The 70,281-nt window shown below is 50.5% G+C and overlaps 1 protein-coding gene across 3 annotated transcripts; it reads left to right on the top strand.

Annotated features, from left to right (window-relative positions):
- Window positions 1–33,207: 33,207 nt before the first annotated feature.
- On the top strand, window positions 33,208–69,654 carry ANXA6 (annexin A6). Of its 3 annotated transcripts, XM_032851592.1 has the most exons (25): window positions 33,213–33,245; window positions 37,885–37,975; window positions 38,663–38,757; window positions 39,272–39,385; window positions 40,316–40,406; window positions 41,294–41,373; window positions 43,179–43,235; window positions 44,068–44,161; window positions 44,587–44,682; window positions 45,877–45,935; window positions 46,992–47,114; window positions 48,158–48,216; window positions 49,547–49,625; window positions 51,280–51,361; window positions 52,301–52,395; window positions 52,966–53,079; window positions 55,137–55,227; window positions 55,938–56,017; window positions 56,583–56,636; window positions 61,623–61,640; window positions 62,423–62,516; window positions 63,671–63,766; window positions 65,146–65,204; window positions 66,527–66,649; window positions 68,847–69,654. In XM_032851592.1, the coding sequence occupies exons 1-25, from the start codon at window positions 33,228–33,230 to the stop codon at window positions 68,904–68,906; spliced, it is 2,022 nt and encodes a 673-aa protein (XP_032707483.1). In that variant the 5' UTR covers window positions 33,213–33,227; the 3' UTR covers window positions 68,907–69,654. The 3 variants fall into 3 exon arrangements, with proteins under 3 accessions (XP_032707485.1, XP_032707483.1, XP_032707484.1); XM_032851593.1 differs by lacking the exon at window positions 61,623–61,640; XM_032851594.1 differs by lacking the exons at window positions 63,671–63,766; window positions 65,146–65,204; window positions 66,527–66,649; window positions 68,847–69,654 and adding an exon at window positions 59,156–59,225 and having other exon boundaries at window positions 33,208–33,245; window positions 62,423–62,501.
- Window positions 69,655–70,281: the final 627 nt, after the last annotated feature.

Here is a 70,281-nt window from a genome sequence, read left to right as displayed (position 1 = left end):
TTAGAATCTGCTTTGCTGGAACTTCTTATAAGGAATCTCTAGGTTGAACTTTTAGTAGCATCTCCAGGCCAGAAGCCAAGCCACGTAGTTCCCATCAGACATGCCTGCAATACCTGTAGATTTGGGCAAATTACTCTTCCTGAGGTCCTGCCCCTGCCAGGGAGTGACATTCTTTACTCACCTGGTAAGGCTGCTGGGAACTCTGTAAGCAAGGTATCAGGCCAATAGTTCCAAAGAGATTTATGGCTCCAGGTTTCATAAAGTCAACCTCAGTTCCTTTAAACTGTCTGGTCATATCTGAGTCTTTTCAAATATGACATCCCAGTCAAAGCCTTGGTAAAATAACCAGTGTTTCCAATGCGGCCCAGTTTGATTCCTGATGCTTGGCGTGAAATAAAGCTTTGCCTGACCTTCGCTTTGTATCAGTCTCACTCCTTTAATCACGGACCCATTATTGGGGTGCCCAATTTTGGGGGGACCCAACACTGGGGGCTCGTCCGGGATTAAACAACGAGAACTGAGCCAGCATCAGAATTTCTGGGTCTGAATCTGTCTGTCTGGTTGCGGAGCTCCAGGTAGGGTGGAGCTAGTCTGTGAAGCTGGGGTTCATCGCGCTCTCTGTAAGAGACGGCCAAAGCCGGTCGGTTTGATTCTAAGTGCTGGCGCTAAATAAAGCTTTGCTTGACCTTTGCTTTGTATCAGTCTCGCTCCTTTGATTACAGACCCATCAATCAGTATGGCTGCCAATCTTATGATTCCACATGAGGTTTCCTCCTGATTGATCTAATGTGATCCCCTCCACATCCCTGGTCTAGTCACTTCTGGTCAGAGGACCTCCACTGGTGATGAAATTTTAGAATATAGGTGAGGTTCAGTGGGGTGGAGTCCAGAGCCAAGGACCAAGAAAGAATTCTTGAGACATCTTTGGTGCAAAAAGGTCCTTTATCAAAATAGAAGGACAGGATCCATGGGCAGAAAGAGCTGCTGGGCGGGGGTGGGGGGGTGGTGGTGAGGTGTGGCAGGTTATGTACAGGGGATTGAGGGAGATAAGGAAAAAGGGAGGTTTCAAAAGAACTTTCATATGCTAAAGAGGACCTTATGAGATACCCAATACCAGAGGCCTTGCCATTGTCAGGGTCAATTTCCCATCTAAGCAAGGTATTAACATTAAGATAGTTGGGAGATTACTAAAGAATGTCACATATGTCCCACCCAGGAGTGGGGGTGGGGGAAGGTTGCAGGGTGTTGGTCTTTTGCTTTGTCCTCAGACAGCCTTCTCTTCCCTCATCACTTGGAGCTGGCTGAAACCAATACCCGGGACCAAAATGTTGGGTTTGAATTAAAACCCAACTGGGACCGTTTCTTAGGAAAGTTGGCTGTCAGGACCCTATGTCACTTAGACCATGATGAATTTCAGTCTTTACTGTTTCTTGTCAGTGTCCTCTACTAAGTACTTAAAGCTACTCACCTGGTAAGGAAATCCCATTCGGTAATTTCCCCTTGTAAAACTTTTCTAGTATTTTCCATTGGTTAAAATTTCAGGGTAGTACGCAACCTTCAGGACAGACGGTGGCATGGCATGGCACGGCATTTCAGTCCATTTCAGTCCCTAGGCACCCTTCTGTATCCTAGGATGCAATGGGGAAGGGGAGGGATGCCAGCACCCCTCCAGGGCCTTTCATGGCAGGAGTGCCTTCACGGGGAGGCAGGATCGTGATCACTAGCAATGTCTTGCTTGAGGGATGCTTCCATTAGCTTTTGACACAGAGAAACCTCTGATGTATTGTGCTTGGGATGCCAGCCAGGAGTCAGGGGGCATTTGATAATGGACTTTTACTTTTCGGGGAGCATGACCTCAGTAGGCTTCTTCGGTTCCCAAGGACTCTACCTTGGGGTGCCTTTTAACCCACTGGAAGCAAACTGCATTGCAAAACATAGGAAAGGACTGAGCTCCTGGAACACTGCCTGGCCTTCGAGGGATCTATCAGTCAGATCTCCTCCGGAGGGAATAGGGCTAATGGACCGAGGGGACCTTCGTTGCTCATTCCTAGGCCTTCACTGCTTTACACTGGGACCCAACCTAGTGTAAGGGCCTCCTGCAGAATGTGTTTGCCCGAGTATGCCTGGCGAGTAACCCCCTCCTGACATATTGAATGATGATTATGTAACTAAGCCGCCTCCTGGTAAACCCAGGTTGCCGGCGGATACACAGGCCATCCCTAGCAAAGGGGACTCTGACTTTCTATCTCTCCGTTCCTCCTAACAGATGTGGGGGCTTCTCCCTCACTCATTTCCCGGGTTGACGGCTATAACTAGAGTCAACTAGGGTTAGTCTCCCTTGGGACCGAGAAATTAAGGAATATTCCCAAGCAGCTGCCCAAACTCCCTTTGTTCCAGGGAAATTCCCTGTCTTCTCTGGCCCAACGTGGACTGCCTAACCCCTTGCTCCCCTTGTTGGCGGGAAAACATGGTATTTGCCTCTCTGTTGGAGCTGATGACCTCTGAAACCAGGAACCCTTTCTCTGCCTTCTGACAGCACTTTGTCTCTTCTGACTACCCCTTCTCCTGTTTCTGCACCAACGTGGGTGCAGCCTGCATGACTGGACTCTAGACCATACTCTGTGCCTCCTACACCACGGCTCCTCCTCTCTTCAGGGTCAGGGAGCAAGAAGAGCACCCCTTGGACCTCACACCTCCCACCCCAGATTCCCCACCCGTGTCTCAGGTAAACATTGGATGTGGGTGGGCCCAGGTGGAATGTCAATCAGTATTTAAACTAAGTTAAGTTTGTTGGTTTAATTAAGATAGACGTGTCTTTAAAGTTATTAGCACTAAATGTGAAACTTACTCTGTCAAGGTTTGCTGAAAGTCAAATAAGCTAATAGGATCTCTGTTGCAATTTGTTAGCAAAACTGATGACTAAACTGATGGTTCCTTGTCTGTCTCAAAGTTTTCACAGGTAATTGTTCAGATAGTTTTCAAAGTCTTTGGACTTGGATGAGAAATGGAATTAAATTCGTTGGATATCTAGGTCTTTTCTGTAAGGACCTATTTTATATTTTTATATTTTAGCCAGAGTCTTCCATTGAGGTTAAACAATAACCTTGTTGTTTAACCCTTAAACTGTCCCTGCTCCCCTTCCTCTAGGGGACTTACTTAAAAACAAGTCCTGGAAACCAGCCTCAGGTAACAAAGCTCAAATACAAGGGTGGGTTAGGCCAGGTGGAGACATCCGATCAGTGGGGGCACATACTGTCTCCTAGCTACCAAGGTGATGGGCTAGTTTCCACGGCTACTGTGGGATGAATTGTAATTCAGTTAGCCACCTGTGTGTGGCCAGGCCCAACCACATGGCCTTTGCTCTATAAAAGTTAGTCTGGGGTGCCTGGGTGGCTCAGTGGGTTAAGCCGCTGCCTTCGGCTCAGGTCATGATCTTGGGGTCTTGGGATTGAGTCCCTCGTCGAGCTCTCTGCCCAGCAGGGAGCCTGCTTCCTCCTCTCTCTCTGACTGCCTCTCTGTCTACTTGTGATCTCTCTCTGTCAAAAAAAAAAAAAAAAAGTCTGGAAAGCAGGGAGGGGTCTTCCTCTCTGTGAGGGGCAGCCCCAACTGGTCTGTTTGATGGTCGGTCTTTTTTTTTTTTTTTTGACAGACAGAGATCACAAGTAGGCAGAGAGGCAGGCAGAGAGAGAAGAAGGGAAGCAGGCTCCCCGCTGAGCAGAGAGCCCCATTTGGGGCTTGATCCCAGGACTCTGGGATCATGACCTGAGCCAAAGGCAGAGGCTTTAACCCACTGAGCCACCCAGGCACCCGGTCGGTCTGATTCTTGATGCTTGGTGTGAAATAAAGCTTTGCTTGACCTTCGCTTTGTATCAGTCTTGCTCCTTTAATCACGGACCCATTATTGGGGCATAACATATGGGGGCTCATCTGGGATTAAATGATGAGTACTGAGCCAGCATCAGAATTTCCGGGAAAAGCCTTCGGAGGTAAGAGGTAAGATCTGGGGATCTTATCTGTAGCTCATCCCAGAGAGCATCTGTAGGGGGCCGGGAATCCCCCGCCAGCGTCAGGCTCTGGGTGAGGGCCGCTGGGTCTGGTTCTGTCTGGCTGCGGAGCTCCGGGTATAGCCCACTGGGGGGATGCAGCCATGCTCCCCAGGGCTGGAGTGGAGGCGGGGAAGCCCCTTCCCTCCTCTGGTAGATCGCCAGGGGGTTCAAGTCCCCCTAGACAGTCGGGGGGGTTCGAGTCCCCCTAGGCGGTCACCTCTGGTTCTGAACCATTGGGTCTATGGTTGTCTTTGTTTTGTCTTCTCATTGTCTGTTCTGTTGTTCATTCTGTTTGCAGGGGTCGGAGAAAATTCCCACCAGCAGCAGGATCTGGGTGAGGACCGCTGGGCCTGCGGTTGTCTTTGTCTTGTCTTTTTGTTGTCTGCTGTGCTGTTTGTTGTGTTTGAAGGAATGGGGCAAGCAGGGAGTAAGGGAACTCTGACTTTCATCTCTCCGTTCCTCCTAATAGATGTGGGGTTTCCCCCCTCACTCATTTCGTGTGTTAAGGGCTATAACTGGAGCCAAGTGGGGTTAGTCTAACTCAAGACAGAGACTTTAAGGAATATTCCCAAGCAGCTGCTGAAACAAACTTTGTTTTGGGGACATTCCTTGCCCTCTCTGGCCCAACGGAGACTGTCTAGCCCCTCCCCCTTGCTGGCGGGAAAGCATGGCGTCTCTTGGAGCTGATGAGCCCTGGAACTGGGAACCCTTTCTCTGCCTCCTCGTGGTACTTTGTTCTGTTCTTCACTGTCGGGAAACAAGAAGAGCGCCCCCTGGACCTAACACCCCCCCACTCCGGATCTTCCCACTGTAAGGACCTATTTTATATTTCTATTTTAGCCAGAGGCTCCCATTGAGGTTAAGCAATAACTTTGTTGTTTAACCCTTAAACTGTCCCTGTTCCCCTTCCTCCAGGGGACTTAAAAACAAGTCCCGGAAAACCAGCTCCAGGTGTGAAGGCCAAGAAAAACAATGCTGTACCCACCTCGAGTCTAGCCCTGACATAAGTACAGCCATCTTGGCAAAGCAAAAGCCGGCACCTTGCACTGTAAGAGTGGGTTAGCATAAGAATGGCCATCCTGAAGGCCGAGAAGCCATTTTACTGAGCGTCCCTAACCAGCCCACAGGGCGTACATAACTTGAGATAAGAGAAAGTAGCTAACCTAAGAAACAACTTAATCATATACCTCAAGGGTGGTTAGGGATGGCGCCACAGGGACCAAATGTTAAAGAAAAACAAATAGTTAACTTGCAGAGATCACAATCCTGCAAGACAGGAATCTCCCTTGGTTTGCAAATGTCCTGGTGATTTACAACAAAAAGGCTATCCCTTCAACGGCCCAATTTCCAGAGACAAGTGGCTCAGTTCCTCAAGGCCTAAGGTCCCACCATAAAACTGAAGGAGGCTGAGGCAGAAGGAAATGTTTTAAAGTTAAATTTCTTCTAAACCTAAATCTCACTTAACTGCCAGGATGGCGCCAGGGTGACGCTGGGGTGGCAAAAGGTTAAACAAAGTTAAACTGTCAAAGTGGGGTGCAAGAGATGTATGTAGCTATGAAAAAGTGCCTTGAAAATGCTATATAAACCCTTGGCTTTGAGCGATCGGGGTCCTTGTTGAAACCCGCTGCACCGGGCGGATACTTGGACCCCAGCTAGCTGGAAACAAACCTCGCTGTGTGACTTGCATTATCGAGAGTGTTCTCTGTCTAGTTGAGGGGTGGTCGGCTCTGTACCCTAACAGCCTGTCTGTGACAGCAAAGTTTGGAGTAATCTTTGATCCGTCGGTACAGGGATCACTGTCCATTCCTGGCAAGGTACTACTTTACTGAAATCATGTGTTCTCATGAATTTTTTGCAGTATAATTAATATACAGTCTTATATTAATTTCAGAGGTACAATATAATGATTCATCAATTCTGTACATTACTCTGTGCTCATGAACAGAGATGAACTCATCTTCTCTTTTATGTATTTCAACAACCCCCACCCCCCCATCCCACTTCCCTCTGGGAACCACCAGTCTTTTCTATTTAAGAGAATTTTTTGTCTGTTTTTCTTGGTTTGCTTCTTAAATTCTACATATGAATAAAATCATATTTGTCTTTCTCTACCTTATTTCACCTAGCCGTATTCCCTCTGGGTCCATCCATGTTATTGCAAATAGGAAGATCTCCTTTTTGATGGCTAACGAATATTACATTGTACATATTATGTCCCATCTTCTTGATTCATTCATCTATCAGTGGGCACTTGGGTTGCTCAGCAACAAAACAAAAAGGCAACCTCCTAAATGGGAAAAGATATTTGCAAATGATCTATCTGATAAGGGGTTAATATGAAGAGGAAAATGACCCAGAGCAGGCCCAGGCCAGGAGGCCCCAGAAAATGGAAAGTTACTAACAATAAGCTAGAGATAAGCAGAAGCCCTACTGGCAGCAAGAGCTAACCAGCCCTTTCTGCTTCTGTAAACAGGCTTCCCGCCACAGGCTCCCTGCACTCCTGTTTCTGCCCAAAGCAGCCCCTGCTCCCCCAGTTCAAACCCACCTCCCAGCAGTCAGCATAGTCCTGGGGACCTGACTGCCTGCAGTCCCCTATGAAAGCCTTGTGACCCTGTTGCCCAGAGCCCAGAGTTTCGAGCATGAGCTCATCTGGGTCCCCCCGGCGTGAAATAAGTTCAAGTACTCCTACTTCTCCAAGTGTCCCTTGAATTCTTGCCAGTCTGATTTTCATTTTCCTACCACAAATATCCAAAAGGTATAAATAACTGATACAACTCAACACCAACTTAAAAAAAAAATTACAAATGGGCAAAGGAGCTGAATAGATGTTTTTCCAAAGGCAACATATACACGGCCAACAGAGACACGAAAAGTTGCTCAGGATCACTCATTGTCAGGGAAGGCAGATAAAAATGACAGTGAACTGTCACCTCACACCTGTCAGAATGGATAAAATAAAAAACACCAGATACAGCAGATGCAAATGTTGGGAAGAATGGAGGAAAAGAAGTCTTGTGCACCTTGTGCAAATGCAAACTGGGGCGGCTACTAGGAAAAACAGTACAGAGGTTCCTCAAAAAAATTAAAAATTGAAATACCATAGGATCCAGGTCTTCCCCTAGTCAGTATTTGCCCAAAGGAAACAAAAACTCTTATTTGAAAAGATACAAGTGCTCATGAATTTTTGACTAATAAGTTATTCTCTAAGAAGGGTACAGGTATATTAGGATTCATCAAGCTAGAAACCCACAGAGCTGTCAATGAATTAGGAGATTCATGGGTTCCACAGAACATTGTGTTTCCAGAGTTCCCATGTATCTACTGATGAAGAAGACAGTTACTAAGTTTTGCGTATGTACACACACGCACATTTTGCTTTTTTTTTTTTTAAATGCAAATGACAGTAGTGGGGAAATGGCAAACCGAACTGAGGACAGTACATCTCTAAGTAAGCTTTTTAATTCAAGATAAATAGATAAAGAACAAGCAATATCAAGGACGGATCATGAGAAACTTGAAATTGTCTGATGTCAGCACATCACAGAATAAACTCAGAATTTTTGTGAGAGGAAAGGATCCAGTAGCCATCTATGGAATTTGAAATAGTATCACTTTTCAGCAAAGGAAGAGACATAAATGAAAGAGACCTACATGCCCCTGAGGCCACGTCCAACTTCAAGGGCCTCCTAGATACAAACCCCCAGGCTTAAATTCAAACTAACACCGCCTTCAACTCAGTCACCCAGGGAGCTAGCCTCAGCACCTGCAGATCTGGCCTACAGTGTCCTTAGGCCCTAACCCTAACCCGAGGTAGGGTTTTCAGGCATTTGTCCCCCAAATCCTGGCCCCAAAGCCCTCCAAATTGGGGACCCCTGAGCCACACTGCAGGACTCCACCTGCTCCTTCAGAAGGAAACCTTGCAATTTGGAGCTGAGTAAAACCCTCAGATTGGAAGAAACCTGCAGGCCCCTTTAGGCCACCCCCCACCGTTGGGGGTCCCCTGCACATAAACCCCACAGCCTGACACTCAGCCTGAACCCAGCCCTCAACTCAGGCCCCCACCCGGGAATCTCACCTCTGCACCAGCAGATTGGGCCTGCTACGCCCCTACTCCTAACCCTAGGTTAGATTTTCAGGCTTCCATCTCCAGAGGCCTGGCACCAAGCCCTCCAGAATGGGGACCCATGAGCCAAACCCCCCGGAGTCCACCTGCCATCCAGGAGGAAACAGTGACATTTGGAGCTGCACAAAACCCTAGAGCTGGAGAAATCTTCATGCCCCCCTGAGGCCACCCCCACCCTCGGGGACCCCCCCACCCCAGGCCACAAACCCGGAGCCTGACGCTCGGCCTGACTCCCCTCCCTCAACTCTGCCCCTGGGAAAGCTCGCCTCAGTGGGGGCCCACAGGGGAGCCGCAGGGGCCCAGCCTGTGGTCCCAGATGGTCGCAACACACACCTGGTGAGAAAGCTCCAAACAGAGGGCCCGCACATGCCCTGAATCACGTCACAATATGGGCCAATTCTCACGAGCTTTCTGCCCAAATCAATATCAATTTGGACAGAAAGCTTGTGAGAATTGGTCCAAAACCCCAGCAAATTCTCTTCCGGTGATGGGGGCCTTCAGGAGAGCCACCTGAGCTGGGCCCGTGGTCCCGAGTGGTCATGGCCCGAAACTTGCGAGAAATCACTCTAAATGCTAGGCGTACACATGGCCCCAATCGCCTCAGGATGCCAGCCAACCCCTCCCTCTACTCAGGCCCCTGGGGAGCCCGCCTCAGTGTGGGCAGGTCAGGCCTGCCATGCCCCTAGGACCTAGGATTTAAAATCCACTTTCCCTTCCCATTCTCCGTCTTAGACGCTAGTTCCTGCCTCGTCATTTTGATCAAAGTTCTTGGAGACCCTGACCTCCAGGCTCCACTGAAGAAGGTGAAGGTGTTTCCCAGGCGGGGTGCACCATCTGCAGGGTGCACCATCTGCGCTCACGCCCTCCTGGTGTATGGAGCCTAGCGGCTGTTTTCCCCAGTGTCTGTGCCCACGCAGTTCACCAGCTGCCTCATTAACAAAAGACACTCCCATCATCCACCCAGGAAATTCCAGGAGATTTAGGAATTCTGTGTCAGGAACCAGGATCAAAGACAAATATTAGAACAAAAGATGCTCCTGGTGCTCTTAACACTTTGGAAATTGTAAAGGTTTTAGGAGCCCTGTGCCAGGAACTGGGCAAAGACTGATAACTAGATTTACTTCCTATTATTTCACAACAGTGTAAAAGTTCTCCCCAATGGGAACATCTCTCACGGGGGCCTTGCCTGGCCTTGGAGGGATAGGGTACTATAATAGTTCAGGGCAGTTTTGGTAATTGGGAGCAGGTTTATTGTGAATTTCTTACATGGAAAGAGCACCGAGTCCCCAGAGAATTTTTCCAACACACAGTCTGGTTTAATCCTTGCTGTAGCCTGGAAAGAGCACCCAGCAAGCATTATTATTTCCTTTTCACAGGTTGAGAAACTAAGCATCAGAGAGAACAGCTGGGCTCAGTGTATTAATGAGGTGACCTAGAACACTGCAGTCTAGCATCTAAAAACAAAGATTCTCTAAGGAGTTATCTAGGCTACTCCAGAAAAGGGGTGGGGAGCCCAGGTGAGCTGATAGAATATGGACTTCAGAGCCAATGGTGCTAGACTTTGAATCTTTGCTCCACTCCACACAGCTAGCTGTGTGACCTTGGCCAAGTCATTTCATTTCTCTGAGGCACATTTTCTTCATTTAGAAAATGGGAACAAAAACACCAGCATTGCAAGACTGTTCTGGGTATTAAATGAGGTAATACATGTGAAGCACTGAGTGCAGTGCCTAGCTCATAACAGAAGCTCAGTAAACCCCTGTCATCAAGAATAGTGTATTCAGGGGTGCCTGGGTGGCTCAGTGGGTTAAGCCTCTGCCTTCAGCCCAGGTCATGGTCTCGGGGAGGGGTCCTAGGATCAAGCCCCACATCAGGCTCTCTGCTCAGCAGGGAACCTGCTTCCTCCTCTCTCTCTGCCTGCCTCTCTGCCTCCTTGTGATCTCTCTGTGTGTCAAATAAATAAATAAAATCTTAAAAAAAAAGAATAGTGTATTCATTTCCAATTGTCACTGTAACAGATTACCATAGACATGGTGGCTTAAAACAACATAAATGTATTATCTTCTGGTTCTGGAGGTCATACGTCTACATTGGGTCTCCTTGGGCTAAAACCAAGATGTCAGCAGAGTTGCAGTCCTTCTGGGGGTTCTTAGAAAATATTTCCTTGTGTTTTCCAGCACCTGGAGCTGTCCAGATACCTTGACTTATGGTCCCATTACCCATCTTCAAAGCCAGCACTGTTGAATGGAATCTTCCTACACCACCACCTCCCTGGGTGTGCCATCTGACCCATCTTCTACTTTCAAGGACCCTTGTGATTGCACTGAGCCCACCTGAGTAAATGAATAAATGATCAAGACCACTTCCCTACTTTAAGGTCAACTGATTAGCAACCTTGATTCCATCTGCAGCCTTAATGCCTCTTTGCCACATAAGGTTCTGGGGATTAGGACAGAGATATCTTAGGAAGGCTGTTATTCTGCCTACCACAAATAGTATATATTTTTAAAATGCAAATATAAAGCTAATGCTTTCATAGCCAAACTTCCACAGATAGAGGCCTTCCATGAAGCAGAAGCAAGCCAATCACAGGGCAGGATAAGACAGGGTTTGGGGTACCTGATGGTTCTCTGCTTGCTCTGACTGGGAAGCTGTTGTTACAGCCGCTGGCTGGAGATATCTCTGGGCCCTGGGTCTGGAATCGTACTTGATCTCGAGCTGAAATTCAACCAAGGGCTGAGCTAGTGTGGCCCCCAGAGCTGCGGCTGCGCTGGCTGGCTTCTGACAGGGCACACAGGGACCTCTGTTTGCATGGAGCATGCCGCAAACTCATCTCCCTGAGCAGAGGCTCCATGTCCCAGCATGAGGGCCGCTGGGCTGTGGGGGAGGTGACTCTCTGAGAGCCATCAAGATGTCCTCAGCTTTGGAGACTCTGGGTTTGCCGAGCCCACGAGTCACATAGGAAAACTTGGGGAAGATACCAAGTCTGCTCTCAGGATCTGAGGATGATGATGATCTTAACTAAAACTCAGTGCGGTCCCAGGCGCTGTGCAAAGTGCTTTAAGTGCACTTCATTCAACGTTCACGGAGGGGTCTGGAGAGGGTTTGGAAGACCATGCAGTCCAATGCTGTCATTGTGCCGATGGGGAAGCTGAGCTCAGACACGGGACTCCGCCAAGGGGGTGCAGACAATCCATGGGAAAGCTGGGCTTAGGGCTTCGAGGGCTCACTCCCCCCACACCCCCATCATGCTGTCCACAGGGTCCTCCTGGGAAAGGCAGAAACAAGGGGTCTCGGGATGCCCCAGGGGAGTAAAAAGATTTGAGATAGATGTCCGTACCTGAAATGACTCGAATGTGCAGGTCACAGAACAGCCAGCAGAGGGCTCGGGGGTCCCTTGTGGAGGACCAGCACTTCAGACCTCAGACGATGTGACAGCAAGGGCTGCAGGGGAGAGACTGGTGGGGCCAAAGGGTGGGAGCAAAGAAGTCATGAGGGACCCCCGGAAATGGGAGAGGAGGGTCCCAATTTTCAAATCCAAGTCCTGAGTTCTGGCTTCTCTAGGACTCCAAATAAAATTCCTTTCTCTGGGTTCCGCCTGCCAAGGTGAATGGAGCTATCCAGAACTCTCCCTGCTCAGGAGAAAACAGTCCTGCAGCCAGGAGAGGAGTGACCCCCAGAGCAGACAGGCAGAGCCGGGACGTAGCTGGCGGGGCCATGGAAGGTCACAGGAGGGTCATGGGGTGCCGGAAGGACAGGACTACTTGAGGACGAGCAGGTGAGTGTGGCTGGGTGGGAGTGACTACCGGTGGGGCCAAATCGGGACTGCAGCAGCCCGCTTCTGCATGGCCCGGAGCTAAGAATGGCTTCATATTTAAAAATATATATATGGAACCCTTCCTGAATTTCCTGTCATCCTTGTGCCACACTCGTCTTCTTGGTTCAGTTCCAATTTTAGGGGATGTGCTGCCAAAGGGTGTACTTACATTTTTAAATGGTTAAAAACCCTGTATTTGGCAACATGAAAATGATGTAAAACTCAGATTTCAGTATCCATAAATAAAGCAGTATCGGAGAACAGCCACTCCTTGGAGTAGTCCTGTCCAGGGTGGCTTTTATACCACAGCCACGGGATGGAGCGGCTGCCACAGAGACGGGGGGCCCACAGCACCCAAAATCATAGGCCCGGCCCTCTGCAGAAGATGTTTGTCAACTCTTGCTGGAAAGCTTGGTATTTCTCTCTCTCTCTCTTCTTTTTTTTTTTTTAAGATTTTATTTATTTATTTGAGAGAGAGATCATGGGGGGGGCGGGGGGGGAGAGAGAGAGAGAGAGAGAGAGGAGCAGACTCCCCACTGATCCGGAAACCCTACATGGGGCTCATTCCCAGGACCGGGAGATCGTGACCGGAACCAAAGGCAGAGGCTTAACTGACTGAACCACCCAGGCGCCCCAAAGGTTGGTATTTCTAAAAATATAATTTTACTAAAGTAAATCATATGTAAATAAAATTCATGCTCAAAAAAGATGTCAAAGCTTAAGTTCCCTTTGATTCGTCATACCCTGCCCCCTGCCCCCTGCGCTTTCCACTAACCTCAGAGGTCACCACCTGGGTGTGTGTTCTTCTAGAACTCCTCCTCCCTCTTGCATTTACATCAGCATATGTGCGTATCCATAGAGACATAAAGGATTGTCTTGTGAATTTTTCTTTCCATAGGTGGTTTTACACCATGCCTAGTTTCCTTAAACTTGCTTTTCTTGAGCTCAGCCATGTTCCTTGGCCCCCGGTGGAGACCTACCTTGATACTTTTTAAAATGCTGCATAATATCCTATCACTCGGCTCTATAGTTTATTATTCCCTTACCAGAGGACACACAGCATGTTTCCTTTTTTTCTCTTGGAAACAGTGCTGCAAAGAGCAAGGAACATTTCAAGACTCAACTATCTACATGACCTTGAAGACTGAAGGCTTGTTAAATAAAAGAATGGTATTCCGTACAGACATGCGAGCACAGATGTGTTCTCGCTTGTGTGTTTGTGACTCAGGAAACACCACCAGGCAAGTCCCTCTCAGTGTAGCCGGAAGCCTCCTTTTCTCCTGCAGAGGTTTGTGTACCTGCCAATTATCAGTTGTAAGCAGGTAGAAAGTCTTCTGGCTTCCAGTTGAAACAGGATTCCCTCTGTACAAATTCAATGGTTATTCTTGGAAGGTAGTGTGTGGGCTGGGAAGTAGCAGAGAATGGGGAGCCTGGGAGCCTGGGGCCCTGCTCTCACCTTCCCACTTGACCTCGAGCAGTCTCACGGGGCTTCAGTTTCCCCAGCTGTTTAAGGAGGGTCTGGGATACTTAGGGCTCTGGCCTTTCAGAGCCCTGACAGCCTATTTTCAGTGACTAAGTCCTTCCAGGAGCATTAGAGCTCCGAGAGATGATGGTGTAGCTGCCAGCCACATGGGCACAGTGCTCTTGAGGGAGGTGCTGGGAGCTAGGTAGGGTACTACATTGAACCCACGCTCTCACTGAGCATCCATTGTCCTGGTCCACTAGCACAGTGCCCAATACTTGTGGGCACTAGACCAACCACTGCTGAATGAATAAATGAGCTGCTCCAGCCTAGTCTCAGGAAGAGACATACCCTCTAACCCAAGGGCTCCCAAAGAGGCAAATAAGGAGGAGGGGGAGCAGAAGGGCCAGGATACAACGGTCTAGGCAACTTCTCGGAATTAGAAAGGTCACTCCTTTCCTGGGTGTCAGCCCTTGGGTGGGAAGTGTCTGGAATAGTAGACCTGGGGGGTGGGGGCGCGCGGATATTCACTGAAGCTTTGAATTGTAGTATTCATTCATTCATTTATTTCATTCACTCAATATTTACTGAGATGCTACCAAGCAATGGAGACATGAATACAGGTATTAGCCATTACCTCACAAGTATCTAATCACCAATGAGGACAGTGCTATGATGGGAAGGAACAGGATCCTAGGAGAGATGATGGGGAGGGGTGTATACAGTGTGCTGGAGAAAAGATTTGGAAGGAATTTCTGAAGAAGTGCTATTTAGGGAGAAACCCACACGAATAGATAAGCTTCTACCAGACTTACAAGAAGAGCTTTCATTCCATGGGAATGGAATTTTTGAGTGAGTCATGAGATCTTAGAATCCCAGACAGAGAATCTCAGAGTTATAGAATCTTAATCCCGCAGAATCCTGAAAACAAACACTGACAGACTCTTCAACAGCAAATGGAACCTTAGAATTAAATGTTAGAGACTCAGTCTTCACATGTAAGAGCAAAGGGAATCGTTCAGAGAGTTTATTCCCATCTCCTTCTCTACTGTTGTACAGATAGTAACAGAACAAAAGTGCACAGTCATAGAACCCAGCCAGAACTCTCACCTCTTATTATAAATAGATGAGGACTCTGTCCATTTAATAAATAATAATAATAGCAACAATGCTTATATTTATTTTCTCATTACTAGATACTAATTGCCGCTAAGTGATTTATATCATTGTTATCAGTGCACTCCAACACCGAACTCATGAGGTAGATGTTTTGTAATACCATGCATTATAAGTAAGAAAACAATCTCAGGGGCAATATAAATGGTTAATGCTCACTCAGCTAGAATGTGGAACCAGAACCTTAGGGATTTTTTTGCTTATGTGTTTTTTAATTTAAACACTGTGCTCTAGGGGTGCCTGAGTGGCTCAGTGGGTTAAAGCCTCTGCCTTCGGCTTGGGTCATGATCCCAGGGTCCTGGGATCGAGCCCCGCATCGGGCTGTCTGCTCAGCGGGGAGCCTGCTTCCTCCTTTCTCTCTGCCTGCCTCTCCTCCTACTTGTGATTTCTCTGTCAAATAAATAAATAAAATCTTAAAAAAAAAAAAAAACACTGTGCTCTAAAGCATGGTGCTACACAAGTTTTTCTTAAGCAGTTGCTTTCAGGTCTCTTTGCAGTGACCCCAGACGTCCTGTGACTTCCCCCTTAAGGGGTCAAGGTAATCTCTTGGCCCAACATTGCTGTGGGCTGATAAGCTTCCTGGAAGGTCTATAGTGCACTCTCACATCAAAGGAGCCTTCTGAGGGTGCCTGGGTGGCTCAGTTGTTCAGCACCTGCCTTCTGCTCAGGTCATGATCCCAGGGTTCTGGGATGGAGCCCCGCATCTGGCTCCATACTCTGTGGGAAGCCTGCTTCTCCTTCTCCCAGTGCCCCGACTTGTGTTCCCTCTCTCTCTGTCAAATAAATAAAATCTTATAAAAAAGAAAAAAAAAGGAGCCTTCTGAAACTGAAATGTGCTGTTAAACCTAAAAGAAATGAGTCTGTTTATGGGATCCAAGAAACAGCATCAGGAAAACTAGTTCCTATCTTAGGTTAGGCACTGCTCAGTGACGGAGCCTCCCTGGGTCCCAGGCACCACCTCTTTTAGGTGAGATGACAGTGTCTGTTCTGTTCACCTCAGTTGTAGAGAGATAATGCATGCAAACATGCTTCATGATTTATGAAATATATGTAAGCATTCTAAGTTTCAATGGTTTCTACCTTGTGTGTGAGAGCATGGATGGATCTCCTCCATATGGGGGGTAATTTGGAACTATCCAGAGCCTCAAAAAATATTGATTACTCTTTTATCTAGAATTCAACTTCTTGGAAACAACCTTGAAGCTGTGCTAAAAAATTCAGAGTCAACCTAAACGTCCAACAATGGGTGATTAGATAAATAAATTATACTATTAACCCTAGGATGGAATTTGATATAGTTATTTTCAATGTTTTGGAGAATATTTAATCACATAAAATAGTGTACACAACAAGTTAAGGTGTATCAAAGATAAAGTAATATTTACAGTAAGTTCCAGGTTTTTGCAAATAAAAGTATACATACATGTGTAGCACATAAGCACTCTAGCAGTGTTGTAACTGTAATCATTGCTGTTATTGTTGTTATATAATAAAAGAATGATGTTAATAGTAGTGTTGCTGTAGGCTGCCTTTGGATTATAGGATTATGGCTTTAAATTATTTTCATCCTTTGGGGTGCCTGGGTGGCTCAGTGGGTTAAGCCTTTGCCTTCCGCTCAGGTCATGATCTCAGGGTTCTGGGATCGAGCCCTGCTCTCTTTTTCAGCAGGGAGCCTGCTTCTCCTACCCCCCGCCTGCCCCTCTGCCTACTTGTGATCTCTTGCTATCAAATAAATAAATAAATCTTTAAAAAATTCTTTTCATCTTTTGATTATCATGGATAACCAATATTTTTACAATAAGAGAAACAAAAATCATTAGAAAAGTGGTTCTCTGATTTTTTAAGCCTATTTTTTGCTTGCATTCTGTCTCTCCATGTCTCCACCCTCCAAGTGACCTGCCTGCCCAAAACTAAGTGTCCTCACATCACTGAGACCCTATAGCTGAAAATAATCTGCTTCATGCCAAGCAGTTAGAAACTCCTTATGTTCTTTCCCACAGAGAGGAGCAATCCCCAAGTCCTTCAGAGGAATGTCTCAGGCACTGAAACAGGACTTTCTCGTGGAAGAAGAGGGTCTTCCTGGTGGCCCTATGAACAGTACCCACCCCCTTCCTTTTGTGAAAGTGAGAACAGGAACGCGCCACGCCAGGCCCACTGTCCTGATGGAAGCCGGCAGAACTAGAAGCTGCCAGCAGGTGGCAGTATCTGACCACTTGCAGCTTTCCCAGCAGGCAACCCCGAGACCTCCAAAGTTTCTCCTCTGAAATCAGAGAAACTATGAGGAAAGAGCTGGAATCCCAATCCATTGTTCTGCCCACATCTCCACACCACATTGTCTCTCTTACAAACACTTTAGAAGGGCCACTCTATGTAGGAAGGAGTTTGGAACAGCACCATAAAGATGAAGTCATCTTAGCGTGTTTCCGTCCCCCATGTTTCCGTCCCCCATTTGCCTCCTTCCAGGCTTTGTGTCCACCAGCCAGTGAGGTTATGTGACATATGCTTACTTGCTATTCCACGGCCCCTGGATGTTTACGTTGTTTCCTTTCTACAGTTAAAAATACATGCGGAACCTAAAAAGCTTTCTCTGTAGTTCAAATTATTTTCTTAGGACTGATTCCCAGAAATGAGATGATCAGTCAAAGAAAATGAAAAGTCTATTAACCTTTTTTCTGCAGCTCAGGGAATAAATAAGGCCCTAGGGTCAGCAGTCAAGGGGACCAGGCTTGCAATCCTGCCTTAGTCACATGGGCTGACTGTGAGAGCAGACACCATATTTTCTCTGATCATCCGTCATCTTTACTGCGAAGAAGGATACTAACAGACCCTACACTCGTACATTAGATCCCATTTTCTCTCCAAATATTGCTCCCCTCTCTCTTCCATTTCCTCACTCTACCTGGTCATTCCCATCAGCTCACAAATATGCTGTGATATCACCAGTCCTAAGCAAATAAACCAACCAAAACCTTCCTCTTGATCCCCGCCCCCAACCAGGGATGCCCCATTTTCTTTGCTGGCCTTTGCAGCAAAACTCTTAGAAATGAGTAGTTGGTACTTGTTATCCTAAGCCCGTTCCTATAAGGCCCTGCCCCCAACACTCCCCCAAGCCCGCTCTTCACAGGAAACGCTGACCTTCTTACTGCTAAACACAATGATGGATGTGTGGGTCTTGCCTTACTGGACCTAAGAGCAGCATATGCACAACTAACCACTCCTTCCTTCTTCAAACACTTTTTCCCACTTGGTTTCCAAATCACCACACTCTCTTGGATTTCCTTGTACCTTACTGCAAGCTCTTTCCCAGTTCCCTTTGCTGGGTTCTTCAACTCCTTCTGATTCTTTTTTCTTTTTTTAAGATTTTTATTTATTTTAGTAATCTCTGCCCCCAGCATGGGGCTCAAACTCATGACCGCAAGTTCAACAGTCGCATGATCTTCCAACTGAATCAGCCAGGCACCCCTTTTCTCTCTGATTCTTTTTTCTTTCTTTTTTTCTTTTTTTATGTATGCTTCTTGCCCAGCACAGAACCCAGTACAGGGCTTGAACTCATGACCCTGAGATAAAGACCTGAGCTGAGACCAAGAGTCAGATGCCTAACTAACTGAACCACACAGGTGCCTCCTTTCTGATTTTTAATGTAGGGGTGACCCTTGGTTCTCTTCTCCTTTGATGAGCTCATCGCTTTCTCTGGACTTGAACAGTAGTTCTATGGGTGTCACTTTCAAATCTATATCCCCAGCCCTGCTCTCTTTCTTGAATGCCAGATTTGTTTATACAACTGCCTCTTTGACATCTCCTCTTGGATATCTAATAGAAATCTTAAACAAACTGATCAAAAATGGAAGTCAATTTTTTCCCACTTTCACTCCCCAAAATTCTCCTCCTACAATTTTGTTCCTCACAGTTCATAGTAACTCCATTCTTCCAGTGCACCAGGCTAAGATCCTTGAAGTCACGCTTGGCTCCCCTCTCTGTCTCTCACCTTATATCCAGTCCTTCTGGAAATCATGTTAATTTTACCTTGAAGTATATCCAGTCTCTAACCTCTTCTCACCGACTCCATTTATGCCACTCTGGCTGAGCCACCAACATCTCTCCCCCAGATTATTCCAAAAGCCTCCTACCAGATCTCCAGCTCCTACTCTTGCGTCCTGTTAGTTATCATTATTCTTGACATAGAAACATATAAAGAGCAATATATAAAGAGCTCTTATATATATAACGTAAATATATAAGAGCTCTTATAAAATATAAATATTTTATATAATGTACAATATATAAAAAGCTCTTACAACTCTTACAACAAAATGTAATATACAATATATAAAGAGCTCTTACAACTCAACAACAAAAGGATGACCCAATTTAAAGATGGGCAGAGGAAAAAAAAAACAAAATAGGTAAAAGATTTGCATACCTTGAACAGACAAATTACATTTCTTCAGAGAAGATGTATGTACAAATGGCCAATAAGCACATGAAAAGGTGTTCAACATCATTAGTCATTAAAGGAATGCAAATCAAAATCAGGAGATACCAAAAAAAGAAAACACTCAGCTATACTACAGTCATAAAAACAGAACATAAAACCACAAGATACCATTTCACACTGACTAGGATGGCATTGAAAACAAAAACAAAACAAAACAAAAACAGAAAATAACAAGTGTTGGCAGGAACATGAAGAACCCTGTGCATTGCTGGTAGAAACAGCTTAGCAGTTCCTCAAGCAGTTAAATATAGAATTACCAAATGGACTAGGAATTCCACTCTTAGTAAATATGGAAGAGAATTGAAGACAAGTCCTCACACCAGCATTTATACATAAATGTTGATAACAGCACCGTTCACAATGGCCAAAAAGAGGAAACAACCTAAGTGTCCATCAGCTGATGAGTGGATAAACAAAAGGTGATATATACACACAATAAAATACTATTCAACCATAAAAAGAATAAAGTACAGACACAGGCGGCAACACGAAGGAACTTCAGGACCACTGTCATGATGGCTAATCTTACATGTCGGGTTGACTGGGCTAAGGGATGCCCAGAGAGCTGATAAAACATCCTTTCTGGGTGTGTCTGTGATGATTAGCATTTGATTCACTGAGAGATTAGGATTTGGTACAGTAGACTAAGGAGCTGCCCTCACCAGTGTGGTCAGGCATCATGCAATCCATGGAGGGCCAAATGGAACAAATGAGAGAAAGGGTGAATTCAGCTTTCTCTCTTCTTGAGCCAGGATGTCTATCTTTTCCTGCTCTCAGACCCGCAGCCCCTTATTTGCAGGTCTGCAGATTGCAGCAAAATCACACCAGTGGCCCTCCTGGTTCTCCAGCTTGAAGACAGCAGATTATAGGACTTCTCAGCCTCCATAAAACACCTGAGCCAATTCCTATAACAAATCTCGTCCTACATCTATTTCTATATACCCTGTTGGTTCTGTTTCTCTGGAGAACCCTAATGTAATCATACTAAATGAAAGGAGCCAGACATGAAAGGCCACACATAGTATCATTTCATGTACATGGCCCATTCAGAATAGACAAATCCATAGAGGCAGAAAAGCAAATTGGTGGTTTCCAGGGGTTGGGTGAGGGGAGGACGGAGAGTAATTGCTTAATGGGTTCGGGGTTTCTTTTAGGGAGATGAAACTGGTTTGGAACTATGCAGGAGGGGTGGTGAGATAAGAATGTGAATGTACTAAATGTGGCTGAATCGTTCACTTTAAAATGGTTAATTTTATGTTATGTGAATTTTACCCCCAAAGAAAGAAGAAAACAAATGGCATGTCCCTCCTCTACTCAGCACTCTGCAACAGCTTCCCAAATGCCTCAGAGTAAAAAACAAAGTCCTTACAAGGACCCACAAACCCCCTTCCCGACCCCCCATTTGATCTGGTCCCTCCTTATCTCTGTTTTCCCTGTACTCCCACTCCCTCTCACTCCACTCCAGCCACACTGGCCTCCTTGCAGGCCTGCTCCCCGCTCTGCCTCCCAGCATTTGCTCCAGCTGTTCCCTCTGGCTGAGACGCTCTTCCTACAGCTTGGCCGCCTTCCTTACACTCTTCCATATTGTTGTTCCTCTCGTTGAGTGAGTCTTACCCTGCAGATGATCTCATCTTTCTTTGGAGGGCCCCAACGGCAGATTCATTGGCACTGATTGAAAAATTCCTAATTGACCAGTTAAGACGACATTTCTGGGGGAGGCTGAAACAGGTTAGGTATTAATCCCCAAGCCACAGTTTATGAATTCAGTCTCAATGACACTATTTCAGGCCAGCGGTTTCATTTTTAACAGATCTCATCATAAGGTAATTATATTAATTTCTTCTTAGTCTCCTACTAGATTCCATTCATCTTTCTGGTTACAACTTAACATCACTCGCATTTGGATGGGCTGGGCTGGGTTCATCTGCTGTGAGCCAGCATTGCACTTTATAGATTACGACTATCCAGACTGTATTGTAACAATGACCTAACCATCTGTCTTCTGTGAGAGTGAACATGAGACCAATTAACAGGAGAAAATCAAATTTAGTTTCATACTTAAGGGGAATCCATACAGACATGGAAACTCCGAAGACACTGAGGAACATGACACTTCAGTGAGCTAGGGGGTAGGGTAGGGCTCTGAGGAAGACTTAGCAGGAAGGTAAGAGATGTCTGGAAAATAAAAGTTGCCACGTTATGAAGATAAGTTTCTTAGGTAAATTCGAATGTCTTGTTAAAAGTTCTCTTCTCGTTGGGATTGGGAGGGAGACAAACCATAAGAGACTCTTCATCTCATGAAACGAACTGACGGTTGCTGGTGGGGGGGGCGGTAGGGAGAGGGTGGTTGGGTTATGGATGTTGGGGAGGGTATGTGCTATGGTGAGTGCTATGAAATGTGTAAGTTTGATGATTCACAGACCTGTACCTCTGGGGCAAATAATACATTATGTGTTAATAAAAAAAAAAAATTCTCTTCTTGGGTGCCTGGGTGGCTGGGTCCATTGAGCATCCAACTCTTTAAAACAAAAAATTTTATTTATTTATTTGACAGAGAGAGAGAGCACAAGCAGGGAAAGTGGCAAGGGAGAGGGAGAAGCAGGCTCCCCACTGAGTAGGCAGCCCAGCTGACTGGGAACTCAATCCCAGGACCCTGCGATCATGACCTGAGCCGAAGGCAGAAGCTTAACTGACGGAACCACTCAGGTGCCCCTGAGCATCCAACTCTTGATTTTGGCTCAGATCATGATCTTAGGGGTCCTGGGATTGGCCCCCTGTTGGTTTGCACACTCAGTGGGGAGTCTGCTTGAGGATTCTCTCCATCTCCCTCTGCTCTTCCCCCAACTCGTGCAAGCATGTGCTCTCGTGCCCTCTCTCACTCTCGCCCTCTCTCAAATAAATAAATAAATCCTTAAAAAAAAAAAAAAGAGTTCTCTTCTTGGTACAGGCTCTTTCCACTGTACATTTAGGAGATAAAGAGCTTTTCCTGAATCTGGTTTAAACTCAAAATAATCTTCATGCCAAAGTGGTCCATCTTGGAGCAGCCTGCCCTTGGCCCTTACAAACAGATGAAAGGACATGCTTTCCAACCAGGTCTCCTTGCGGGAGGCTTAGAGGACTCTGAACTAGTGACAGATTGAGGACAACCCTTGGACAAGGCTTTGATTGTCACTATCTCTTGGATGAGCAAATTTATAATCAAAGCAGTTAAAAGTCTTGCCCATGCAAACAGCACGTGAGTGGCAGCCCAGGGTTGCCATCAGTCTACCTTTTCACCAAAGCAGAGCTTCTACGGAGGTATAGGGGATGGGAGATACTACTGACCTTCGCTGCAGGGCCAACTCCCCCAGGAAGTCTCAACAAATACCCTGGGGGACAATCATTCTATTCCCTCTGGATTCCCAAATAGTTTATCATTTTCTGTGTTCTAGCATTTTCCACACAGCCCTGGCTTTAACTGCTGTTCTCTGCCTTTCCTCTGAACTGCACACTTCCCAGAGCCAAGCCCCAGTGAGCATCCCTGGGGAGTCACTAGGCCCAGGTTAGAATCCCAGCTCCACAAATGACTAGCCGTGTCACACTGGTCAAATAACTGGACGTCTCTGGGCTCTCCCGCTCCCCAAAGTAGGTAAGTAATGTCACCAGCCTGGCGGGGCTATTGAGGAATGAAATCGATCAGGCAGATAAAGTGCTCGGCCTCAATTTTGTCGAGCCTCGATGTTCTGTTTCTCAACAAAGCTTTGGCGAGTGGTTGGAATTTGGGGGGAAATGTCCAGATCGGGGAATTGGAAGCTGTGACTTCTGGCCCTGAGTGGCCGTGTGACCTTGGCCAAATCCCCCTACATTCTCTAGCTCTCGGCCGGGGTCTGAGCACTGCCCTACGTTCTCCTGGCTAGGCCCTTCTTGGCCCATGACATTCTAAGTTCCAGGAGCGAATGAACTTGGGGGGTGGGGATGGAGGAGGGAAGGCGGGGCGAGTCGGATTGGCCTCGGCGCGCCACGTGTCCCGCTGGGGAGCCGCCCGCTGTCCTCCCGGCCAGCCCCGCGCTGCGGCTGCTGCTACCGCTGGGCTAACGGGCTCCCACCCTGCGAGCTCCTTGTCCGCGCCCGCCGGTTCGCTACAGGAAGCCTCCGCCCCGCGGTGAGTGGGTTGAGGCGGGAGAGGGGACCGCATCAGGGGACCCTCCCCCCTCCTGGGGGCTGCAGGGAACGCGGGGACCAGCGATAAACGCCCAGTCATCGCTGACCTGTGCCTCCCGCGGGACTCCGGACTGGGGCGCAGGCAGGTGGCCGGCGCGGGCAGGTGGGGGACCGCAGGGGCGGGAACCCGAGAGGATCGCAGGCTGCATGTGTCTGGGGGAGCGCAGTGGAACCAATCTAGGGCGGCGGGAGCTGAAAAGAAAGCTGGGGGGATGGGAGGGGAACAGAGAAGGGGAGTGGAAGGGAGGGCACGGGGGTTGGGGGGACGGGGCGGACTCTGGCGCGGGTGTGGTCCAGGGGCCAGGGGCATTCGGGCGGAGGCAGCGCTGGATGCTGGGCGCTCTTTGGCTGGGGGGGAGGCTGGAGAGACTTCGAAGACCTGGGGTTGGGGGCAACCGGACTAGTGCAGGGGCGATGGGGGCGGGTCTAAGGACCGCAGGGAAGGGTGTGGCTGAGGCCTAAGACTAAGGCCGCAGGAAGAGGCAGACCCTCCACAGCCGCTCGTGAAGTGGCTTGTGTGTGTTGGGAGGAGGGCTCTCGGAGTGCAGACCCTTGGGAGACTGGCTTGTTCACACCCCAGGAGCCCTCCTCTCCCTTTTGGACCACTGCGGGCCTGAAGGGGACTCGCAGCTGGGCGCTCAGGGCATATTCCCCACCCTTCTTCCTGCTCCCCGGAAGCACAGTTTAGGCCTTCCCGAAGCTTAGGTCTTCAGATAACTCCCAAAATACCGGCAATGGACTGAAATGCCCCGAATCCAATCCCAGCTCCTCCATCGACCTGCAGCATGACCTTGAATCAGTAATTTTCCTTCTCCCAGTCTCAGCTTATTCCAAGTCCCGAGCTGATAAACCCAGCCCCTCTCCGTGGAAATGAAGGCTGTCCTTAAAATTGATTTACTTGTCAGCTGCAAGGAATGATTACAGATTTGGGAAGTCATTACAGACTTGCGAAGCCTGGGCTACGCTGGTAGGCCCTGTAAGGGGAGCGGAAGGGTCCTTTGGGAAGAGAATCCAGCCTCTGCTTCCTTCCTAGCCCCTCCTTTTCTCTAAAGCCCCGCGGGTCTTCTCTGACTATTCCAAATTTGGACATATGGCTCCGGGGTTGTCCAAAGGACTTGGGTTTCCTCAGCCTGCCATTTTTTTTCACTCACTTCCCCCTCCTGCCGCACCCAAAGCGCACCTGAAATTGCTGACCCCACTGACCCAGAAGGGATATCCTGCCCTGCTTTGCCCTTCCAGGTGAATGACCCTTCCAGCTGCAGCTCCCACAGACCGTGCCCTTCTGGCTGGCAGGCCCTGTGCCATGCAAAAGGGCACTGGCCTGCAAGTCCTTGGAAAGCAGGGTTACCGTTCCCGGTGTGGAGGGGTCCTGGGGCAAGGTTCTTCCCTGCCTGGGCCATGGTTAACCATCTGTATAGCAAAGGCTGCTGAACCGCCTGCCACTTCCAGCGCTGGCATTCAACTGGATTCAACTGTTCTAAGACCTAGGATTCTGGGAGTTGGGTGGGGCTGGGGAGGGAGGCCGAGGCCTGCATCCCCCTCTGCAGCTGTGACAGTCACTCATCCATCTTCCTCTGCCTTCCACCCTTTGTTCCCAAAGCACTGGCTGCCTGGATTCAGAAACTATTTGTGGTTTCTGGGTAAGGGCAATAGCTCTTGCTGGGGCAGAATGTGGATACCAGCGTGCAGAGGAGGGGGTTGTCCTGGGGAAGGGCGGGACCTCACCTGTGGGAGCGGACCCTGGGAAGGGGTGGGAGAGGCTCTGCAGAGTTGGGGAGCTGCCAGCGTCTGGAGCATCTGCACTGCAGCACCTAGCAGGAGCCTTGGGCCACCTGGCTCCATGCCCCCTGCCCGGCCTGGCGTGGGTGGGTGGGCACACCCACCCCCCTCTAGGCCTTGGTTCATTCCTCCCTAGAGGGGCAAGAGATGTGCCAGGGCACAGCTGGTAAAATGGGTTGGAGTTGCATGACTCCTCATGTTGCATTATTCTAGGATTTTCTGGGGAGGCCCAGGGGTATCACTTAGCCTCACCCCACCCAGCTTCTCCAAGATACTTCCTGGGTGGGGACAAAGTGCAGGATGTGGTCTGTACCCTGATTTCTGAGCATGCAAGTCCGAGTCTTCTCTGCACCCCTGCCACCCCCACCACGGAGGAGAGGAAGTCTGGGGGGAGGGGGTTGAGTCCTCTGCTTATAAACTTCTTGGCTTGGAATCCTGCTGCACTGCATTTCCTTTCTGCCTGGGATTGAGAAGCTCCCACAGAGACTGGCTGGGGAGGAATGACTGTCTTTGGGTTCTTTGAGCCTCAGATAACCCATCTGTAGAAAAGAGGATGAGGCTGGTCCCCACATCGTGAGATTGTAAAATGGCAGATGTGAGAGTGCCTTGTGAACTGCAGAGTGCAGGGCACCGAGAAGCAAGTGTTGCTTTTGTCATCTCGGAAGGGTGTGGTGCTTGAGAAGGCAGGTGACCTGAGCCTCGGGTTCCTCATCTGTAAAATGGGTGTCCTGGGACCTCTTAAGATATAATTAAATCATAACGTCCGTTATTTACTGAACCTTACAACTTGCCAGGCTGAACCCTTGATAGATTGGATGCTGCTGCCGTGCCCATTTTGCAGATGTGGAAAGTCAGCCCTCTGAAGTTTAGGGGAGAAATACTACTAAATGCATGTGTGTTTCCCATGCGTCATGGCCAATTCCTCAGCTCTAGGTGTGTCTTCTTTTCATCCTCACCACGACTCTTCTGAGACAGGCGCTATTTTTATCTTGTTTTACGTATGAGACTCAGTACTTGCCCGAGGCCACACAGCTCCTGAAGAGCGGCTCAGGCTTCAGTCCCAGGAGAGGGGGGCTCCAGCCCCTGTCCTGTTAGACACTACGGTTCTCTGTCTCTCACAAAAGTCACCGGAACTGAGATTCAAACCCCAGGCCCATCCACTTCCAAGCCTGGGGCAGCCTGATGATCTAACTGGGGCCTTGCCCAGCCCTGAGATCAATGGTTCTGGGTCAGGAGCGGGAAAGACACTGCTCTCTAAGAAACCCGAGTGTCTCGAGCTGGAGGGGGTGTGCCCAGGCTCAGGGCCAGGAATGGCTTTTACCCGGGCTTCATCAGAAGCTAGCTCCCCAAGGCCAGTGGGGCTGGTCCTGGTATCTTCCCGCAGGCCGGGGGAGGAGCCATCGGGAAAGGGGGAGGGGAAGGATCCCCATCTTATAGGCCTGGGGCCTCTGAAGTCCAGTGCACACATCCTGGGAGGGACTAAGATCATTTTCTGGGGTACAGGAAGAAATTATTAAGCCTCTTACTACATATGCTTTTAATCTCATGCTTATAAAATATATTTTTATCATGACGAATACTCACTATTTTTTCTTTGGTTACTGGTGGCACATAGGATCAAAAAGATGACAGATTACAGCAGCAGATTGCCAGCTTTGTGTGGGTGGGAGACTCAGCTGTCTCATTTTTTATTCTATCCCCATCTCCTATCAATGGATATACTCAGTAAGGATTTTGTTGAAAATTGAGCTCCTGCTTAATCACTAATTTTCTTTACCACATTGGGTAAATTGTAATTAACCCTCAAGTCATTGCCTCTCCTGGCTATAGAATGAGGAATAAAGCACAGTTTGAAGACCCCTAGGCTAGATGTCCTTTTATTTTTTTTATTTTTTTTAAGATTATTTATTTGTTTATTTATTTGACAGACAGAAATCAGAAGTAGGCAAAGAGGCAAGCAGAGAGGGAGGGGGCGGCAGGCTCTCTGCTGAGCAGAGAGCCCGATGCGGGGCTCGATCCCAGGACCCTGGCATCATGACCTGAGCTGAAGGCAGAGGCTTAACCCACTGAGCCACCCAGGCATCCCCTAGATATCCTTTTATTGTGTGATTGTTTTTTCCCCCAAGGGGGTCACTAAAGGAGCATTAAAACAACTCAGTGCATTTCACCCAACAATCCTTATGAGCCACACCCTGTGGTAAGGGGTGCAGCAAAGAAGCAGACACAGTAATCTTTAAGAAACAGTAAAGTAGGGGCACCTGGGTAGCTCAGTGGGTTAAAGCCTCTGCCTTCGGCTCAGGTCGTGATCTCAGGGTTCTGGGATCAAGCCCCGCATCGTATCAGTATCGGTATCAGTATCATAGCATCATCGGGCTCTCTGCTCAGCAGGGAGCCTGCTTCCCCCTCTCTCTCTGCCTGCCTCTCTGCCTACTTGTGATCTCTGTCAAATAAATAAATAAAATCTTTAAAAAAAAAAAAAAGAAAGAAAGAAATAGTAAAGTCATGATTCAGAAGATAGAAAAGTGATCACGTGGCAAAGATTTTATTCTAGTCACTGACTAATGACTGGACAGGAAGATGTTCTGACCAGCTTGAAAGAGGATCAGTGGACACTTTTATTTAAAGGAATGTACAATGGAGGCAAACTGGTTTTTCTGGTGGAAGGGGAGGGAGATTAATTGGACCTTCACCAAATAGAACACTGTGAGCCTGTCTGTAAGAATTATTTTGCATTACCATCATTTACCTACAAATTACTGAGCTGTAAAATTGCTCAGACTGAAATCATAACCTGGAGAGGTTGAAGTAGAGATTTTTTTCCTAGAATACTTTGGAGGCAGGCAGCCTCCATCTACTCAAGGAATGATTAAATCCACAATGGTTGAATCCAAGCCAGTCAAAAGTAGGTGGTTTCTGAGTGCTCTGAGGGTTCAAAGGAGAGAGAAATCCCTTTTGGCTTCCTGGAAGAGTTGAAAGAATCACCTAGGAAAGTTTTTAAAAATTGCCAAAGTCCAGGCCTCACCCCAGAACTGATGAATCAGAATCTCAGGGGGTTGACCTGATGCTTTGGTAGATTGGAAAAACTCCCCAGGTGGGATTCATGAAGCCAGGATTGAAAGCTTGATGCTCGAAGGCTGGATAGGCAATGCTGGTAGAAGAGGTTCTTGGCTTGGTGGGGGAGGGAAGGGGTGAAAAGGAAAGAGGGGAAGGCAGATAAATCAGGAAGGATGTCGCAGGCCTTCAGTGCTGAGCAGCAAGGGCCTGCATTAGAGGGGGTCACGGGACACGTGGGCAAGCAGTGACACAGCTCAAGTTAGAGTTCCCCGGGCTCCCCTGGGGTACAGAGGTCTGGGGGAGTTTTTGCATGACCTTCCATGTTATTTTTAATTTTTCTCAAATTGCCTTCCTGCACAGTCTGGTTTCACCCCCTTACACTCAGCATCTCCCCCCACCCTAAAAGCGTGCTCTTCCTCCAAAGCATGCACGATACCTTTGGAGGACAGAAGTGCTTCTTCTTAGGGTGGTGTTTCTGTTCTGTCTGATATTCCCTTTCTCTTCCATCTGCTTCATTCTGTGACATCCAGACTCTTGATAGTGCCCACCTATCGGCCTGAACCCCTAACATGTGTCTTTAACTTGATACACGCATCACACATTCAATGGGAAAGGACAAGGTAAAAAAAACATTTAGAAAGTTGTAATGTTTTTGTCCTGCACACCAATGTCTCATTGTGCCCAGAATCCCACTAATCACCAGTGACTGGGATGACAGAAGCCACCACATATTAAACATTAAATGTGTTCCTGGACAAGCTGAGTATTTTACCTGCATTAGCCCATTGAATTTTCACAGAAAACCTTATGAGATTAGCATTTTCTAGATGAAGAAACCGAGTCAAGAGAAATGACAGAACTTGCCCTAGACCATGAACTAGGAATTTTCTGGAATGTCTGAATTTGAACTCAGGCCAGGACTGCAAAGCCTGCATTCTTTATTATGATGCCATGCTGCCTCCCTTGTAAATGTTTGGGTTTATCATAATAAAAGCTACCATTTCCTGAGCCTTTACTTTGTAATAGGTACTGGACTTAGGGCTCTTCATCTGCTGTTTCATTTATTTCTCAGTGTTTGGGGATAATTTTTATGTGCATTTTGCAGGTGTGGGAACTGAGATTCAGTGAAGGTAATTTACCTAAATCACAACTGGGGCTGGGGGGGTGGTGCAGAGCTGTGACTCACAGTAAGGTTCAACCTCAAAGCCCATGCCTCTTGCATGAATTGGCAAGACCCTTCCTCTGTCCAGTTCTTGGTTTCTCTAACTCTTTTTTTTTCTTTTTTCTTTCTTTTTTTTTTAAAGACAAGGGAGTGGGGTTTTTTTGTTTTTGTTTTTGTTTTTTAAGATTTCATTTATTTATTTGACAGAGACAGTGAAAGGGGGAACACAAGCAGGGCAAGTGAGAGGAGGAAGAAGCAGACCTCCCGCCAAGCAGGGAGCCCGATGTGGGACTTGATCCCAGGACCTTGGGATCACGGCCTAGGCTGAAGCACAGATACTGAACCACTGAGCTACCCAGGTTTCCCCATATCTTGCATTTGGCCAGCGGCAAGCCACATGTCCTGCCAGCTCTGGTGTTTTCTCTCCCCCAGAGCTTTCCTCCTGGGATCAGTCTGGAGCTCCCAAAGGGGAAGGAAGGAAACATGATTGCTTGTGGGCTAAAGGGCTAAGGCAGGGGCAGGCCATGGTAGCATAAAGCTAGGAGACTCTACCCTAAAATGGATTTCTGGAATGATCAGCCACAATGAGCCCTCCTGGATAGGCAGGTCAGAAGAGGTTCAGGGTTCCTTGGAGGAGAGAGGCACAGGTTTAGAGTGGCCATACCTGCCAGTCTTGAGAAGCTATTTCAGCCAGGATGATAAAACTTGCATTTTGGATAGGGGGGAGGTTTGGGAAAGAACCCTCCTAGGACTGATACCTGAGATTTTGCTGTGAAAATCCGTAGTTGGAATCTATAAAAGCCTTTCTCATCCACTCTGGATTTGCCTGAAGCGATAGTGATATTATCCCCATTTTATAGATGAAGAAACTGAGGTCCAGAGAGAGAACCTGACTTGTCTGAGGTTACAGACAGATTGGGAACCAGACCTAGGTCTTTTTCTTTGGCCTCTCCCTAATGCCCTTCCTGTTGCAGCCAATGTCCACGGCTGTGTGGGGTCTTTGGACCTGGGGCTCGGAGGCACAGATACTGGCCATGGTCTGGGCCTTGGCAAGTCACTTACCCTCCCTGAGATGTCTTTACCTCACCCAGAAAGTGAGGGGCCTGATGTAGTAGTGGATGCTTAAGAGACCCTGGGATTCTGAAACATTGTACATTAAACGTTTATTTAGCCAATTTGAGAGGTAGGGTCTGGGTTGCTCTGGGAGAGAGCAGAGACCCGTGTTAAGCCAGGTAAACAGCACCGCTATGATTAGTTCCAGAGTTTTCCCGAGTCCACAGAGCCTACAGAAGTCCCCCTCCCTCCCCCCCACACCCCTAAACTGCAGTCTCCACATCTAGTTCTGGAAGAAGCTTGCTTTCTGTGTATACACAAGACTGTACTTACATGAAGCACATATAAACTGCTCTCTGAGCTGAGAATATTTTCCCAAAGACTCAGAGGCCCTTCCTCCAAGCTGTCTCTCCTTGGAAAGGGGCTCTTGTCCAGATGGACCTGGGCTGCAGCCAGCAGCTGAAGTTTCCAGCAACAAGGCCAAAGGAAAACGCTTCCAGTGTGGAGGTGCAGGAGACAGGCCTCAGCCCTCCCTGCCCATGGAAGTTCCTGGGCCTCCTTTGGTCCCTGTTGCTGTGCTGGACTTGGGGGTCCCTCACCCCCTGCCCACACCGTGCCCCAGGCAGGGAAAGCCAGAGCTGGCTCCTGGCCAGACCCTGGGGTAGATGTGGTTTCCCATCCCTTGCAGGGGGAGTTTCCACTTTCTGGTGAGAGTTGCACATTTGTACAGAGGGGCCCCTGGTTGTCAGGGAAATAGCAGTGTTTCCTCCAGCTCTGCTGGGGTTGCAGGCAGATCTCTGTCCTCTGCTGTTCCTCCTCAGCCCTCCTGTCTGTCTGCTGACCGCAATATGGGGACTCACCATCAGGCACTGGGGCTACGGGCAAACGCGACAAAGCCGGGTCAGAACTTCCTACCAATACAGTGAATGCCTAGTGTCCTGGGCTCTGCCCTTGGCATAAGTTAATGTCTCATCCTCCAACAGCCCTACAAGGCAGGAAAGGGAACGCCCCAGTTTTGTCCATGAGGTGACCTTGAACTCAGAGATGAGCAATGTGTTCAAGGTCATGAAGCTAATAAGTACCAAAATGTATTTGAATCTAGTTCTGTCCATCTGACTCCAAAACCTGTCTTCTCCCTACTGTGTCGCACCGTCCCCAGCAGGATTATGGGCTGAGGTCAAGAAGGGCCAAGTTCCCCTAAGCCGTTGTTTTTGGTTTTTTTTTGTTTTTTTGGTAGTGGGATATGTGGGGAATGGAAAGCACTGAGCTGAAATGCCATCCTGGTTTTCTTCTAGTTCAACACTTTGTGGGTCTTACTGAATAAGCTGTATAGAGTTCATTATTCTCACTTTTAAAAAGTAATACACAGACATGGTTTAAAAAAGATCAAATGGTACAGTCCCAACTGAAATGGAAAGGACTGGCCCGTCTTTCTCCTCTTGTCTCGGGAGAATGGCTTCACTTGCACCTTTGCCTTCCTGCTGGGAGTGCTCACCTGTCTGGGCCCCTTCTCTTCCCATTTCCAAGCCAGTGACAGCCCTTTCTCCATTTCTTTTTAGGTGTAAGACACTTGTTTATTTCTTCCCTCTAGACCCTGTCTCCCACACACCCCTCCTTTTTTTTTTTTTTAAGATTTTATTTATTTGACAGAGAGAGACACAGTGAGAGAGGAAACACAAGCAGGGAGACAAGGAGAGGGAAAGCAGGCTTCCCGCTGAGCAGGGAGCCCGAAGTGGGACTCGATCCCACGACCCAGGATCATTACCTGAGCTGAAGACAGATGCTTAATGACTGAGCCACCCAGGCGGCCCTCCTACATCCCCTTTGAAAGATCATATCTGCTGTTTGTCCTTACAGGGAAGAATCCAGAGCCTTTACCATGGCCTCAGGCACTGGTCCCATGCCCCCATTCCCTGCTGCCCCACTAGCCATCCTGAGTCCCTTGACCACACCCCCACCCCAGGTAGCCACGTACCACCCCACCCCCCTGCCAGGTAGCCACGTGGTTCGTGATCCTCTGACCACTTGGCCTAGGCTGCTACTCCTTGTCACTCTCTTCTGACCAAGCGTTATCTTTTTCCCTTACTTTTTGCCATTTGTATTTATTATTCTTGCCCATTATAGAGTAAGCTGCAGAAAAGCAGGGTTTTAAAAATCTCTTTTATAATCGCTCTACCTCAGTGCCAGAGCAGTGCCTAATCAGAGCAGATGCTCAGGAAATGCGCACTGACTTACCCGGAACCGGGAAACTAGTCCTTCAGATATTTGCAGCAGGTGGCCCAGAGCCCTTGGAGCATTCTCATCTGCAGAAAGTTAAGCCCAGCCTTCTGGAACCCTTCTTGGTGACTTAAGCATAGAGCATGTGTGGTGCAGATAGCTTGGACTCTGGAATCTGCACTTTGTTGAATTCAGTTTTAAGCTGTGTGACTTTGGGTAAATGCACAACTTCCCTGACTTCCCATCCTCCATTTCCTCCTCTAGGGAAAGGGGAAATCTGATGCTGGGAAAGATCACCGTGAGGATTAAGTGGGACGTGTGGGAAAGTGCCCTGCATGGCCTGGAAGAGTCATGTGCTCAGTGGCCATGCCCTGTCTCCCTCTCAGTTCCCAGTCCCTCTCCCATAATGGTGTGAGTGTCTGGACCAGGCCAGTCTCTCCATTGTCTTCAGAAAAATGCATCTAGCCCCAAGGCAGATCTGGGTGTAATTTAACCTAAAGGGCTGGGGGCAGCTGGAAAGCAGCAGTGGGAGCATAGCTTGGGAGGTAAGAAGGGTGAGGAAATTGGGGGAAATCATGGAGGGAACCAGATCTCATGGGTCTCTTTCTTCCCCACAGTGTTCGCTGCTGCAGAACCTGAGACCATGGCCAAACCAGCACAGGTAAGGAGCATCTCCCCTCCTGGAGGCTGTGGTCTGCCTTTCCTGGGCTCTTAGAGTCCCTAGGTCTGCTCTGCAGATCTCTGGTACCTTCCTCTAGAAAGGAGCAGGACAGGTTCTTACGCTTTGCTTGCTCCGGTTACAAGTCACACCCTTTTCCGTTGCAAGTGCCCAGTGACCACACACAACATCCTAAGCAGAAGAGATGTGTACTGGCTTACATGACTGACAGTCCAGGGCTTCAGGTTTGGCTGGTTCCAGGGACCCAGTTGATATTGTCAGGATTCTGCCTCTGTGAATTGAACTTCCTCTGGGTGGCTTCCTTTGTGGGTGGTCCTTCCCTGATTTGGGACCCCAGCCACCAGCTGCCCCAGGCTTCCATTCTGCTTCCTGGGCATATGGAGGAAACAATATAATTTATTCCCAGTGATTCCAGGGCAAGTCCTAGGTTTTGTTCTCATTGGCTGGTGGTGACCTGGATTTAAGCGGTAGAGTTGGTCCTACCCGAACTGCATGGCCCAGAAGTGGTTCCCCAGCGTGAGAGGGTTCTCTCTGCTTTGGAGCTGGAGGTGTCCCTTGTCACATGCATCTGGGATTAAGTTTCCCTGCTTCGGACACCCCCCGTCTTTCATGCTGCAGGACTACTTTGCTAGGCAGTAGAAATGGAGCTGTGACGGAGCTTTTACTTTTGGGTGTGGCCAGGATCAGGTTCTGTCCTTGCGCAGAGCTGGGTGTCCTTCTGTGCCAGGCTTCACCCGAGACTGACCCCCTGTTGGCTTGCATTAGAAAAGGCGATCCGGCTGCTATAATGCTGGGATGGCGAAGGGAGAATGAAACCAAGGGACGCCTGACTAGGCCCCTTTTACTCCTCGCTTCAGTCACAGAGCTACTGGCCATGGACATAATAGAAATACTGTGTGATCTTGGAAGAGTTCTTTACCCTCTCTGGGCCTCAGTTTTCATGACTCGTCACCCAGTGAACAAGGGCCTTAAGGATATCGATTCACAATTTTTGAAGAGCACAGTGTCTCACGTGACGCAGGATCGGTACTCAAGAGTCCCTGCTGGGGCCTCCCTATCACCCTCTGAGGAGCGTCCTTTGCACAAGTGGCCTCTCTGACCAGGAGGAGAAAGTGTTAGTGGTTACGGGCAAAGGTCCAAGGCATAGCTTGCTGTTCCCCATTTTCTGTATGTAGTCATACCGCAGCTACTTCCTGGGAGGCCTTCAAAGTACAAGGTTCTGCAAGACCTGAGTGGACAGAGCAGATCCTGGGAGAGCAGAGGGGCCAGGACCCAGGGTGTGGATCTTTGCAATCCTGCTCCAGTGCTCCCGGCCATACTCAGGCCTGGCTGAGCCGTGGTTTCTTGTTGCCACAGACCAGGGGCCTGCAGACAGTCTGTAAGCAAGAGTCCCACAGTGGCAGGGCCTTGGGGTTTCCTCATCCCATGAGATGAGCTGGAATCCCGCACACACGGCACTCGTGCCCTTGTGGAAGCCGTAAGGGTGCTCTGTGGGCACGCGGGTGGAGGAAACGGGGAAAAGGGCCTGGAGAGAGCTACTGGGGGAGAATAGGGAGCTGATGTGCTCCAGGGGGAGGGGATGCAGGAACAGAAGCCAGAGAGGAGAGGGTGTGTTGTGGGGGAAGGCAACAAAGGTAATTTGGCACGCTGGGAGTACAAGAGTTTGGGCAAGGGAGAAGGTTGCAGAAACAAAGCCAGGGAGTCTGAGCAAGGTCTTCCTTCCGTTCTTGAGCTGAAGTTGGTATCTGTTGCTTCCAATTATGGACACCCCAGTTCTGCATCTTGTGCACCCCTTTCCCAACACACCCCCCCATTCACACATGCACAGAATAAGCTACTCACTCTTTTCTCTGCTCCAGATCACCCCCCAGTTAGTTCTGCTGTATTAATGGTGCTCTTCTCCCTGTCTTTCCTTCTAGAAGAAGGGAACTGGGGACCCAAGGTTGTGATGAAATAGTGTGGGGTCGGAAAGGTCCCAGACACATGGCTCTACAGCATTCATGCCACAGGGTTGGTCTGGGGTGGAACTTGCTGGGGGCATGAGAACACTGGGGACCGGGCAAAGGGGCAGGCGCTGGTGCCCGGAACTCCAGCTGCTTCGGAGATGAGGCCCCGGTCAGGTGTGGTCACAGCAGCTCTGAGGAGGCGTCCTGGCCTGGCAGCCGGCTCTCAGGAGAGGCCACAGGCTTCCACTCCCGCAACAGCTGGGATGGGTCCCAAGACCTCAGAGCCCCAGGGCCCAGGCCGCTCACCAGCTGGCAGCAGGACCTGCTGAATATTTCAGGGTGGAAAGTCCCTTCTCTGCTCTCCCTTCCCCGGGGCCATGGTGTCTGAGGCCGGGATCCTGCCTGCGGGAGGAGCACAGGCCATCTAGGTGAGGGGGAGAAGTGGGGACGCAGACTTCATCGGGTTGGCGTGAGGATGACCAATCGTGGGAACCCAGGCCTGGGTGATTTGAGGACCTGTCTCTGTGCCTCTGAATGTGACCAGTGCTGAGGCCCCCCATGTCCGCCTCTTCTAGTGGCTGTGATCCCGAGGGCCGCTGGGAGAGTTGATTATCCTTATGCAAAAGCACACCTGGGAACCTGGCCTCGCTCCTCACTAAACCGGTCTCAAAGGGAACATTTGGCTCCAGCTCCCTGTCAGTCATTAGACTTCCCTTCCCCCTGGAGGACATGGCCTCATCTTTCAGTGGCAGCCCTGGCCCAGCCGCCCGTTGTGGGAGGGGGGCCGTCTGAGGTGGAGGAGCATCAGTGGTTAGCGGGGAGCTCGGCTGGCTGCTGAGGCCTCGGCCCTTCCACCTTCTCCTCTTCTCGTTCCTTCCTGGCAACTTGGAGTCCCATGGTCTTGGCGACCTGGGGTGTCTGCACCGAGCACTGAAGAATCTGGGCGGCCTCCCCGATGTTCTCGCCTGCTCTTGCCTCCAGGGCTTGACTGTGCTGTTCCCGGCATGAAGCCTTCCCCCTCTCCTTCGGGGCCCCCCGCTGTCACTCGTCCTTTAGGACTCAGTGTAGACTTCCCGGCCAGGAATTCTAATTCATTCTGCTCAGAATATACTAGGTCATTCATCCATCCCTGTGCCTGTCCCTCCGGGAAACATATTCAGTGGGTGCTTGGTTGTGCCAGGCTCTGTGCCGGGAGCTGGGAGGCATCCGTGAGCAAGACAGACACTCCTAGGGCTTTCTAAAGGGACTGACTCTTTTCTGGTCTGGGTGTTTGGCCCGCGTTTCTCCTGTGCCCAAGGGTGCGATCGGGTTGCAGGGGACTCACGGATGGCGGGAAGAGAGCCGTGTCCCTTTCTGGTCACCCGCCCTGTCAGAACTTTAAATAGCAACCCTGCACCCACGCATGCATACCTCAGAGGAGCAGCAGCTGCAGACATAAACCAGGGAGCAGCCACACGTCTGGCCAGGTCCTTCAGAGTGCGCAGCGGGAGACACAGGAGATGGTTGGAGGCTCATCTTTGCACTTGCTTCTTACCCCTTTAAGGTGCACTGTATGTGGGCCACCCAAGTCCTTGCCTGGAGCCTTTCCTCGTCCCCTCCCCTAGCCAGAATCGGCCTCCACTGTTTTCCCAAATCACCCTGCCTCCGTCTTAGGGTATCGATGATGAGTTCTATGCTGATTTGTGTGCTTGCCTTTCTCCTCTGGGTCCAAAGCTCATGAAAGACAGGGGCAGGTCTTCTTTCTTCCTGAATCTTGTACCCTTTGCATTGGGCCTGGCCCAGGCTGGGCACCCTCTCACCATGCCACGGGCTCCGGCATCCCCAGCCCTCCTAGCCCTCAGCCCCTCTCTCAGCCCCATGCTTCTCTGGGGCCATGTAGCTGACCCACATCTGACTTCTCTGTGAACCAGCCCATTGTGCATTCAGATTCAATGTCTGAGATACTCTGGCCCTGCCTCTCCTCCCTTTCACCCTGAAGACCCAGCCAGCTTGTCCTCAGATGCCAGCTGCCAGCTCAGTTTACTGGGCCCAAGGGGCATTATCTTTTCTTGGCACCGATTCTGAGGGTGGCTCCGGGCTTCCCTTGGGCCATGACCTCACCCTCAGATGCCAGTGGCTGCAAGGTTGCTGGAGCTGGAGAGCAGAGGGGACTGGGCCAGAGATCTGGACTCTGTGGGGCCCTCAGCAAGACGCTTTCCTTCTTTGGGCTCAGTTTCTGTGTTTTTGTGATACAGATGATATTAAGCGCTTCTGCAAGCTGGAATCCCAGTAAAGGAGGCGAAAGGGCTTTGTAGACTGTAAAGTGCCATAAAAATATGGGGAGCTCCTGTTACTCTTACAGGGACCATTCCTACCCCTTGCACTCAGCCTGGCTTTCTCCTCCCTCCTGGGTCCTGGGAAGCTTGTACTGTGCTGTGGGCTGGACGGAGCCACCGTCCCACAGGGCAAGGGTGCAGTCCTTGGGATGGGCTGTGGCAGGAGGTCCAGGGAGAGCCGTCCCTACCCTTGCCTGGGCTTCCTGTAGTCAGGGCTTAATTTTGGTGGAAGGGAACTCAGCCTAGACTCTGCCTATGGCCAGGGCTGAGAGTATGATCGGGGTGGGGGGGGGGGTTGGGGCTGGGACCCCCGTTTAAGGCCAAGGTCAGCGGTTTACCTTCTGCTTTTTCTCTCCCCAGGGTGCCAACTACCGTGGCTCCATTCACGATTTCCCAGGCTTTGACCCTGGCCAGGATGCTGAGGCCCTGTACACCGCCATGAAGGGCTTTGGTGGGTGCTCGGTCACCAGCGTGGGGGCATTCCCCCATGGGGGCCCAGCCCAGAGCCCGTCTGGGGGCGAGGGTGGGGGTAAGGTGTGGAGATGGGCTCACTCATTCTTTTGTCTCCCGTTTTTACTATTTTTCATCATTTTCTGATGAAATATTCCAGACCAACCCAAAGGCCTAAGGAATAATAGAAGCTTCCCCCGCAGGCCTGCCACGCAACTTGACAACTAGCCCGTGCTTCCTCATGGAGTTGAAAGCTCCTTGGGAGGTCCCCTCCGGAAGCTTCAAGCCCTGCCTTCCCCTTGGGGGAAACTGCTACCCCGAGCTTGGTGCTGATGATTCTCTTCTATTTTTCTTGTTGTTGAAAGAACCCTATCTTGGGTGTTAAGATGCCTGGGGTTTTCTAAGCCAGGTCTCACTGTGAAAGTTGGAGTGAGTCCTTGCTACTCTCTGGGCCTCATTTTCCTAACAGGTCTGATGAGGGGCCGGATCACAGGCCCTCTGAGCCCAAATGCTGTGGGTGCTGTGATCCTTCTCAGTCGGGGCTTGACAGGTCTCCATAGATCCTCCCCCACCGACACCCCTGCCTGATGAACAGAGAAGGCTGGTGCTGAGGACTGCAGGGAGCAGTCCTGGTGGGCTTCCTGGAGGCTGGTTGGGGGAGGGTCACCAGTGCCCTCCTGTCTTCCAGGCAGTGACAAGGAGGCCATCCTGGAGCTCATCACTTCTCGGAGCAACAGACAGCGACAGGAGATCTCTCAGAGCTACAAGTCCCTCTATGGCAAGGTAACCATGGAGACTGCGGGGCAGGTGGGGCAGGGCTGTGCGTTCATTCAGGGTCTCTCCTGTTGTATCCTCATTCAGCCTCCGTGCTAGCCAGGCCCCATTCAGTCACAGATATATCCCTGGTGCTTGCTGTGTGCTTGAGCACTGGCTGGGTGCTGGTGCCCGCAGGTGAATGGGACCTGCGAGGTGTGCACCCCGTGGATTTCCAGATGGTGGGAGAGACACCCCATAAGCAAGGGAACAAACAGTGCTGGGGGGAGAGGCCCGGTGCCATGGGCTTGACTCCTGCACCGCCATCTGCTCACTACGTAGCTTTGGGCAATTTCCCTGACGTCTCTACGCCCATTTCTTAGGGTTGATGAGAGCCCATACCTCCCAGACTGACACTGCCATGGTCTTACGTAGCCTGGTGCCTTACAGAGCAGGTGCTCTTTAAATGTAGTTCTTATCCTAAGCGCTCCTCCCCTTCCTCCTCCATCTCCTCCTCCCTCCCCACCCCTGACCCCCGACCCAGGACCTCATTGCTGACTTGAAGTATGAGCTGACGGGAAAGTTTGAACGACTGATTGTGGGTCTCATGAGGCCACTTGCCTATTGTGATGCCAAGGAAATTAAAGACGCCGTCTCGGTAAGGAAGCATGGGACTGCGTGTATGTTGTGAGTGGGGGTGTGATGTGTGGGGCAGATTCTGGTCTCTGCAGCAAGTACTCACAGAGCGCTGCTGTAAGAGGCTCAAACCCTGTCCCAGAGGGGTGCCACGGTCTCCTCCAGATGGCCAATGTGGGACAGATGTTGGTGGGAGACAGACCTCATAAAGTGGGTCCTTGGCCCAGACCCCAATGCAGCAGCTTCCAGCCCTGAGGAAGCAGGATACAGGGGCATAAAGACAAATTGTGCCCAACACCCTAGGGCAAGGGCATACTAAAGGAGGGCAGGAGGGCAGGCCCCAGGTGGCTCAAGAGGCCATCACAGAAGATGAGAGATCAATTCAGGCCCAGAAGCCCCGGGGAGGATTTGGTTGATCAGAGTGGGAAGGTCCTTCCAGGCTGAGTAAGAGGTCAGCAGAGGTGGTGGGAGTGTGTTCAGGTCAGGAAGCACGGCTAGCTCTGGTTGAAGGAGAGGGTGGCTCCCTAGCACGTGGGGAGAGAGCAAAGCCCTTCAGTGTACCTGCACTTTATTGTCTGTAAAGTGCCATGAGCTTTGCCCCAGATGACTGTTCAACATGAATTTACTTGCCATATTGGTAAGTTTAGCAACAGGAGAGATCGCCTTTTCAATCTCCTTGTGAGTTTGGCAGAGCCACTGGCATCATTTCCATTTCACAGATGAGAAAACGTTTCTTAACAAAAGGTCAAAGCAAGCTGCTGGTAGAGGCAGGACTAGAACCTATGTCTTCTGAGTCTCAGGGCAGCAGCTCCAGTCAGGTGCCAGAGAGCTGTGGTAGGGGCACCCTGAGTGTTGGGAGTGTCATTGCTCTGGCCACTCTAGGAAGCCAACCCATGGTTGCGGGTGGCATCCCATCCCAGCCCTGACTCCGATGTCCCTTCTGTTCTCCCAGGGTATCGGCACCGATGAGAAGTGTCTCATTGAGATCTTGGCTTCTAGGACCAATGAGCAGATCCACCAGCTGGTGGCAGCATACAAAGATGGTGAGATGGGCAGAAGGGGCCATTCAGGACTTAGCTATGAAATGAGGGTAATTCCAAGTGTAGGGACGCTAAGGCTACCCATCCGACATCTTTCCTCTTGCCCTCTGATCTAAGTGTTGTTTCTCCTTGTCAGAAATAGCTGCTCTGTGCAATGTTCTAGGTTCTCAGAATATGGTGGTGGGCAGAACCCATGTAGTCCCTGCTTCTTCGAATGTACAGATTGGTGAAGTAACAAGGGATACAGACAATACGCAGGTCAACACGATGATAACACATTGTTACACAATGAAGTAATAAGAATCAGACTTTAATTCTGGAGGACCTTCTCCAGATAAGTGTGTTGGGAGGGAATGAGGAGTCAGTTGTGTAAGGAGTAGAGAGAAGATCCTGGCAGGCAGAGGGAATGGCAAGCCCAAAGGCCCTGGGGCAGAAATGAGCCTAGTAGCTAGTGTGAGGCCAGAGTGATAAAGGGCACGGCAGGGTCACACAGGGCCTTGCAGCCCAAGAGAAAGATGCTTGATTCCAAGTCTAGCGGGAAACAGGGGAGCCTGTGATCGGAGAGGGCTTTAAGAGTCACCCTTGTTGCTGTCGATTGGAGAGGGAGGGGGAACAGAAGCGGGGAAAGAGTTAGAAGGCTATAGCCACTGTCGAGGTAGGTGACCACAGTACCTGGAGTAGGATGGCACAGGTGTGGATAGAGGAAATAGACAGGTTCCATCTCAATGTGTCAGGGGTCAGTGCAGAAACCTGTGAGGGTACATGTTGGGTCTTTCTGTGAAAACCCGGAGCCTGGATGCTGGGATCATACTGTGGGCAACAGGGACCTTTATCCTGGATCCCTTAGGTCTCACAGGGATTAGACTAGAGCTTGTGTTCCTTCCCTGCAGCCTATGAGAGAGACTTGGAGGCTGACATCATTGGTGACACCTCTGGCCACTTCCAGAAGATGCTTGTAGTCCTGCTCCAGGTTGGTCCACATCGGGGTCCTCTCCGAAGTTCCCTACCAGAGTGCGGGGAGAGGGCCATGGGTACCTTCTGCCTCTTGCCCCAGACAGGGTGGCCTGTGAGGGGTTCCTTGGTGGCTCCTCGGGTATAAAGTCCTCCTCAGCTGTGGCTACTCCCCAACTGCCCATTTATCCTTGAACTTGAGATGTTTTCTCTCTCTCACCTGGGTGTAGAATCCGAGCATGGAGGGGTTTGCTGTGTCGCCCCTGGTTTGCGCAGGCAGGTGACCCACATATCCCTTTGCACACATCTCTGCTCTCTTGTGCCCAGGAAAATCTTCCACTGTGACCTCCATCCTCTCTTCACACCCACCCCTCCCCCTCCTCTCCAGGCCTCCCTACCGCCATTGCTTCCCCAGCCACGGCTGCCACGCCTGCCACAGCTGGCACGTCCGCGAGTTACCTGCAGGGATGTGGCATTTCTGGGGCTGCCTGCACTGCATCTCCCACAGCCAAGCCCTGTGGCTCCTCCCTCCCATCCCCAGAGACAAAAGAAGGACCATGGCTGCAGACTGGTTTCCATCTGCCAAGCTGTTTTTTTTTCTCCTTGGTTTTCCTACACAATGTTTTTTTATTTTTTAATATTTGAGTTAGTTGCTAACATTTAAAAATGGGGAGTTTTTGCTCAAAAGCCAGATTTCTACATCCTTTAGAATAATGGAAAATCCTGGCACCAGCAGGCCTGCATTTTGTATGGCTGCAGGGGGCTGGAAAACATGACCCACCCCGCTGCTTCCCCTTCACCTGTCCGGCTCCCCGGAAATTCTCGCACTGAGCAGTTTCAAGCCCAGGGCCGAGGACCACCCTTGTGGGAAGCCTTATATAGAAATTAAAACACTTCTCTGTTTCTTTCACTTCCTCTGCTCCCATACACAGTTGACCCCAGCTGCTCCCAGGTCGTTTTCTCCATTGCCATAGCAACCCATATCCCAGAGTAAGCAGCTGAGGGATTACCGGAAACAGCAGGAATGGGCAAGTGTGACCTTTGCCCCCAAGTTCAAAGCCGTTTGTTCTGGAGAGTTCCAGCTCCTTCTCAACATCTAACACCACGTGGGCAGTGCCACAGCTTGGACTGTGAATGTGCGGGCTCCGTCTTCTGAAGCTGTGTCCCCGGGAGAGCCCGGGGCTTTGAGATCCTGAGATTCATAGTCCAGGGGAGGAGGAGAGAAGCATAGGCCTGACCCGAGCCCATGGAAGCTCGATGCCCGCTTGGGCTGGCCCCATCCCCTGCGAGTTCCTTTGTTGGATGGGCACAGAGCCTGGGCGGAGCAGCAGAAACACCAATAGCATTGGGTGTCTTCACTGCTTGTGAGCTCGGATCTCAGGACCCAAGTCTCAGATCCTCCCTGCTGAGTTTTCTGGGTCAAGGTCTGTGAGCCCCCAGTAGAACGCCGGTGTGCAGTCTTTTTAGCCCTGTAGTATCATTTTCCATGGGCATCGTGAGCCACACCAGGACCTGTATGGGGTCCTGTTCTCAGTACAGGCTCTGGCTGGCTCTGGGATGGGACACCTAGAGGGACCTTGGTCATTCTCAGGACTCCCCTCTTTGGTCTCAACTCCAAGGATGAAGGGAAAAGCCAACAAACCCTATGATTCCCCACAAAATAGATGCTTCGGTCTTGAGGCAGTGGCAGCTGAAGTCACTGCTCCAAGACCCGCCTGGGCCACCACACTTTCTCTACTGTCCTGGTCTCCCCCTGGTATCCACACCACTCCCATCTCCCTGGCCATGGGTATGTGAACCCCGTGTCCCTGTGTTTCTGCCCAGGGAACCAGGGAGGAGGATGATGTTGTGAGCGAGGACTTGGTACAGCAGGACGTCCAGGTAAACCAGCACTGACCAGGGGCTCTTGGGGCACAGCAAGGGAACCCCGAGAGCTAGTTGCTTGGGGATCCGGGGAAGGGCTGGGGGCTGAGTAATTTGCATCAAATACCAGAAATAACTGACTCATGGCCAGCGTTTTATATGGTGCTTTGTTGAAGAAAGGACTTAAATTGTCTTTCAAAGGTACGCAACATATGTAAAGTTGGTGAGATATATTTTGGGGCTTTTGTCATTTGTTCCTTTATTCATTCAGTTAACTAATATGTGTTGAATACCTACTATGTGCCGGGCACTCTGCCAACCACTGGGGGATCACTACTGATTAAAATCAGACAGTACCGGTAGAGAAAGGCATATATTAATCATACAAACACCGTCTCTAGGTATATAGCATTACGTTCAAGGTGTTTTGAGCCCCACTGTGTGCCTGCAACACTGCAAGGGTAGATACAGAGAATGCTAAGACATAGTCCCTGTCTGAGGAGCCCATGCCATAGTGGCAAGACAGGCTTATAAAGAAGTTGTTATAATATACAGTGGAGCAAAGCAATAGAGAAGTAGAAAACTATGGGAGCCTAGAAGAGGGAAGGAGGGGAAGAAAGAGAACTCCACTTTGGGGACATCAGGAAGTGCTTCAAGAACAAATGGGACATTTAATCTGGGCCTCGAAAGTTGAGTCGGAGTTTCCCCAGAAAGAAAGGAGGGTATACAGGTGTATGCAAAGGTCCTGAGGCTACCAGTTACTCGTATGTTCAGGGATCCAGCAGCAGTTGATTCGCTTGGCCAGCAAGTTCTGTCTCCTTTCCATGAAGTCCTTCCTCTTCCCCTTCAGGACCTATACGAGGCAGGAGAACTGAAATGGGGAACAGATGAAGCCCAGTTCATTTACATTTTGGGAAATCGCAGCAAGCAGCATCTTCGGTTGGGTAAGTTCCAGAGAACAAGGACCTATAGCAGCTCCCCTGGGGTTGTGCCAAGGATTCCTTTCTTTTTTCCTTTGCTACTAATAGAGCAGGATAGTTACTTCACCTACAATGCAAGTACTAGTCCTGATTTTATTAGATGGTGGTTTGTGTAGTCGCTCAGCAAAGTCATTTACAGGATGCTCAACCTTCTCAGCTGAGTACCAGTCTAGTCTTCCTGTTGGAGTGTGAGGTACACATAAGTCCCTCACGTCATACACGGCCTAGCTGCACGGTGGCTGGTGGTGTGCTTGACTTCCCTGCTGGCCAGCTCCTCAAAGACCAGCCCTGCCTTCACGGAGGGCACTCTGGTCCTGGCCTCCCCTTCTGAGGTCCTGGCTTCTCCTGCCTTCTGGGGCACTCTCAATACCCCTGTCTCTCTGACTAAGTGTTTGATGAGTATCTGAAGACCACTGGAAAGCCAATCGAAGCCAGCATCCGAGGAGAACTGTCTGGGGACTTCGAGAAGCTGATGCTAGCTGTGGGTATGTCCTGACCTTGCATTCCCAGGGGCTTTGGGGGATTCTGGGATTCTGGCCCAGGAACAAGAGGCCAAGAATGGAGAAGAGGGATTATATGATCTGGAGGCAGGAAGGAGAAAATCGGGCGGGCAGTGAATTCTGTGGGTTGGCCAAGGCCACATGAAGTCGGGGAGGCAGGGAGTGGGGCCCCGGGGGGCTGACTTCCTGCCACTCCCTCCCGTGAGATAGAGCGGGCGGGGCGAGATAGAGTGGTGAGCCCAGGCTCAGGGGAAGAACCAGCAGGAGAGCAGACTTGTGTGGGGCCCGTACCATGTGCTGGGTGCTGCGTAGAGTGTTTAATCTTGAAAAAAGACCCGGGAGGGGGGCATGATCTCCATTTCACAGATAAGGGGGCCGTATCTCGCAGAGGCTATGTCACTTGCCAAGGGGTAGTTCAGTCATGACTGGGGTATCATAGGCACAGGGCACACCGGGATCTGACTAGTCGGTTGGTAGACTTAAGATTCCAACCCAGGACTTCTCCCAAATCTGCTCTTGACTTGGGACAAGTCTCCTGTCCTCTCTGGACTTCAGTTCCCTCATCTGATAAATGGGGGCGGGGGTGAGGCCCTGCCTGACCCAGAGGCCCTCAGAAGCTCGACAGGGCGAGAGGCAGCCTGTCCGAGTCTGGGGAGGGTTGTGTGCGTGTTTCCTGGGGGAGAGCTCTAGCCCCAGCCTCATCCTCCTGCCTGGAGCTGTCCCCAACCCACTCTGCTTCAGGCAGTCAGGTTCTGGCCTGCTCTCCTAGCAGGATCCAAAGTGACGCTGCCGATACCCTTGTGGCCGCAGCAGGACGTACAGAAACATCTCTCCCAGTTCTACCTCTCCTAGCTCCACCTCTCCCAGTTCCACCTCTCCCAGCTCCACTGCAGGTGCTGCCCCCAACCTGGGCCTGTTCCCTGCCAGCCCCACAATGGACTAGAAAGACAAAGTGCGTCTTTAAGAGGCACAGCCCACATTTCACCGGCCTGGTTCCTGATTTCTCAATGTTCTGGGTTTGTGTTAAAAGGGGGTGGGGCCTTGGGTTATCAGGAGCCTGGGTTCGTCCTGGGTTTGCCCTTCATGGTCCCCAAGAAGTAGGAATAAAGAAGGGGTCAGGCCACCCCAACCCATTCCGAGACAGCTGGAGTAACTCCGCCTCTCCTTCCCTCTTCCCAGTGAAATGTATCCGGAGCACTCCAGAGTATTTTGCGGAAAGGCTCTTCAAAGCCATGAAGGTGTGTGTGTGTGTGTGTGGGATCGTTGGGAAGGAGCTTGTGGAGGGGGTCTCCGCCCATCCCCATGGGACTGTAGAGACACTCTGACAAGTCTATAGGGCCCACTGGCCAAAGAGAGCCCTCAGGGGATTGACTACAGGAGAGAGTGACAGCCCTTTATCCCGGCGAGCTCCCAAGCTTGGGTCGCTGTCCAGTCGCATGCCTGCCCACCCAGATACCTGCTCCCACCTCATGATTGATAATGGTGTTATGACAGCTCGCACTTGACTCATCCAGCCAGAGGAGCTAGAAACCCACACGTTTCAAAAATATTAATTGACCAGAATGTTTCTATACAGTGGATGTAGATTAGACCACTTTGGAAGACACTTGTCGTTGTCTGCTAAGACTTGCAATGTTTACCCCTGTGACCCAACGATTCTACCCTGAGCGTGTACATGAGAACAGTGATTCCCACTGTTTTGCCCACAGGACACACAGAAACTGATGATAGTTCTGTAGCACAACAGGACACATGAATGCAGAGGCCACAGACCCAAGGCCCAGGAGCTCAGGCCTTCATGGCGTCAGTCGGCCATCCCACAAGAGCAAGGGAAATATGGCCCGTTCTCTTTCAGAGGGAGGTCGGGCAGCTCAGCCCGGGAGAGAAGGTTCCTGTGTGCATGTATTCCAAAGAATGTGGCAGTTATTTCTAAATTTTTTCTAGGAAAAAATTTAGAAACAACCCAGTGTCCATCAGGCGTAGCAAAAGAAATAAATGCAAAGTGGTATGTTTATAGTGTTCCAAGATATCTAAACATAAACAATCTGTACTTAGAGTTATACAGTTATGGTAAAATTGTAAAGGAAACCAAGGATGGACCTGACGTATGAAAGGAGGAAGGAAATCAAAGCAAGAGGGACACATAGGGAGCTTCAGGGGAAAGGCAATGTTTTGTTTCTTTGTTCTTAATTTTAATGTTTTAGCATAAAAATTGTATTTTTCAACCAGCTGGGGGCTGTCAGCAGTCTGGCCTCCTCTCAGGTTCCTGTCCCCCGAACCCACTTGTCTTCCAGGGCCTGGGGACTCGGGACAACACCCTGATCCGCATCATGGTCTCCCGCAGTGAGCTGGACATGCTTGACATTCGGGAGATATTCCGGACCAAGTATGAGAAGTCCCTGTATAGCATGATCAAGGTGAGCGGAGCCAACAGGGTATGGAGAGGAGCAGAGGGCTTGGGAACCACTCCTAGGGGGAAAGAATGGTCCCAGGGAGCTGAGAGTCTCTTGGGAATCCCAGGAGCCCCCGCCTTATGGCACGTTCAGGGCACGTGAGACAATTCAACAGAGAAGCAAATATCTGATGGTGCTTATGAGTCAGGAAGCTCAAAAGAAAGGCGGACCTGGGTCAGGAAGGGCACACGGGCTGAGTTAAGGATGAGGACTCCATCCCAAGGGCAGTGAGCTCAGGCTGCAGAAGTCAGGGTAGAACTCTTGGCCCTGGGCCACGTGATCTGTGATGACTGCGGTGTCCAGCCCCTGACACTCAGCCAAGAGACACATAGAGGGTTGAGTATTTTTCTTTTTGGGGGTGGGGGTGAGTGAGATAAAGCTTTCTGAGTTCCAGCTATGTTCCCCGAGTGTTATAGATATTACATGCAACAATGGTTCATGGGAAATGTTTGGAAAAAGCCAGTGAAAGTAAAGACAAGGCAGTCTGTTGCCTTCAGAACTTCTCACAGCCTTTAATTGGTTAAATCCATCATGAAGCTCTGAGAGGGGCATAAAATACGCTACATCCATTGGTCTGGGTTTGGCGTTTCCCAGTGTTTTGGTTCATGGAACCCTATGTCCATGGATTATTTCACATGGGGGTGCTGGGCTGGGGATGGTCTGAGGGTAGAGGTGTGCTGAAGCCGGCTCCCATGGGCTCCACGTTCAGTGAAATCCTATGGGTAGCTTGAAAGTATCCCTGTTGGACGTGTTTACACCACGGAAATTGGCAGATGTTCGAAATTAGGGCTTTTTAAACTTCTCCCCTCCCCGAGAGCTGGTTGTTCAGGACTTGCCAGCACACCACTGCTTGGTGGTCTCAGCCACCCCAGACCAGAGGAGAGTCAGGGTTGCCACAAATAAGTGTTGAGCCTTCCCCGATTTTGGGCTCTGCGCATCCTCCCCTCCTTATCCGAGGGGAGCCCAAGGGTGAGAGGTCACCTTTCTCTGTCTCGCTTTCTCCCCAGAATGACACATCTGGCGATTACAAGAAGGCTCTGCTGAAACTCTGTGGGGGTGATGATGAGTAAGTGGCCCCCGGGCCCCGGGCTGGAGGGAGTGGCCTGGGGAGGGGGGCGGTGGCAGGCCGGGCTCCCCTGGCCCTCATCCTGACGGATGCATGGACTGGATGAGCTTGGGGATTCCTCAGTGCCTGGTGAAAGTCTGTGAGTGTGTGTCACGGGAATGTGCTCTCCCAGACTGGGGGAGGGGTGAGGGTGTCTGCTCCCATGGGGGTGTGGACTGGGAATCAGAATAGAGGGGTCCAAGCCCCGCTACCTCATAACTGCTTCCATTTCATCGTCTGTTTGATGGAAAAAATACCGGTGTCTGGTCTGCCTGCTCCTTTATTCAGCACATTTGTACCCAGTACGTTCTGGGACAGGCCTCTTGGCAGGGAAGCCCTGGTGAAGCCCCCGGCCCGGTGAGGCATCCGGACCAGGGCCCACATGTGGGGCCGTCCCGGGATAGGGAAAGTCTCTGTGCCTGGGAACGCACAGATCGGGGCACTCTCCCAGCCTGGGGGTAGAGAAGCAGAGGCCTGAGGAAGACCGTAAGGAGGAGGAGGTGACACAGAGAGGCTCTGAAGGAGAGTGGGTGGAGGAAAGACCTAGATGCACCAGGTTCAGCCTGGTTCATTTCTGTACCTGATGCCGCACTTTTGCAGGGGCCGGGCAGAGAAGAGGCTGAGAGGTGGGCAGGGCCTGGGGGCTTCCTGCTGGCAGAAGAACCTCTCCTGGGGTAGTGGGAGCCGTGGGAGAGACTACATTGGGCGTGACTTGACCAGATTTACGGACTAGGAGGGGAGCCATAGGTCCTCTGACTTCTTCTCCCAGAGCTTATAAGGATCCAGTGAAGTAAGGGATATGAGAACCTTCTGTTAACCTTTGACAAGTGCCTTGGGGGCTGATTTCAGTTCCGCAGACATTTACTCAGCATCTTGTAAGCCCAGGTGGTTTGCAGGAGGAGAAATCGAGGGGACGTGGCCATAAGCTGGTAACTGAGTTTGAGAGGGGAGAGTTGGGTAAAAATCACTCAAATCATGAGGGAGAAAGGGGAGGACGGAGCATTCAAGAAATCCTCTCCTGCTAGGAACTTGGAGCCTAGGAGGCTGCTGGGCAGACTGAGCATTGCAGGGGGTCTCAGGAGAAGGTAGACGGTTTCTAAAAATGGAGGGGAGGCTCTGAATGGATGAGGCTTGATAGGAGGTAAAGCGAGACGGATTCACTTCAAGTGTGTGGCTGTGGGTGTGTGTGTGTGTGTCCGTGTGCATGTGCATACATGGCTGTGTGCTGCGTGTGTGGTCTTGCCCATGATGATCTTCCCTTCTATCCTCTCCCCAACCCCCTCCATTCCAGTGCTGCTGGCCAGTTCTTCCCGGAGGCAGCGCAGGTGGCCTATCAGATGTGGGAGCTTAGTGCAGTGGCCCGAGTAGAGGTCAGACCCTCCCCACCTCCTGCTTGACCTCTTGACCACAAGCTTCCGGTCTTCTGCTGGCACCTTCCCGCTGCTCTGGTTGGCACCCAGCTGCCCCCTGGCGGCCAACCTGAGACATCGGTTCTCACATCTGAAGCTTCTTTGTCTTCCAGAAGTGATGAGTTTGGTGGGCGGGCACTCTGCTGTGGGCCTCTGATTCCTGCCCTAACTTCTAACACACAGGGGAGCGTTGGGGGCCCGCTGAGTACTAACAGGGCTTGCTGAACGGAGACATGTCTGGTTCTGTGGATGGGCCTGTGTGTCATCCTGCGTCAGACAGTTGGCCTCTGGAGGCTTCCAGATGATCAGTCACCCCTCAGCGCGCTGGGTGACTCGAGGTTGTTCTGACCATCCTGAGACCCAGGGTCCGCGGCCGTACTTGGGGCAAACCATTCCAGGGACTAGTAGCCCTGGTCCACGTGAAAATATTTGGCATGTTGCATTCTCTCTGTTACTCATGGAGCCATTTTTGGCAGGTCCCTACCTCTCCTGGCCTCTGTCTCCATCTTTAGAGCGAGGTGTTAGACACGGCAAACTTGTGCTTTCCAAGGGCTCTTGAGCGCTGATGTTCTAGAACAGCATTTCCCAAATTGCAAGGCAAGAAGTGTCATTGCAGGTGACCTTAAATTACATAAGAAATGAATTCGTTTGGGTGAGGGGAGCCTCGGGGGGATTTGGTAACACCAAACCTCACATAGTGAGAGAGCGACGTTTCAATCCCAGCCTCCTTCCTCATTCTGTCAAAGGGAGAGTCTGGCTTCGTGCCACCCTCGCTGGCTTTCCTTTTTCACAAACTGAGCTGAGAGAGCTAGCTTCAAGTTCAGAGCTTTTGACAAGCAACGGCGTCTGGTTAAATTTGGTGATATTTGACAAGACTTTTTTTTCTCTTTATTACATTTATTTTCATGGGTTATCATCCGTCGATGGCACATAAGACCAATTTTCTCTTTATGATAGTGATACAAAATTCTTTTCATTCATTAATCCATGTAGCAAATATTTTTTCAGTGCTGACTTTTGTTGTAGGCACTCGGGATCCATCCAAGAACGAAATGAACAAAACTCCTTGCCCTTCAGGAGTATTTAAATACACTTAAAAGTGAATGCATTTAAGTAAAACAGAAAAGAGGTTGAATTCAGTAGAAATATTGGGAAATAGAACAGGGTATATGCAAATAGGGAAGCACTGAGAACCCCACTTAGGAGTGATTAAATTTGGGAGATTCTGTTCTGGTATTTCAGACATTTTGGTTGCCTTTTCAGGGGAAGGGGCTCTTAAAGAGGCAGGAGGGCCTTGGGGACAGGGCAGGATTCCGACAGGGACTGGGGAGGCCCCAGTGCAGCTAGGACAGAGCTGACTCCTGCCTGGGGCAGGAAGCTGGCTTGACCAGCACTTGCCCTGCTCCCAGGCCTGGGTCTGTCTCTCACCCCCTCTCCCTTTCTCAGCTCTAGGGCAGGGGTCTGTCTGCTGTGCCTTCACCCCTGCCTCTTTCCCCCGAAGCTGCTTGGTTTGGAGCTCATGGGGAAAGCTTCCCCTCTCTTGCATGCTCCTCTCTTGGCCTGGCCCCCGGGGGGGCCTCCAGACACCTGCTGAGGCTCTTTCTGCTTCTCATAGCTAAAGGGAACTGTGCGTCCAATCGACAACTTCAATCCTGACGCTGACGCCAAAGCACTGCGGAAGGCCATGAAGGGACTCGGTAAGGGGACCAGAAAGGGGTGGGTGGGCCTCTGGGGCAGCAGGTGTGGCAGGCTGGGCAGTGGGCTGGGCAGGAGTGAGAGCGGAGGCCTAAACTAGGATCTACAGAACGAAGAGGGTCCTGGCTCCATGAGTCTAGGCAGGAGGGGAGTGTGGGGGTTTGTAAGGAACTGGGCATGAGCCCTTCCTAGAGACCAAGGTGTCCCCAGCCTGTCAGGAGCAGTGTCCTGGAGTAGAAGGAAGTACTAGGTCTTAAGGCCTGGGTTCTCCCCCTGGCTTTGCTTTCGACTCACTGTGACTTTGGGCAGGTCCTTCAATGCCTCCAAAGCATCCATTTCCCCCATTATAAAGTAAGAGCTGCAGACCCAATTCTGGGATGGGAGTGCCCCCTACTGGTTCTCCCTTCAGGGCCCCCGTTTGGAACTAGTGGGAAGAACTACTCTGCGGGTGGATGGCCTGTTCTCAGAAAGGCCATCGTGGATAGGATCCGGGTTTGGCTTCCATCACTTTGCCCACCCCTGACCCTGCCCATCTAACAGTGCCTCCCAGAGGCCTTGGCTTAAATCCTCCCCCTCTGGGCCTCCTCTCCATTTGTCTCCTGGGAATGATAATAGCCCCCGAGCACATCTAGGACTGTGAGGTGACAGATCCAAGAGTCCTTCTGAAAGGTAGAGTCCTGTGCAGAGTCCGAGGTTAAAGGCGTTCACCCAGGAGTCCAGAGGTGGTATCCTGATGTTTTCAGAGTCGACCTGCACTAGTTACAAGGAATTGGGCTCCAGCTCCCGGGGAGTTGAAGAGAAAGGACACGGGGTCCCCATGGGATTTAGATGGGCAGGTTGGAAGGATCCCTTAGTAGCTACTCGGTCTCTTCATGGCGTAGAGGGGATGGGGGACGTGGGCTGCGGGTCTTCCTCTGAACCATGTGGCTTTGATGATTCAGGAACTGACGAGGACACCATCATCGACATCATCACGCACCGCAGCAACGCCCAGCGCCAGCAGATCCGCCAGACCTTCAAGTCCCACTTCGGCCGGGTGAGGCCTCAGCCGGGCCCCGGGCTTGGCTGTCATAGCCAGCACCCGAGTATGGGCGGTCCTGGGGCCCCTGTGGTCATGTGTTCTTGGAGTGTCTCCCTCATTGGTTTTGGGCTGCCTGCAACAAATTCTGTCCGTCCCCCAGCTCCCCAGGATCAGCACCCGTGGGGATGGCTCAGCGTGGGGCTGAGATGAGTTGCTTTCACACAGCATTTTCTGAATCTCCAGTTCCAGAGGCTTCAAGGCCCCAAGGCTGAATGGCTGAGATTATTGTGCCTTTGCAGCCGGCGAGCTTCCCCCAGGGTGGGAATGATGTCCTTCCGTCCTCCCCACCCCCGCCTTTCCTGTCCCACCTCCTTGCCTCCAAGGAGAACCAGTCTTCTCTCTGCTTGGGGTTTTTGCCATCCTTTAAATAGTAAACCTCAGCAAAGACAGGTGTGGGTTCCCACTATCGCTATCCCCAGCATTCACATGGAGCCCCCGTTTCCTCATTCCGTATCTCCTCCCTGTCCTGGGTCACTCGGGAACACGTGGTAATGCCTGCGTGACCTCGGCCCCCGTCCTTCATAGGACTTGATGGCAGATCTGAAGTCTGAGATCTCCGGAGACCTGGCGAGGCTGATTCTAGGGCTCATGATGCCACCGGCCCATTACGATGCCAAGCAGTTGAAGAAGGCCATGGAGGTATGGTGGGGGCACCAAAGGAATGTCCAGTATGTGGGTGTTGGGGGGACACAGGGGCTCCCCACAATCCCAGGTGTGGGTTGGCCATAGCTCCTTGGCAGAGCCCTTCCCATGCCTAATTCCAACTAGTGTGAACTACAAAGGGGATAACAGAGGTACAGGACTCCATCTGGTTTTAGACATGGCTGAATCCAGGGACTTAATAAATGTTACAGGGACTCTTATCTCTCCCCTACCTTGCTTGCTCTCTTCTGTGGTGGCTTTGCTCTCAGAAAGCCTTTCTCCTCCTCGTGGTAGGATGGCTTGTGCATGTATGTCCTTCTTCCCAGAAGTTCCACCAAAGTCCTGGCTTCTGCTCTGGCTGAAGTGAGGTCACATGCCCAGTAATCTCAGTGGTGTCAGGGAATCTCAAGGAGCAGCTAGAGGAAGGAGGAAGCAGGATGGATCTGGAAGGGAAACAACAGCAGTCAGAGCCTGTATTCAAACTCACTGTGATGTTGGGCCCCTTACACTTTCTAAACTTACATGCCTTCGGCTGTGAAACAGGAGGGATCATCCCTGCCCTTCAAGCATTGGAGTGGGCCAGGCAAGGTCATGGGTGTGAAGGACACTGTTAACTCTGAAGACCTGCCCTTACGGTTAATTAGCAAGAAAGGATGTGATGTCCCAGCCCAGCTGTTGCTAGAGCTGCTTGGTTTCCCAAGGGACAGCTGTACGGGGCTCCTCTCTGTCATCAGAGCATTTAGCGACCCGTCCTGGGCTCAGCTCCTTGTCTCTGCAACCCACAAGGCAAGGCTATTGTCTTATCCCCATTTTACAGATGGGAAAGTCTGGCTCTGAGCCTCAGTCCCTTGATCAAAGTCACAGCGTTACAAGGTAACAGCTGGGATTCAGACCAAGTCTGTCTGACTCTGGAGCCTGAGACCACGAGGACTTTGGACCCCTGGAGGATTCAGAGAAGATCAGACATATCCCTGGGCAAAGCAAATTGAGGTTCTCGTCCTTTTAAAATGCCTAGACAAGAAAAGCAAAAGATTTAAAAACGCAGAGCTTAGAGGTTGAAGGGAGCAGTGAGATAACCTGACCCAACCCTTCCCATTTCCACAATGGGAAACTGAGGGAGGCACACCCAGCTAGTGGTCCCAATAACGGACCCTGCCCTAGGGAAGGGGCTAGACCCTGGGTCTTAGGATGCTCTGGGAATCAGGCTGTCCTCCCCACATGCCTGCTTTGAATAAAGCACCTGTGAAGATCTCTGTCAGCCTCGGTCTCCTTCAGATCAGAGCCCCAACGGACTGGCCACCCCACAGGAAGTGACCTCTAAGGGCAGTGAACGTGCCTTTCCTGTTTTTTATAGTTGTGGCTGCAGTGGCTTATGCGGTGACTGGCACGTTGCAGGTGTTTAACAGATACTTGAATCTATTGATCTATCCATCTCCTTCGCCTCCCTCCCCTCCCCCAGCGTGAGTACCTTTGAGCGGCTATTTCCCAAGCCGTCTCAGTCCAAAGGACCTAACGGGTCTGTCCCTAGATCACTCCTCAAAGGCAAATATCAACAAATACATCATGTTTTTCCCTTAAGGCACGGAACCTTTTTTCTTCTGACAAAATAGTATGTGAGAGAATCTACCCAGAGGAAAAAAAAAGAAACGAGAAATCGCCTGTGATCCTTTACCCACCCAGAGACCACAGTCACAGTTATACTGTGAAGCATGAGCTCTGTTGTTTTTATACATTTATACATAAATATGTGCAGAGACATATGTGTGTGTGCTTTTTGATATACACGTGCCTATAGGCCATATTCTTTGCTTTTTGATTTTTGGTCCAAAGCAGTTCACATGGGAGGTTCTGGAAATCTTGACAAGTCGGCATGTTCTGCCCTGATTGTGCTGTCTCTGGTCTGGGGGTGAAGAGAAAATCCAGGAAGCCCTGGTGATCCGAGCATTTGCCTCCTGGGTGGTTTCTTGAACAGGGGCCTTCTTGGCCAGGGCCCCTCGAGTCTCTTGCATGGGGATCAGGGCTGTGGTTAAGTCTTCTTGGTCTTGACCTTCTAGGGAGCTGGCACAGATGAAAAGGCTCTCATAGAAATCCTCGCTACTCGGACCAATGCAGAAATCCGGGCCATCTGTGAGGCCTATAAGGAAGGTGAGTGTGGGAGGCCTTGGGGCCAGCACCGCTGGGAGGCGGTGGGAGAAGCACCACCTCACTCCGCAGCTCTGCCATTCTCCCCTCTCTCGGCCACGAGGCTCTGCTAAGCCCATGGGTATGCCCAGCCCTGTGTCTGAGGAAAGGGCGCCCACAGGCAGAGAGTCCCAGCTGGAGGCGGGGAGTGAGAGGAGAACGTGTCCAGGCTGCTGGGGAGCAGGCAGGCAGCCTCCGGGATGGGCAGCCTGCGCAGTCCCTCTGGGCCTCGTTCAGAAGGCCTTGCTGGGTCAGATGTTATTGTGAAGAATCTTCAGTATTAGTCAGAAATGTTGAAACTTTTCCCCTTGTCGGCAGCTCTAAAGTGGTTGAAATTTCGAGCAGGGGACTGACATGGCCAGAGCTGTGGCCAGAGCGGGTGGGTCCAGCTCCTGTCCTATGGGTGGGAAGGTAAGAGAGGGAAGATAGAATGACCACGAAGCAGGAGAGTCAGGGTTCCAAGAGCCCTCAGCTGGGATGCGGGCAGAGGCGACGGACTGGGGCGTCAGTGTGTCACCATCCATAGTGGCGTGGCTGAATGCTGCCAAGAACCAACCGCAAATGCCTTCAACCCCACCACCCCTGCCAACACGCTTTGGCTCAAGTCTTGAGCTTCTAGAAGCAACCCCTGTCCTTAGCCAGCAGCTGCCCACAACTCCATTACTCTGTTTCAGACTATCACAAGTCCCTAGAGGATGCTCTGAGCTCAGACACATCTGGCCACTTCAAGAGGATCCTTATCTCTCTGGCCACGGTGAGTGAGTTCATGGCCCCAGGTCCCGCCTGGTCCCCCAGGGGCCTGGAAGGGGGGCAGGGAGCTAGGAGCCCACCCCTGATGAAGAAAGGGTGTCCTCTCTACTTGCCTTCTCCATCCCACTGCTGAGGCTGTGACTGGCTCGTGTGAGGCTTTCTCCCGCTGTTTACTTTTCAAAGCTGGCTTGGGGCCACCTTCTCCAGGCAGCCCTCCCTGGTGGCCCTCAGCCTGGCTTTCTGGGCCCCCAATTGACAGGACGAGGCCATGTGGGCAACCCACGTTACCTGCAAGTATCCTTCACCATTGCTTGCATTCCCGCAGCCCAGACACCAGGGCCTGACGCATGGTATTGAGGGTGTCTGTGTCTAAGTCACCTTGGGCTGAGTGCCTTCAAACGTAATGTTCACCGCAGCCTTCCCTCTGAGGGCAGGATCCTTGTCCCCGTGTTATAGCTCAGGAAGAGGGTTCTGAGAGGCAGAGAGGCTGAGCCAAGGGTCCTGTGGCTGCTGAGGGCCAAAGAGGGTGGATGTTTGGCGACTGACCTTTCTCACGGGTCCTGTTGCAGGGGAACCGTGAGGAGGCAGGAGAAGACCGGGACCAGGCCCGGGAAGATGCCCAGGTGAGAACCGTCACCTCCCCCTCCAGGTGTCTCCAGCTGATGTCCGTCTTGCCAGGCCTTGGCTGTCCGGAAGCAGGGAAGGCTCCTGGCAGGGACGTGGCTGTTTTAATTGGTGGATCCTTAGATTCAGGGACCCCTTGCCCCTCTCTACTCTTAGAAGTGAGACTTTGAGTATTTCCATAACTTTCAGAAGGATTCTCATGAGTGTGATGCTGGTCTTATGACATCCTGTGTGAAGAGTAGGCTGAGAGCCCCCAGACCTTCAGAGCTAGAAGGGACTTACAGATCAGCCAGGCCAAACTCCTTATGTTACAGTGGGGGAAAATGGAGGCCCAGAGAGGGGGGAATAACTTCTGGAAGTCACACAGCAAATCAGTGGCCTAGGTAGAATTGAGCCAGAGGGAGCAGGTCTGGGGGCCTGCTGGAAGGGGGCCTGGGTGCTAAAGGTCTCAGTTTCTTACCTATGAAATGGGACCAAGGTTGAGCAACATGTTCTGAGAGAGCCTAGAAAGTGAGTTCATCAAGGGCTGGGATCTTTGTTTTGCTCATTGATATATCCCAAGTGGTCACATGGTCAGAACTCAGCCAATATTTGTTATTAAATGAATAGGGGAGTCAGGGGTTCTCTTGGGTCACTTGGCTGCTCTGTTTCTGCCATGCCCCTTAGGCTGGGGAGCTTGAGGTCTGGAGATGGTTTCTCATGGAGGGTAGACAAGCCCAAATCCCCTAAGGGTCATTATGGTTGGGCAGTCCCTCCTAAGGCCATATGCACTGTCCCCACTCACCTGTGCCTTGCTCTATCCAAGGGTACGGTTTTTAGGTGGCTGGGGTATGATTTGAACCCAAGCCCACCAAAGCCTATGTTAATACAATTTGATACCTTCCCAGACCCAGTACGGCACTTTCCCTGCAGCTTCCAGACCAGTGGGCTGCTGCTTTCCAGTTGTACAGCCCCCAGTTCAGAATGTAGCTGTCTGAAGCTACAGGGCTGCATTTAAGTGTGGTTTTCCAGCTGCATATGGGTGTGTTTACAAGGACTAGCCTGGGAACCCAGCCCCTAGGGAGGCCCGTTGAGGCCACGTTTCATTCGCTTATTCAACATGTATGTATTAAGTACTACTACAGACTGTCTCATTGCACCCTTGAGGGCCTTTGAACCTGGCTTCCTCCTTAGAGCTCACCCCAAATCCATCCTCTACCCTGAAATTCATCCTCTAGGGAATGCTTCCACCTGGGGCCTACCTATGGGGCTGTGCTTCCAGTTGTTGCCAGCAGGGGGCAGTGGTGGGATGCATCCACACCTTGCAGGCGTGAAGGGGTGAGAGAGAACCTGGGGGTCAGAAACAAGGGAGCCCTGCCCAACTCAGCTGCCCATCCAGATTCACAGGTGCTGGACCCGGATTAGTCTTAGTGTGGACTCATTTTCTCAGAGTCAGAATATTCGGTTTCTAAAGTAAGACCTATCCTTTGTAGAAACTCTAGAAAACAGATAAGCCTAAACAAATACATACATACATACATACATAAATTCATAGCCTACTAGTGACAGCCCTTGTTAATATTTTGGAAAAGACAACTCTAGTTGTCTTTTTCTGTGTACATATAAAAGTGGATCCCTGATTTAGAACAGTTAGAAATTAATATTCCACGAATACCATTCATATTATTTTTAAAAACCAACGTCACTTAATGGCCATGTCCTATTCCACCTAAGAAGCTACTACCAAGCTTTATTTGGCCAGCCCTCTTCCCAGTCACCAACTCTCCCCTCATACGCAGAAGCGTTTTCCTTAGCTAGGTTTCTAGAGGTGAACCACAGACGCCCGAGGAGAATGTACACAGAAATGGCAGATCGAACGCCTTCTGTGTCAAGCCTCCTCTGTGTCAAGCCTCCTCCTTCCCACACTCTCCCCTGGGCGTCTAGCACACCCCCGAGCTCTTGGAGGTCCGGGTCTGCGACCACCGTGTGAATGAGTGTGCCGTGTTCACCTGCCATCCCATGGGGATCGCTGACCGCTTCCCTTCCACCCTCCATGTTCCAGACAATAACACAGACAATCTAAACCAGAGGGAAGTGAAGACCTGTGGCCAGTTTGGGATGATTCGAATCCCCGGGCTATTATTTTTGAATATACAGTTTTGTTGAACTAGAACCCAGACACCACGCTTTCTGCCCATTGAAAGCCTACACCTTAGTAGCTCATGGCATCATCACAGACATGCACAACCATCACCAGTCCATTTTAAACCATCTCATCACCCCCAAAGGGACCCTGAACACGTTCCTCATTTCCTCCCTGCCCTCCAGCCCTGCGTAACCACTAACCTACTTCCTCTCTCTGTAGGCTCACCTATTTCATATACATTGCATCATACGATACATGGCCCTTCATGACTGGTTTCTTTGCCTTAGTGTGTCCAACATTCGTATTTAGCCTATATCGGTACTTCATCCCTTCCCGCTGCCAAATAATACCTCGTTGCATGGCCGCATCACCTTTTTTTTGTCCGTGCATCAGCTACTTGACATTGGACTACTTCTCAAGAACAGCACTGCTTGCTGTCAACACGCGTGTCCGTGTTCTGCATGTACGTATATTTTCATGTCTCTCGGGTAGATAGGAGTGGAATTGCCGGGTCATAGGATAACTCTGTGTTTTGATTTTGGAGGAGCTTCCCAGGTTACTTTTTGTGTGAAGTAGCTAGGCTAATAGGGAAAAGCCTTTGTGTTATTCGGAAAATTGTTTTAATAGCCTACAGCGTTTATCATATTGCACACGTCATTACAGATGCTCTGACAAAACAAATATGTCTGGGGTCCTCTGACCCAAATAAATGACGGATGGAACGTTAGATTCCTTTTTATTTGCCTTTTTTTTTTTTTCCTTTTTAGAGAGAGAGAGAATGTGGGGAGGGGCAGAGAGAGAGAATCTTAAGCTGGCTCCACGCCCAGTGTAGAACCCTATGCAGGGCTCCATCTCATGACCCTGAGATCATGACCTGAGCCGAAATCAAGAGTCAGAGACTTCACCGACTCAGACACCCAAGTGCCCCTTTTGTTTGATTTTTAAAATATCTCCCTCTTTTTAAAAAACAAACAAACGAAAAACAGGTATTTTTTAGCATCACTTTTTAAAAATGGTGGTAAAATGCACATAACACATAATAAGGCATGACACGTCGTAAAATGTGCCATCTCCACCATTTTCGAGTGTACGGTTTAGTGACATCAAGCATGTCCCCCTTGCTGTACAACCATCACCACCATACATCTCCAGAACTCATTTTCTCTCGTAAAACTGAAACTGTGTCCTCATTAAACAGCAACTGCCCCTCCCCCAGCCCCTGACAACAACCAACCCCTTCTACCTTGTCTCTCTGAATCTGACTATAGGGACCGTGTGTAATTGCAATCCTGCAGTATCTACCCATTTATAACCGGCTTATTTCATGGACCATAACGTCCTCAAGTTTCAGCTAGGTTTTTTGTTTGTTTGTTTGTTTTTAAAGATTTTATTTATTTATTTGACACAGAGAGAGAGAGATCACAAGAAGAGGCAGGCAGAGAGAGGGGGAAGTAGGCTCCCTGCTGAGCAGAGAGCTCGATGTGGAGCTCGATCCCAGGACCCTGAGATCATGACCTGAGCCGAAGGCAGAAGCTTAATCCACCCAGGCATCCCCTCAGCTAGGTTTTTAATACAGAAAGGGATGAAAAAAGACCAGAAGTATCCCGTGATCCCCGTGGCCCCGATAACTTCTATTGGACATTAAAATAAAACATCAAAAGGACACATTTGCTTGTTGAGAAAATGGAAACATAGAATTTCAGGAAAAATCAAATGCAAAAGCTTTCCCAGTCCTTCTCCTCAAAGGTAACCACCGCGCGTGGCACCTTGACCATGCCTATAGCATGACTTCCCAGCAAATACATAAGAGCGAGGGTGCCTTTACCTTTTCTTATCCAGATAAAAGGAACACTGTGCTCTGCTTTTCTTTGGCTTAATTTAAGGGGAAACTCTTCTTCTCAGCACTGTAGACTCATTCTTTTTAATAGCTTTGTGGATTTCCATTATTGGATAACCATAGTTTGTTTAACAAATCATCTATTGGTAGTTTCCAGTTTTTCCTCTATTACAAAGAATGCTGCAGTGAACACCCTTTCCTGCTATCTTGAAAGGCTTTTTGGCCCATGTGTCAGTAAAGACACATTCCTAGTGATGTCATTGCTTGATCAGATGTCATGTGCATTTAAAATTTTGAAAGACGTTGCCAACGTATATAATGAGAAGAGCTTTCTAAAGCGTAAGGCTATTGTGAAGTTTATAAGGAGGATGGTTGGGGTCTGCCCAATAGAATCAAGGGCTCAGCAGAGTTTCAGGGAGACAGGCAAGAGCAAAACCCAGTCTGGGGCCCCCAGGGCGGGCTGTATTTTTTTCCCAGACACTCCAAGGCACTACTGCTTGCCTAACAATGTCATGTTCTAAGGACTCAGCATAGTGCAGTGACTGAGTCACCCTTGTAAGATGACTGGACAGCTGGCATTTCCCCCACCTGATTTTGGCTGTGCCCCCCACCAGTCTCCTCCCCTCCCAGCCTCAGCTTCCCTGTCTCTCCTGCCTGTAACACGAGGGGGTAAAATGATGGGTCTCAGACCCCTGGCGGTAAAGGATGTGGGGGATTCAGTGCTTCTCTTCTCACTTCTGGGCAGCTCTGTGGAGACAAGCAGGCTGAGGGCTGGAGTCACCCTAGGTGGCTGGGAGTGACAGTTAGAGTGCCCCATTCTGTGTCCTCCCCGGCCCCTCAGGCAAACACTTTAAAATTAATTCCCAGGCCTGTCCCCATTTGGGGCTCCAGACCAAAGATCAAGGAAAGGTGTTTTCCCTTTTCCCTGTGCCCCCCGTCCCCAGGGCCCCAGAGCCACCTCTCCCGGCCTCCTCTGACTCAAGCCTTCCCTCTCTCCCTCCTCTCTCTCCTCCCTGCTCTCAGGTGGCTGCTGAGATCTTGGTGAGTGACCTGTTCTTCACGGGGATGTTCGTGGCTTCTCTGAGTGAGGGCTGAGTGGCTGTGCCTCTGGGTGGGCTGAGCGGCCAGTCAGGCAGTGATTGGGGGCCTGACCGTAGGTTCTCTCTCTCCCTTTCACAGCCTCTTAAGAGCCCCACTGGGTAAAAAATGGGCCAGGCAAGTGTTTCCCAAATTTCAGCCACTTACCTCCCACATGATTCGTGCTACATACCACCAGCTTTTGAGTATTTTTCTTTAAATGGACCCTTTTTAATCTGAAATGAATTATTTTAATGTCAATTAAAATTTAATGTCGATATAAATGGGACTAGCGGTTGGCTGGAAGATCCTCGCGGAAACATATATATGCAGCGTGTTATATGTTTGCCCGTCTACACTCTTGGGGAAACGCTTGGCTAGGCCATTTTCCTTGCAATGGACAAACCCACTTCCCCAGAGGGCCTTTCTTGGAGGGCTTGAGAACAGAAGGACTCTGGGTCCCCATGCCCAGTGCCTGTTTGTGCTCCCTTGGGCCCCAGTCTCAAGGCCCTGAGGCCAAAGCAGAAGTACCCGGTGCAGAGCACCCCCGTGTCAGTCCAGAGGGTTCCTGAGAACTGGACAAGGGGATAGAGGGTTAGGGAGGAAGGGGCCAATGTCAGCCTCCTTAGTTGGGATGACCCAGTTTCTGACCATCCTCACCCCAGGCAAAGACATGAAAGTGAATAATAACCAAGATTTTCTGGTGTCTTCCCTCCCAAATCCTTGCCCCAACCTGCGATCCGCAGGAAATAGCAGACAGACCCAGCGGAGACAAGACTTCCCTGGAGACCCGTTTCATGACGATCCTGTGCACACGGAGCTATCCGCACCTCCGGAGAGGTGAGGTCTCAACCCCTCCCCTTCCTGATGCAGCAGGAAGGTCCCCAAATCTGACGGGAGCCTCTCAGCTCTCTGTGGCGAGAAGAGCCAGGTGTCCACACACCCATTCCTTACCCAGCAACAGAATGTTGTGGCTGGTAGGGAGTCTGGCTCTGGCTCTGCTCTTGACCCTCAGCCTCGGGCCAGCACCCTTTACCTCCTTAGGGAAGCAGGTGGGATGCCTGGGATACAGGATGGCTGGTGCCTGTCAATCCCAAGGCCACTCCAGTAGATTGGTGGTGGCTGCCTCCAGAGGTTCAGTGTCATGACCCTCTGGCAATGTCTGCCAGGAATAAGGCAACAAGGCGTGCTGATGGCACCAGGACCAGCCACACGTCTCAGAGCCCCAGGCAGCCACATGCACAGGGCGTACCTGACATTAGTTGTTCATGAAATGCCCTGCCCACTAGGACATTTATGGTTTAACATGGATTTGCCTGGGACTTTTCAGTAAAATACATAAGGTACATTAGCATAGTGGCTGGAAGAATGGACTTGGGAGCCCAATTGCCTTGATTTGAATCTCCCCCTTATCAGCTCTGTGACCTTGGGCAAGTTAGTGAATATCTGTGCCCTCATTCCCTTATCTGCCAATTGGGATTTTAGTTCTACCTCACATGATTGTTAATAAAGATACAGAAAATACAATGCATGAAAAGCACTTAGCATAATGCCTGGCACGTGGTGACTTCCTCCATGTTTTCATTATGATTACTTACATTAATCTCTATCCCAGCTTGACACAGGAGGAAGGGGAGCCCAGAAGGGGGTAGGGGTTCTCCCAAGGTCATTCAGTGGGAGGCAGAGCCTTTACCAGGACCCCAGCTCCTTTTGCTACCCCTGCCCATGTTCCTAGAACTCGTGTAACACACTGGGGCAGCGTCTGATTTGACACAGATTTGGCTCTGAGCCCAAGGCAGCCTCAAGGTCAGAATTTCCCTCCCACCACGATCGTGCCCAGCACACTTGGGCCTGGGCTGCAGCCGTACCTGCTGTCCCTTTCCCCTTTCCTGGGTCATGGCCTGGGAGGGGAGCTGGGTGGGCGGGCAAGGGTGATCTCCCCCACCCTCTGAATTGAAGCTCACCCCCCACCTGTGGGCTTCTCTTGGGGCCAGTCTTCCAGGAGTTTGTCAAGATGACCAACTATGACGTGGAGCACACCATCAAGAAGGAGATGTCCGGGGACGTCAGGGACGTGTTTGTGGCCATCGGTAACTGATGGATGTCCTGGGAAAGGGCTGAGGGTGCTGGGAACTTGGCCAGATTCCCTGGACAGGGGTGGCCTTGGCGGCTTCCAGAGCTCCTCATACTGGAGAGTAAACCCCAGCATTGTGGGGGTCCTACCAGCATGTGGTGGGGGGTGTTAGTGTGAAGACTTGTTCTAGGCTGCAGGGCAGGATGGTGGAACAAGCTCTCCCGGGGAGGTCATGGGGAGGGCAGGGGCAGGGCAGGGAGGGGCCCAGTGTTCTGCAGGACCAGGGTGTGCACACCCACGCACGTGTGTACACTTAGACACACACACGTGCATACCATACCTGGAGAGTTAGGAAGGTTGGTGTGTGGCTTCCTGAGCCAGTACATGACACGTACCCCAGGTGACTGTGCCCTTGAGGTGTGCATCTCTAGCCCCTTGCCCCCTGCCCTCCTCACAGACACACTTTTATATCCAGAGTCATTCTGGATTTCAGATACTGGTATCTGACTCCTGCTCCTTAAGCTGCCTGAGACACCCCTGTGTGGGCCCTGGAGCCTTGAAATCCAGCAGCTGCTGAGGGCTAGAGCCCCCCAGGCCTTGGGAAGGGGCTGGGACTGGTACAGCCAGGCGGTGTTATGTGGGGTTGGGGTACATGGAGTGCAGGGCTGCCAGGGCAAGCTGGAGTGGGCAGGCTCTGGTGCAACACAGCCCTGGGGTGGGCACAGTGCCTTAAAATCACACCAACAGACAGTCATCCGCGGGCCTGGTCTTCCTGTCCATCACTCTCCAACATGAGTCTGCCCCAGAGTAGGGAGACCCAACCATGCTGGTTTGTACTAAAACCAGGAGTGTCCCTGGCAGAGTGGGACAGGTTGGTCACCTCCTGTCAGAGTCGCAGTCTGAGCGCATCTGGTATGGGCCATTCGAGTTTGCATTTCTACCAAGTTCCCAGATGCCGCTGCTAGAGCCGTCCAGGAACCATGCTTTGCGAGCCCGTGCACAAAATATTTCTGGGGTCTGAATCTGGGGGGTGGCACCTAAAACCCAAGTTTTCAACAGGTTCTCCAGTGATTCTCAGGCCCTTTGAAGTTTGAGGCCCTGTGCCTTGGGTTAATGAGGGGTTCCTTCCCTTTGAGTCCTGACTAATATCGGTTAGCTGCAAGCCCTATAGCAGGAAGGGAGTTGTAACCCAGTGAGAGCCAAGTGGAGGGATGGGGCAGAGAAGGAGGCATCAGAAAGGGGGAGTGAAGGTGTCAGGCCCTGGGTAAGACCCTGGGGTTGGCCGTGACCTGCAGGCCAAGGCTGGAGGGAGAGGGGGTGGGAGAGGACAGCCCAGCCCATAGTCTAGGCACACCGCCTCTGACCAAGTTCCCTGCATCTCTCTCATCCTACCAGTTCAAAGTGTCAAGAACAAGCCTCTCTTCTTTGCTGACAAACTTTACAAGTCCATGAAGGTAAACAAACTTGCTTGTTTGTTCCCTTTTCAGGTCCTTCTGCCCACCCACAAAAACAGCTGTGCACAGTGCCCCCCAACTCTGGCCAGGACTGCTGGCCACTGTTTCTGTCCCCTTGATGCTTAGCAGCATCTGCCCTGTGTCTGACTCTAGGGTAGTCATTTTGTCCCCTGGGGAACCTTTGGCCATGTTCAGATGCATTTTGGTCACCACCACTTGGGGAGTGTCACTGCTGGCATCTGGTGGACGAGAGCGGGGATGGGGGGGGTGCTGTTAAACATGCTACGATGTACAGGACGGGTCCCCCAGCAAAGAGTGACATGGCCCCAAAGGCCCAGGCTGAGAAACTTACTCCGGGGACACTGGGCTGAGTCAGACCCAGTCTCTGCCATCATGGAGCGCACAGTCAAGCAGATGACAGTGTCTCCTGTGACCAATGATTACAGAGGCAGCCAGTGCTGGGCGCTGGGACTAGCCCTGGCTTCCTGAAAACCCAGGCTGCTGTGGTCACCTTCTCAGCCCAGCGAGGGGTATCTCAGCTGCTAACAGAGCCTGGGCAAGCTGTTCGGTGGCCTGACACCCCCCTCCGCCTACAGCCTCAGACATGATGGGCATGTATTGAGCACCCACCAAGCTGGTGTCCCGGAGCTCCCTCGGGGCCGAAGTGGGTCCTGCCTGCCCACACATTCCATGTCCTGTGCCTGATCCATGGGCCCCTTTTCGTTTCCCTTTAACTGCTTTAACAAATTACCAGAGACTGAGTTATTTTCTTATGGTTCAAGAGGCCAGACGTCAAAATTGAAGGCATTAGGTTCCTCCTGGAGGCTCTGAGGGGGAAACTCTCCCATGGGTCTCTCCTAGCTCCTGGTGGATGCCGGGAATCCTGGTGTTTCCTGGCTTGTGGGCACGTCCCTCAGGCTCTGCCTTTATCCTCACTCGGCCTTCTCCGTGTGTGTACCCACGTGTCCCCTTCTTACAAGGACACGAGTTGTTGAATTTGGGGCCCACCCTAATCCAGTGTGCCCTCAACTCATTACATGTGTGAAGACCCTATTTCCAAATTAGGCCCCGTCGTAAGGTTCCAGGTGGATGTGAATTTTGGGGGCACACCGTTCAACTCTAACAGCTTGTTTTTGCCTGTCTAGCCAGTCCCCGGCACAGGGGAATCTGGGTCAGCACTACGTGCGGAAGACTGAGGCAGAATGCCCCACGGGGTTAGGGAGGGAAAAGGAAGAGAAGCAGACGGACACCCAGGAGTTCTTGCGTAACCTGACCCTGTTTCCCCTCCTGCTCTCTGTCTCCCTCTCCCCTGGTTCCACCAGGGTGCTGGCACAGATGAGAAGACCCTCACCAGGATCATGGTCTCCCGGAGTGAGATCGACCTGCTCAACATCCGAAGGGAGTTCATTGAGAAATACGACAAGTCTCTCCACCAAGCCATTGAAGTAAGGGGGAGGGGCTGGACATCAGTGGGGGAGGGCGGGAGGAGCATCACATTCCTGAGCATGGGATTACAAATCCCTCCTATTCCCAGTCTTTTTCTGAGTTCTGACAGCAGAGATTACTGATTCATGAAAGACCTACTTCACTGTGTATACAAAAATAAATTCCAGGTGGCTCAAAGGGTTATAAGGAAGGACTTCTAAATAAAATAGCCCATGGTGGAGGGGGGGGCTTTCTAAAGACAACTTTGTTGGGACAGCTGGGTGGCGCCATCGGTTAAGCGTCTGCCTTCAGCTCAGGTCATGATCCCAGGGTCCTGGGATGGAGCCCCACATCGGGCTCCCTGCTCAGTGGGGAGCCTGCTTCTCCTTCTGCCTGCTGCTCTCCCTGTTTGTGTGTGCTCTTTCTCTCTCTCTCTCTCTCTCTCTCTCTGACAAATAAAATGAAAAAAATCTTTTTTTTTTTAAAGATTTATTTATTTATTTATTTGACAGAGAGAGAGAGAGGGAACACAAGCAGGGGGAGTGGAAGAGGGAGAAGCAGGCACCCCGCTGAGTAAGCAGCCCGATGTGGGGTTCGATCCCAGGACCCTGGGATCATGACCTGAGCTGAAGGCAGATGCTTAACGACTGAGCCACCCAGGCACCCCTAAAATGAAAAAAATCTTCTTATAAAAATAAAGATAACTTTATTGACACATAATTTGTCTACCATAAAGTGCACTTATTTTAAGGTGCATTTAATATTTTTTAGGAAATTGAAGGAGTCATGCATCATTGTCACAATGCAGTTCTAAAATATTTCCAGTGCCCCTCTAAGATACCTCACCCCTTATACCCGCTTACTTATTTCCACCCCTGCTGTAGGCACCCATCGGGTGACTTTCTATCTTTATAGATTTGCCTTTTCTGGGTATTTCATAGAAATAGAGTCACGTGGTATGTGATCTTTTGTATCTGACTTCTCTCACTTACACAGCCTTTTTTTTTTTTTTTTTTTTTTTTTTTTTTTGTCTTCGATGTTGGCCAAGATCTTAAAGTTTGATACTGGCCTTGGCTGACAGCCTGTGGGAAATCTCACAGCAGCTTCACCCAGACTTGGTGGGGGTGTATACTGCCAGCACATCTTTGAAGGGTAGTTGGGCAGTTTTCAGAATTTTAAACACGTACGCTTTGAACTTGGTGATTCTGCGTGTGGGAATTGATCCTACGGACAGAGCTACACGTGTTCCCAAGGATGTGGAGGAGAGTGTTTATGCCAGCATTGTTTGCAGGAACAAAAGACTAGAAGCCTTCCGGACAGAACTGGTTAGAGAAAGTGTGGTACATCCATAAGATAGGATATAATACAACCATGAAAAAGCATGAGCAGCTCCATCTGCTGATTTGGGATCTTCTCTAAGTCGGAAGGGTATGAATGCTATGTGTCCATGTGTGTAGAAAAGGGACATTCTGTACCTATATTGTTAGCACATGCATAGACTGTCGCTAGAAACCTATACACCAGTCACCGTGCCTCTCTCTTGATTTGGGGAAAAAGGTGTCAGGGGTGGGAAATTTTTTATTGTAAGATCTCTCCTTTAACTTACCTTGTTTATAATAGTGATTTTTGAAATAAAAAATTACAAAAGAAGAGAAAAACAACATGTATCATAAAAATGACAGGAGCCACTGTAACAGGAGGGAGAGTCTGGGCTCCCAGCACTCTGCTGTAGGCCTGACATTATGATGCATCCTAAAGCCAACGATGTTCCTGTAAATTCCTGCAAGGGCCTGGCACTCAGTAAGGGCTCCATTGTGTTGGTTCAAATGAGGAGTCTCGTTCACACGTGTCAGTGGATGTGGGAGGAGGAAGGCAAGAATCAAGGGCAGGAACACTTCATAGAGGAGGGGGCCTCCAAGGGCAGGCAGGATTTGGGGGTGGTGCAGAGGGCCGGCTGGTCAGAGGAATAGTAGATATTAAAGTAGGAAAATGAACCAGGGTGTCCCCACAAGGGAGCGGGGAGGTGAAGCCAGCCCACAATAGGCCTTGAAGCCAAGCTGAGAGCTTGGACCTTTTCCTGAGGGTAGCGAGGACCCATAGAAGGGACGTAGTCATATTTATGTGTTCAGGAGACATTAGGCTGAGAGCCACTGGAAGGAAGGGCATTGAGGCCATCAGGACTGCTTTCACTCACTGCTTTTCCTCTGCTCCTGCCAGGGTGACACATCTGGAGACTTCCTGAAGGCCTTGCTCGCTATCTGTGGAGGCGAGGACTAGAGCCACTGGCTTTGGCCAGCACCTCTGCCGAGAAATGGTCAGCAGCACCAGCCGCCATGACCAAGCCTGATTACTCCAGCTCCCGGGATGAAGGAAGGGACAGGGGTGGGGGGGGAGGGGGTCATGGGTGGGTTCTTGTCTTCAGCCGGGGTTTAGGGAAGGCTCCCACTCCCATGGGCCACTGAAGGCCCAACACGGTCATTCCTGCTCCCGTGTGAGCAGCTGAAGATCCGTAGCCACAAATCCCGTTCATCTCCACTCCCCATCTTCCACCTCAGCCTTTCCCGGCTTCCGTCCCTTGCTGCAGCCACTGCCCTGATTTGGGCTTTGTCAAATCCAAAAACATACTGAGCCTCTGCCTGTGAAATGAATGGAATGTGCGCTTTGAGCCATGGGGTGTGGTGGCCTGTGCCAGCTGAGTGTTCAAGGGGAGGGGACAGGTTAATGTCTTCCTGCCAGTTGCCAGACCTCCCACTGTTTCACCACCCACCCCCATTTAGGTTTTTGTGCGAAAGATGGAACCAGGCATCTGGATACCTTTAAATTTGTGTCACCACACATGTGCTTTCTAGCTTCTGGCCAATTTCTTTCCCTCCCCGTCTCTACTTTCTTATCTACAAAATGAGAGAGTTGGACAAAAGAATGTTGACTTTCTCTTCTGACATTGACATTGTAGGACGTGCCCCCAAATCATTCCCTTTCCACTGGCCTCTTTAAATAAAAATAGACCTATAGACACATAAACACATTTCATTTGGGGATCTGTGTTTTTGTCCTAGCCCTGCAGCCTGAGGTAGGCACCTGTCCAGGAGTAAGTCCTAACCTCATCCTCTTGCCTGGGAATCCCAGGTGAGAGTAAGCCAACATCCCACCTGGGCAGGCTGGCCCAGCCCCCTTCCAGCTCTCGGCTCCCCTCTCCTCCTCCCTCTGCTGCCTGGATGTTGCTCTACGAGTTCTTCATCCATTGCAACCAAACCCAGACTTCCTCTTTAGAGCTCTTCAAGGGCACCAGATGTGATCGTGATCTGGGGAGGCCTGTGGAAAGTTTCTACTTTGTGCAGATCACTGATAAGCAGCAGGCTCAGCAGCAGCTTCTCTGTCTCCCTCCCAAGAGCTGTGTTTCTGCTCTGAGACTTGAGCTTGAAGCGGTCCCTTGAGTGCTGTGAGGGCCCTGCTCCCTGTCCCGACTGGCCTGACCTATTTTGGCAGTTCAGAGCCGTTTGCTACAGTAGGTGTGCAGGGATCACAGGGTTTGGGCCAGCCACTGCCCTCACTGGGCATCTCTACAGTGAGAGGATAGACCCCCCAGTTGTAAAGAGCCCCATCTTCATCTCTGCCATAATGATGCTGAAAGCAAGACTGTCCTCCACTTCCT

This window comes from Lontra canadensis, unplaced genomic scaffold (assembly GCF_010015895.1).
Source record: "Lontra canadensis isolate GAN:19392208 unplaced genomic scaffold, GSC_riverotter_1.0 scaffold5, whole genome shotgun sequence".
Classification (NCBI taxonomy): Eukaryota; Metazoa; Chordata; class Mammalia; order Carnivora; family Mustelidae; genus Lontra; species Lontra canadensis.
This window is presented reverse-complemented; position numbering and strand designations above follow the sequence as displayed.

Excerpts from the sequence above, each read along its gene's own strand:
- ANXA6 (XM_032851592.1), top strand. Across the intron at positions 52,396-52,965 it reads TCAAGTCCCACTTCGGCCGG|GACTTGATGGCAGATCTGAA; the intron begins GTGAGGCCTCAG and ends CGTCCTTCATAG. Across the intron at positions 66,650-68,846 it reads CTCTCCACCAAGCCATTGAA|GGTGACACATCTGGAGACTT; the intron begins GTAAGGGGGAGG and ends TGCTCCTGCCAG.